Source organism: Hylobates moloch, unplaced genomic scaffold (assembly GCF_009828535.3).
Source record: "Hylobates moloch isolate HMO894 unplaced genomic scaffold, HMol_V3 SCAFFOLD_14, whole genome shotgun sequence".
NCBI lineage: Eukaryota > Metazoa > Chordata > Mammalia > Primates > Hylobatidae > Hylobates > Hylobates moloch.
This window is the reverse complement of record NW_026652289.1, coordinates 17,446,636-17,518,724: the sequence shown is the minus strand read 5'-3', so window position 1 is coordinate 17,518,724 and position 72,089 is coordinate 17,446,636.

The window sequence follows — 72,089 nt, the reverse complement described above, 5'->3', positions numbered from 1 at the left end:
TAATTTCCTCAAAGCTCTATACCTTTGCCTTTCTGGAAACACGCTGGGCATGCTCTGAACACAACGCTAAGTCTCAGAAAATGTTCTAAAAACTTTGCCAGCCCATTTGCCTAGGAGGTCTGGAACTGCCTGTTAGGCCAAATCCTCCAGTATCAAATTTAAAGCATCCCCAATATTAAATCAAAGGGACATCAAATTTTACTTAATAAATATGATAAGGTGTTTTGTCACTCAGAGTTGGAACTATAAAGATAAACATCATCAATGAGATACTGCGGTCCAACAGACCTATTTTCAATCTCTCTGACTCCCATTCCAAAATATGTAAGTACACTTATCTACTTGCCTCAGATGAATCCAGATGAGTCCAAGTAATTCATCCAAGATGAATCTTTTTATTTTAAAGAAATTTCACAAATAAGGTAAATATTAGTTCTAAAACCCCATTAAATAGAATATTATATTGACTGATACATTTGAGTGTGGAGCAAATGACAATTTTAAAAAGTTGATTAAATGTAAAGGAATACACACAATCAAATAAAGAGATTAATTTCAAGTATCATTTCTTAAATTAGCATATAGTTATACATAGCTGAAAAGTCCATTTAAAATAAATATGGCAACATAGTTAAGTTGTGGCTTGCCTAAAGCTGAGAATCATTAGTGTTCAGACATCTGACAAGAAATGGAAACTTTGGTGAAATCCAAAGTTCTTGAAGTATTCAAAAAAAAAAGTCACTCTGTTATAAAAACAGCACTGTTTCATTCCTCAACCTCTTTTTCTTTCTTTTTAGCCACTACAACCCACTAAAATAATTGTTAAGGTTATAAATCATTTCAACAGAAAGCAAAAGCTCAGAAAAATCAAACATTTAGCTGGCTGGAAATCATACACTAAATTAGACGTTAAAACTAAACTTTTGAGTTTATAAGATGATAACAGTTATTTGTGTTTTATTCAAGTCTGAAAATATTTAATTTGTTGCAACTAAATAGAGTTCAGATGAAGACAGAAAAGTAAAAATTCGCTTCTTTCCTGGTAGCACAAAATGATAATGAGAACACAAAATGTTTGAAATCAGCTGAAACACACCAGGAAAGAACACTCATACACAATTCCTTACTTGCCGTGTTTCATCTTCTCTCTCTCTCCTTCATGAATCTCCATCCTTTTAAGATGGAGAAGACAAGAAAGAGTGAGTTCGAGGTGAGGGTAAGAGGAAGTAGTCAGAACTGCTGCGAAAGAAAAGCTTGGGCAGGAGAGAAAACATTGAAGCAAGATTCTTCGATCTCAGGCTGCTCTTTTATGAAATTATATATATACATATATATGTATATATATATATATATATATATATAGAATCTGAGTCAGTAATGATATGTATCCTATTTGGAAGCATAATTTCTATTATGCCTAAGAGCGTGGCCAATTTCCTGGTTGTTACACTTGAGTAGTTGCACACGGCAACTACAGAAAGGGCCAGGCTCTTGGTCTAATGCTTTGCTGTAGTCATCTTGACATTTTAAGAGTCTTATCTTTGAGCTTGTGTTTTGTACATTTAGTCCACAGGGACAATGAAACATGTATGTGAGCAGGGGACATACCCTGGAAAGCAGCCAGGGCACACAGGGACTCAGCCCGTTACTGCTAGCAGTCAGCAGCAGGGACCATTTGGCCTGGTCAACCACTGCACACACCTGGGGCAGTCTTGAGCACCTTGCAGCCTCAAGGGGGCAGCTGAGCTAAGACCCAGACCCAGATTGTCATTGACAATGGCAGCCGTACCAAAAGCAGTAGTAGTGAGAGTAACAGCTGCAGCCCTAGAGGAAAAGAGAATCTCCCAAGGGGAAAGGACCCTCAGAATAAGAGACTAGCTGGCCTGGCTATCCTGCAACCAATTTCTGCAGCATCTGCGCAAAATACCCACTCCCTGGCCTATGAGCAGGGACAGGAACTTCCGGTGCTCAGGCAGTATATTTTATCAGTAAGTGATTACACATGAAAAGCAGGCACATGGACATTGCAATAAAATAAATTAGGGAGCTATTAGGATTTTTCAGAGTTTAGGATCTCTGGTTTAAAAACCGCTAGAATATTGCAAAGTAAATATCCATAGGCTTAGAAGAAGAAACTAAAAATTGTTGCAATTGATGGAAAACAGCATTCTTTTCATGTGATCCTTCAGATAAATTATTAGTGAGAAAGAAAATTTTAAGTCTAATTTAACTTGTAACTGAAGATAAAGTGATAGAATGTATAAACAAATATATCCAGTTCTACACAAATCATGAACCACTTTCAGTTGCTTGTATGACCTCCCTAAAATACAGAAATGTCAGAGGAAACATTAAATACCACTATATAAATGTGCATTTAATTCATATTTACACAAAACTGATTTGTATGAAATGTTAAATCTTTTTGAAAAAAACATTCCCCGAGATTCTTTAGCTCTAGATGTACTAAAATTCATATTTTGAAATAATTTACCAGAAAATATAGTCATTAAAAGTACAAATTGTGTTGTACCAATAAATTCCCAGATAAGCAAGCCAGAAAAATTATGCAATCATTATATCCCACCAATAAAGTTTTATAACATATTCTGTTCTGTCACCAAAAATATTACTGTTTGCATTTATAAGTTTATGTTGTTACTCATTTATTACTATTGCCCTTATTGCATGTTATAAATAAAATATTTTCACATGAAAAGGCTTTATATTAAGTTTTTGGTCCAGTTTTGCTAAAATATAAATTCCAAAACCCTATGCTGAATTAAAAGTGTGAATCCACTGTTATGCCAACCACTCGAATCAGAATCACCTGGAATTCTTATTAAATATACAAATCCCTTGGCCTCACCCCAGACCTACTCTGTCAGAGCCCCTTGGGAAGGCAGGGCTGCAGGGAGACATGAGCATTTGCCTTTTTAGGGAGCTCCCAAAGTTCCTTTAACCACACTTTCTTTATTTGCTTTTGGAACAAAGGGCACTGCGTGTTAATTTTGCATTTTCCCCCACAAATTATGTAGTAGGCTCCACCTGAGAGGAAGAAAACTTTGAGATCATTTTATAACTGAGAAGATTGAAATCCATGAGGGTTGAATGGCTCAGCCATGATTTCAAAGCTAGCTATGGAGAACAAATTTCTAGACTTTGAATTTGAGAGGATAGAGCCCGAACTGATCAAGAACCCACTTAGAAACCTCCAATTATTACAAGATGTGGATCTGCTCCTTCGAGCTAACTTTCCCTGCGTAATCAAGGCCACAGGGAAACAGAGAAGCAGCTGAGGGTGCACAGTAACCAGCCAGAGCATAGAAAACACAGAAAGGGTATGCTCTGCCAGCCTGCCATCCAACAGGGAAATGAGTCATTGGACTTAGCCAGATCTACTGCATCCTTTTCTTTTCAGTGAAAACTTGCAAAAACAAATCTCAAGCAAGAATGGATCAAATAAACATTTTCTCTAAAAACTTTAATGGTAAGGGTGTGGTGAAATTGTAATCCTTGTGGATTGTTGGTGAGAATGTAACATGCTGCAGCCACCATAGACAACAGTTCAGAGCTTCCACATAGAATTACCACATGATCCAGCAATTCCATGACTAGATATAGACCCCAAAGAATTAAAACAGAGGCTCAAACAGACCAATGTTTGTAGCCATATTATTCCCAATAGCCAGGTAGAAACCCAAGTGTCTATCAACAGACGAATGAATAAACAACACGTGGTATACACATGAAATGAAGTATTATCTAGCCACGTACAAGAATGAAATCCTGATGCATGTTACAATATAGATAACTTTGAAAGCATTATGGTAAATGAGATGGCAGACACAATATTGTATAACTTCATTCATATGAGGTACCTAGAATGGTGAAATTCACAAAGACAGAAAGTAGAATGGAGGTTACCACAGGCTGAAGTGGGGGGAATGGGGATTTATTGTTTAATGCATACAGAATTTCAGTTGTGATAATGAAAACGCTCTAGAAATAGAGACCAGTGATTATCACACACCATGGTAAATGTACATATTGTCACTGAATTATATACTTAAACATGGTTAAAATGGTAAATTTTATGTTATATGCATTTCACTACAGTAAAAAATAAACTGATAAGATATAAATAATTTTTTTAAAAAACTCTGAGCCCCTACAAAACATATTGTCTGGGTTCCAGATTATTTTCATTTCCTTATCAATTTAATATCTCAGAAATTAAAATCAAAGTTCTAAAAAAATCCCCAGTCACTATTGACATTTGAGTGCGCAAAGGCAATGGTAAATCCAATTTATAGTAGAACTAATCTGAAGAATATTATGAACAAATGAGAAATGTGAGAACATTTAACCGTCTCAGAATCATTGAATTTTAGAGTTAGAGAGAATTTCAGATATCTTGTTCAACGTTTTCCAAAATGTATTTCACTGACCACTCATCCCACAATATATTCTATCATAAAAGGGTTCTATGCCAAGTCGTCATAAAGAGACTACACTTTTTTTTTATTATTTATTTATTTATTTGAAACAGGGTCTTACTCTGTTGCCCAGGCTGGAGTGCAGTGGCCCCATCATGGCTGACTGCAGCCTTGACCTCCCTGGGCTCAGGTGATTCTCCTGCCTCAGCCTCCCAAGTAGCTGGGACCACAGGCATGCGCCACCATACCCAGCTAATTTCTGGGCCTGTGTTGGCTTCTCTCTAGCTATTTGACTTTAGGTGAATCACCCAACCTTCTGATTTCCAGTTTTCTCATTAGCAAAATGAATGGGTTGAATTAGATCAATGTTTCCTCCAAAAGGACCTGTGATTAAATGAGTCAGGGGAAAAGGAGGTAAAGATAAGCAGGGGTCTATACTGCGTTGATTCTGAAACTATTTCCACAGAGTCATCCACCACAGATTTACCCAGTATATTTGGAGAGAGGGGGGTTTGTCACATTGCCCAGACTGGTCTCAAATTCCTGGGCTCAAGCTATTTGCCCTCCTGTAGTCATCAGCAAATCAGCCTTGTGCATTTTAAATAAACCAGACCTGTTTTGCACGCCGGTGATTCTCAAATTGTAAAGTACACAGTAATCACCTGGGGGCTTGCAGAAATGCAGATACTGGTTCAGAAGGTCTGGGTGGAATCCAGGAATTAGCATGTTTAACAAGCTCTCAGGGCTGCTGCCGCTGTTGGTCCTGGATCATATTTTGTGAGACAAGGCTAGAGAGGGCACTGCAACCTCGGACAGCACAGGGGTGAGAGTGTGCAGGTAGGTAGGGCCATGCCAGTTGTGAAAATATTGACACACTTCCATGCTGACTGATAAGTAACCACTGAAGGAGCATCCAGACTCCCCAGGATCCAGAAACAAATGTCAGATTCCACTTGGGGGTGATATGGTTTGGCTGTGTCCCCACCCAAATCTCACCTTGAACTGTAATAATCTCCCTGTGTGAAGGGTGGGGCCAGGTGGAGATAACTGAATCATGGGGGTGGCTTCCCCCATACTCTTCTCGCGGTAGTGAGTCTCATGAGATCTGATGATTTTATAAGTGAGAGTTCTGCTACACAAGCCCTTCTTCTTGCTGCCATTTAAGACATGACTTTCCTTCTCCTTCACTTCTGCCATGATTGTGAGGCCTTCCTAGTCATGAAGAACTGTGAGAATTAAACCTCTTTGCTTTATAAATTACCCAGTCTTGGGTATGTCTTTATCAGCAGCATGAGAACAGACTAATACAGGGGGTTTCAGAGCCACTTCAGAGTTGCAGCCAGCATTCATTCTGATTGCTCAATGACAGGCTGAACAGTTGTTTACTGTTTAAAGTAGGTTACCCTGGAAAAGGTCTTACCAGACAGGCAGCTCCCAGTAAACCTCTGGTGGATGACTCTGTGGAAATGGTTTCAGAATCAACGCAGTATAGACCCCTACTTATCTTTACTTCCTTTTCCCCCAGACTCATTTAATCACAGGTCCTTTTGGAGGAAACATTGATCTAATTCAACCCACTCATTTTGCTAATGAGAAAACTGGAAATCAGAAGGTTGGGGTGATTCACCTAAAGTCAAATAGCTAGAGAGAAGCCAACACAGGCCCAGAAATCCGTTCTTCTCACTCTCACAGTCATGCCCAGTTGAGTTTTCCTAATATATAAGATGGTTTAGTTCAGCAATTGTAGAAGGGGAATAACCTATAAAGCTTATATTGCAAACCAGTTAAAGTATCTGAATTAGCATCACTTTAAAGAAGAATCTCTATTTCCTTAACTCCAAACCCTCAGCTACGAAATATATTTTTATCAGGGTTATAGAGGTATTATGTGAAAATTCTACTGTATCTAAAATCTTCAGGTCATGCTGTCCAAAACCCCTCACCAGAGATGCAGAATTGAGCTAAAGTGACTTGCTTAATGTCACCAGCACAATGGCTATTTAGTGACAAATCCAAGACCAGTACCCAGATCTCTTTACTCTCATTGTGGAGCTTGTTTCTACAAACTGCAACTGGATTCACTTTAGTTTTCTAAGGGAAGTATCTGCATGAATGACTGTTTAGCACAACCCAAGCTGCTGTGTAACTAGGTCACTGAATACAAGTTTACTTTTCTTAAGAACAAGGTGTGAACAATCACCATCTGAGCACGAATGAGACCTGCAATGATGTACTATAGGCTTGAGGTAACTGCCCTCTGCTGGGATGCAGTGATGCTGCCTGTCACCATACCTTTAAAAGAAGGACTGAATTATTAAATATTCCCTGAGCTTCAATGAGGAATAAAGGAGGCATGCAGAGATATTGGTACATGGAAGCAAAATGTTTTGCCATATGCCTTCTTAGAAAATTATTTTCCAGCTGCAGTCAAATTCCCTTTAACAACTGCATCTGCATTTGTAACCCCTACGCAGCATCCCAGCTGCTCCACGATGGCCTTGGGGGATATCTGTTACAGGGCTGGATGCCCTTTTATGAGAAATCTGGGAGTTCTATCCCCTGACTCTCACCCACCTCAAACCAAGAGGACACAGTGGTTCCCGCTGTGTGTTACCAGATAAGGTTACAGAAGGGATCAGAGAGGTGTCTGTGATTCAGTTCAAGGCCAAGGTAATTGCTACAACTTCAGCACTGAAGCGTTTTACAAAGGAAATAGCACCATCAGGTTGCAACACTGGTTTTCCTGTTCAATCTTAAAAAGGAACTGCCCTCAATAAATCATCTTCCTAATGGAAATGACAGAATTATTCTCCCAGGAGGACAATACAAACCACACATCCCTCTTAATAGGAAGGAAACACAGAGCAACAGCTGCCTGGGAGGATCTAAGGCTTCCAAGGGATTTGTTTCCCCTTTCTCCCTCTGAGGTCACTTTTCACAAATTTTCTAAGTCATTGTTTACATGTAAACATAGACCCCCATCTCCTCAAATATGTTGTCTGTTTCATTTTTTTCTAAAAACTATGTCTATGGTTAATGTAAGGGAAAAAAAATCATCATATATCTAAAGCAAAAAGTAAAGTTGTAAATCAGAGTAAGGTATGTTTTTGTTAATAATGCCAACAAAATTAAAGGCAAAAAAATAGAGTGGTAGCTTCTGGAGAAGACTGTGTGATTATCTCTCCTTCTGTGTTTGTCTTATTTTTAAATTTTCTATAGTTTGATAATTAGAACATAAAATTCTTGTTATTTAAAATCATTTATTCGATCATGTATAATCTACCACAAGGGTTTGATGCATACCAATATCACTAGCAACTTTTAAAAGTGGAGCAGAAATATATACATCATATAATGGGATTTTAAAACCAGAACTAATAATTCACTTTCACGTTCTCTATCAGTTGCGTTACATTTATTAAGAATTAGTAATAAACGCTGCATATGGCATTTGGCAAAGAAACTTCAATTCATTTCTTTAAAAATGAATTTGTTAGAACTCCAGGTTTCTTTTCCAATCAAAACTTTAGGAAATGCCACTCCCAAACCAACTGAACAGCCAGGCTTTTGGTTTCTGAGAAATTCTTGCCCAGGTCACCAGAGAATGAAAGGTCAACTTTGAGGAAGTTTCTGGAACAAGGAAGAATATCAGTGAAATTGGCTGGAATTTTTTGAGTGGTGAAAAAAAATATCCCTTGACTATTAAGTAAGCTATATGTGAGTAAGGTCACAGTTTTATCAAATTCATCCTAGGCATTTGGTCAGATCCTTTGAAACTTTTTCCCATGGTTAACATTCTATTTTGTTGCATTTTTGGCATGACGACTAAGAGATTTGGGGCACTGGCCCAAAAATCATAATTTTTTGTTGTTGTTGTTGTTACAACATATTAATAAATTAGAGGAAATAGGTGTTCTTTTTTTTTTGGAAATTCAAAATGAATAGCCCACTTTGGGGAGAAAAACATCACAATTTGTTACATGTTCTTTTTGCATTCTTAATTTTTATTTTTTCTGAAAGGTGCCATGATAAATCTTATGGAGCTCTTAAACAGAAGAGTTTTCCAAATACGGTTCTTAAGACCCTACAGTTTTCTCCCTGTTCCATCTAAAGATCTGCATGAAGCCAAAATTTCTTTATATGTTTCATCCAAAATAACATGTTGTAACAGACTGAATGCAGAAGCAGATAAGAGAATTTGTCTTCTATTAAAGCCAGGCATAAACAGAAAATATCAACAGAAAGAACCAACTCAAATAGAAGCTCTTTGGGATCCTCAAACTTCTAACAATGTAAGAAGGTCCTAAGATCAAAAAGTATGAGAATTTCTAAGATAGAGAAGCCCCTTCCTTTTTAAGCTTCATGTACACGTCTCTGGCGGGAATACAGCCTGTACTATATCTCTGCACAACTCTCAGAGATATTACCTCGAATCTGAGATTTTAGATAGACTATTAGGGTTGACCACCCTGCTCTCAAACAATGTGTAAGGGTACCTACAATCTGTAGCCTTGCTATAAGTCATAAATAAAATGGAGCTAGTGAAGAGAACTTTTCTTCTGGGATAATCAATAGGTGCTGAATTTAAGAAGACAGCAGCATTGTCCTCAGGCATAAAAGGCAAATAAAAACAAACGCACACATCCCATCATGCAGGAGTTTAAACACCATGTATGAGTATATTTCCATATCTTAGTTGATGAATTTATGATCTATTCTGTACAGATATTCTGATTTATACTAAATATAAGCCAGTTTAGCCCCCGCTAAGCAGCTCAATACATGCCTAATTTTGTATCACATGCTGCAGAACCAAACTCCTTGTTTCTATTAAACTCCTACTACAGTGGCTTCATTTATGTTGTTAACCTTGCCTTAAAAAATGCCCCCTATTCTTTCCTTTACTTTCAAAGCTCAAGCTAAGTTGTACCTTCCCCTACCAAGATTTCTTTGATAAAATTCCATGAAATAAACTGTTTGCAAACATGGCCCTAATTCTCTACATCTCCCTGTATCCATGCCCTTTCCAGGTGGCTTTAAAATTTCTCTCATCAAAAAGTAGTCTGTTTTCCTGTTCTTTGAAAACTTAGCCTACCTTGTGATTCACCTTGTCCAGTAAAACGTAACGCAAGTAACAGCATACTACTTTTAAGCAAAGACCTCTCTCTCTCTCTTGCTCCTTTGTCTTCTTCACAAGAACGAGATCACAAGAGCAGTTGGAAGATGAGAGACCACATGGAGCAGAGCCTTACCACACAGGTTGAGGCCATTCTAGAACAGCAAATTCCAGCTGGCCTACCATTTGACTGAAGATGTGTGAATCAGCCAAACCAAGAGCAGATATTTCTGGCCTAGATGAAAATAACCAACTAGCCAAACTATAAACTTGTGAGAAATAAGAAATAATTTTTGTTTTAAACCACTAAGTTTTTGAATGGTTTGCTATGCAGCGTTATTTTAGCAATAGATAACTGATTTGCTAATCCTCTAATTTCCCCAGAGAATTAACCATAGATCTGCAATGAGTCCTAGATATTTTTCCTTCATTATATACTGTCTTAGGCTGTGAACTGGTGTTTCTGAACTACTTGAGAGAATATAATACACCTTAGCTTTCCTTTTTTTGGCTCAATAGATATCTAATTGGTACATGGAGCAATTGGGAAACTTAAATTTCTAGACATAGAAGGATTCTTCAAAATTACTAATTTCTTACCTGACATACATTTTCCCCTGAAATTAAAATTTTAAAGAAATTTGTCTTTTAAGAAACGAGTTTATCTTTCTTTTGCTTATTTTTCCTCCAAGACTCAATCTCCATGAGTCCCAAAACTCAATGAGTATGCAGAATTTATAACCACACTACTACAGCTTGATCTGCCAGAAGAAAACACTTTCAATTTAATGGCTTTCTCATTTCTATCACTGAAATTCTAGAGCTCTGTAATCTACTGTCTCTACCATTTTTGTTATTAATATTATTTTGGAAACTGTTCAAAAAGAAAGCGAGTCACTTTGCCTGAAAGGCGATTGGCTCCTGCTCCAGGGTGGCCTCACGATGCTACCTCTCAAGAACGCTCTGTTCATTCCCTGAAAACTTGTTCCACGAGCAGCCAATGACAAAGATGCAAAGCTTGTCCTCCAGAACCTCACATTTCTTTTATTCTGTCTGCCTTTACGCCTTTCTGGTCACTTCTCTCCCCAACATCCTAAAAAATTCAATGCCTTAAGCCTTTTTCTGAATAACAGAAGTCCCACAATGTGAAAACTGTTCTCCCTTCAAAATGCTCCATGATCAAAAGGTGATTTTCCTTCTTCCCTGAGTCCTTACCAAAGTCATGATCCTTACCAAAGTGTCATTTATCTCACCTCGGTGTCTGGTAGAATAATTTTATTAAAATAATTCACGTGAATAAGTGGTAGCTTAATAAACTAACTAGAACAATCATTTGCATAAAGAGGACGATTGTTAACAAAATTATACCAGTGGTAATAAAACTATTTGTGGCAGGCTCTGCTACCTGTTCACCAAATATCATGTTCTACTCTTCTTCCTGGGCATATTATTTCTCACCCAGGGTTACTCAGAAATTGCATGTTGAAGAATTTCCATTTACCGGGTTTCCTGAATTACTGTGTGACGAGGGACTGCTTTTCTAACCTGTTAACTGTTACGTGAACAACACAGAAACTTTAGTTTTGTTTAAATTATAAAAATATTGGGGTTTATGGAAGCTAGAGTTACCCTAAATAATTCACTGTACTTTATTCATAATGTGATTTATCCTTTTAAAGAAACTTTTTATTCATTTATTCACAAGCAAATTTCATGAAAATTTTTCTATAAAAGGCCAGCTAGTAAATATTTAAGGTATTGTAAGTCATATAGTCTCCATTGTCACCACTCAACTCTGTCATTGTAATATGAAGCAAGCCATAGATGACACATAAAACAAATGATCATGGCTATGTTTCAATAAAACTTTATTTACCAAAAGAAGAGAGAAGCAGGCTGGATTTGGCCCATAGGTATATTTTGCTAACTTCTTTGATAGACGATAGGTAAGTAAAACTAGAACCATACCTTTATGATATTGGCTGGGGTCACTCCCACAACTGCATTCAACAGAGTATTCGATGGTGTCTGAAATTTTAAGATAGTTTCATTCTTACATCTGGTGCTTTATCCATTGTAACTGAAACATCTGAGGGCTCTCTGAGCTCAAACTTCTTCACATGGTGCTGGATCCCAACAGTCAACCATGGGAGCTGCAAACCTGAAAACCTTAAAATATGTAGAAAATTTAAATAGGGCAACACCTCTTTGGCCCCAGTGAAGAATGTATTGGAATGGAAGCTGAGAGTTTATGCTCTATCTCATCCATGAAGAAGGACTTGCAAGAAGGGTAAAAACATAAAGTTCCACATGGCACAAAAGACTTTCCCAGACACTATGCTCAGAGACTTGACCAAACTTCAGCTTGACTTCCTCCTGTCATGGGTGGAAGTCATGTCCCTAACAGTGACCCCAGCCTTGTGCTGAATCTTCACGCAAGAACGTACCGCACTTACAAACCATAAAAAATACATTGTCTGAACCCATCTTGCCAAACCATTTGCAGAATTCTCAACCCACCCCTTTCTGTAGTTTTTCCACTTCCACATGGCTCCCTAGTCCATTTTTGTTTCCTTTTTTATTTCCCCATAAGTCCTTTTTTGTTTCCTATCTGTTTTCCCCTTAAAAACCTCAGTTATCTTTGTCTTAGTTGGAGTTGAGCTCAGGGGCTCGGTCTATACTGGAGACTCTTTACTTACTGCAGTAACTCTAATTAAATAGTCTTGCCACCTTTAACAAGAGCCCAGCACTGTTTTTCTCTGACAAGTGTAGACAGAAATAATTAGAAGAAACTGGAGAAGGGCTCCATTATTTCCAACAAATACATCAGCCATACTTTATTTCCCCTCCTGTAAGGGAGGTATCTGAAAGTAGAATAATGTTTAGATTTGGTAATTGTATTAGTTACCTATTGCTACATAAAATAAATCCCAAAACTTAGTGGCTTAAAATAGCAATGACTTTTTTAATGATTCTATAGATTGGCTGGGCTCATCTACATGATTTGTTTTCTCTTCCTGATATTCGCTACATGATACTGACTCCTAAAGCTGCATTCAACAGGATGCTTGATCAGGGCTGAGCTACTAAGATGGATTTATGCTCATTATCTAGTGACTCATTCGGTGTGACTAAAAAATCTGCAAGTCAATGGAACTCAAGCTTCTTTACATGGTGCTGGGTCCCAAGAGTTCAACAATGGAAGCTTCAACGGTTCTTAAAATCTACGTCTGGAATCACATGTTTTTACTTTCTGTATATTCTACTAGTCAAATGAAGACACAGGGTCAGCCCAGATTCAGTAAGAAGGGAAGTAGATTCTTCCTCTTGAGAATGAAGTGGCACAGAGCTGCAGACATGGGAAGAATTGGCAGCCATGTTTGCAGATCCTACTACAACAGTTCACATCCTGTTCACAAGTGTTACCGAACGGTCGTAGGAGAGTTCTACATTCAAATTGAACAGGAAAAATGGATTGAACCTAAGTTGGGAGTTTGTGGGGAGTCTCCAACAGGGAACAGCAAAGAGCAAGACTGCTGGGGGCAACCTTGAAATAGTTCACATGCAAGAACATAGGATGGGTATAAGATGAGTAATGAAGTCTGTGAAGTGAAGGAAGAGCTGATAGACTTATATATTTATCCCATTTGATGAGATAAACCATCTCTTAGGTGCAGAAATATTTGGTGATGGTTTCCTTTCCTCATCCTCTTTAATTATGTCACTGGATGCTGCTCTTAATATAAGGAACTGAGAGTTTCTAGTAGAATCATTTTGTCTTGGAAGCTTCTACTTGAAAAAAAAATTAAGAAGATAAATTTCAGCACCTTCCTTTCAAATAAGCAACTGTACAAACTGTAATGACTGTTACAGATGCTTGTTATACCTTCAGCACCTGCATTTCAAAACCATGAGGAAAATAAAATTATAACTTCTAGCAATTTTTGTCAGGAAATTCAGTATTTTATAGAAGCAAATCAATTGACCAAATCAATTGACAACATTTTATATACATCATGCAAGGTTAATGTAGTAAGCAAGGTTTACACATCTCAATCCAATATGCAAATGGAATAACATATAATGGAAGAAAAGCACACAAGATCAGCATGAGAGCCTTAACAGGCTCAAGGCAGTCTGGATCTCTCAAACCTTCTAAGGCTGAGAGACTCAGCAGTGAAAAGATAAATATAAAAGCGTTACTTTCCAACACAAAGCTAAAAGACGTCCTTTATTTTCCCCCTTTATTTAAAGTGAGAGTGTATTGTGAAAGGGAAATAGGCTGGAGGAAGGAAGAATAAGTGCACAGGAATTCCCAAGGAAAACCACTGGGAAATTTTGGACCAGTACACTGAAAAGTCTATTGCTGAATTTCACATCCTTCTCTTTCCCTCCCCACTCCAGAACTATCATTACACCAGTAGTGGACCCTTCCTAATGTCATACGGCTGCACTAGGTTTTTCTCAACTTGAAGCAGAGAAATTGAAAAATTGACAGAATAGGGATAATGAAAGAGAGACTATAATAGATAGATAAAAATAATTACTTTTATGTTTTCTAGTTTGGTCTTCTTTGCTAAGGAGATTTTTAAAAAATAGACTATTTTTTGACATAAGTTTGACATTCACAGAAAAGTTGGGAAGAAAGTACAGTTCCCATATACCCTCTGCCCCACGTGCATAGCCTCCCCCACTGTCAACATTCCACACCAGAGTGGTCCACTTGTTACAGTGAACCTCCACTGACACATCATCATCACCACACTCCATAGTTTACATTAGGGCTCAGTCTTATTATACATTCTATGGAGTTTCGCAAATGTATAACAAGATGTATCCACCATTATAGTAGCATATAGAACAGTTTCAATGCCCCTAAAAATCCTGCATTCCACTTATTCATCCCTCCCTCTCCTATAACCCCTGGAAAATATTTATTTTTAAAAAAATTTTGTGGGTACATAGTAGGTGTATATATTTATGGGAGACATGAGATGTTTTGATACAGACATGCAATGTGAAATAAGCGCATCACGGAGAATGGGGTATCCATGCCCTCAAGCATTTATCTTTTGAGTTATAGACACTCCAGTTACACTCTTTATTTTAAAATATACAAGTATTATTGACTATAGTCACCCTGTTGTGCTACCAAATAGTAGGTCTGATTCATTCATTCCGACTTTTTGTACCCATTAACCATCCTGACCACCCCCCACCCACCCTGCCATTATCCTTCCTTTTCCAAAATGTCATATAGTTGGAATCATACAGTATGTAACATTTTCATATAGATTTCTTTCATTTAGTAATATGCACTTAAATTGTCTCCATTTCTTTTCATGGTTTGTTAGCTCATTTCTGTTTAGCACTGAATAATATTCCATTGTGGATATACCACAGTTTGTTTATTCATTCTCCTACTGAAGGACATCTCTGTTGCATTCAAGTTTTAGCAATTATGAATAAAGTTGCTATAACCATCTATGTGCAGATTTTTGTGTAGAATAAGATTTTTACATATTTGAGTAAGTACCAGGTAGTGATTGCTGGATTTTAAGATTATGTTTAGTTTTATAAGAAACTGTTAAGCTGTTTTCCAAATGGCAATACCATTTCACATCCCACAAGCAATAAAAGAGGGTTCCCGTTGTTCCTCATCCTCACCAGCATTTTGTATTATCCGTGTTTTGGATTTTAGCCATTAGGGGTGTCTCTTTTTTTTTTTAAATTTATAATTCTCTAATGACAAATGATGTTGACACATTTTTTTTCTTTTTTTTTGAGACACAGTCTTCCTCTGTCTCCCAGGCTGGAATGCAGTGGCACAATCTCAGCTCACTGCAACCTCCGCCTCCTGGGTTCAAGTGATTCTCCTGCCTCAACCTCCATTTTTCTCATTATTTGCCATCTATATATCTTCTTTGATGGAGCATCTGTACAAGATTTTTGCTCATTTTTAGTTGGTTGTGGATTATTTTTTTCCTATTGTTGAGTTTGTTCTTTGTATATTTTGGATAACACTCCTTTATCAGCTATGTCTTTTGCAAATATTTCTATCTGTGGCTTGCCTCTTCATTCTCTTGACATTGTCTTTCACACAGAAGAAAATTTTGATTTTAATAAGCTCCAGCCAATCAATTATTTTTTTCATGGATCTTGTCTTTGCTGTGTATCTAAAAAGTCATCATCACACCCAAGGTCATTTGGATATTCTCTTATATTATCTTCTAGGACTTTTATAGTTTTTAGTTTTACATTTAGGTCTGTGACTCATTTTTTGTTAAGTTTCATAAACAGTGCAGGGTCTGTGCCTAGATTCCTCTTTTTGCATGTAGATGTCCAGCTGTTCCAGCATCATTTGCTAAAAAGACTATTTTGGTTTCACTGATTCCCTTTGTTCCTTTGTCAAAGATCAGTTGGCTGTATTTATGTAGGTCTGTTTCTAGGCTCTCTATTCCATTCTATTAATCTATTTGTCTATTCTTTTGCTAATACCACGCTGTTTTTATTACTATAGCTTTATAGTAAGTTTTGAAGTTAGGTAGTGTCAGTCTTCTGACTTTATTCTTCTCTTTCAACATTGTATTTGACATTCTGGGTCTTTTGCCTCTCTATATATACTTCAGAATAATTTGTCAATATCTAAAAAGTAACTTGCTGAGGTTTTCACTGGCATTGCATCAAATCTATAGATCAAGTTGGGAAGAACTTACATCTTGAAAATATTGAGTCTTCCTATCCACAAACATGGGCTAACTCTTCATTTATCTAGTTTTTATTTGATTTTTTAATCAGAGCTCTGTAGTTTTCCTCATACAGATCTTGAACATATTTTGTTAAATTTATACTTAAACTATTTCACTTTGGAGTGGCTAGTAATGTAAATTTTGTTGTGTTTGTAATTTAATATCTAGTTGTTCATTGCTGGTATATTAAGAAAGTGATTGGATTTTATATATTAATCTGTGTACTGCAACCTCGCTATATGTATTTCCTAGATCCAGATTTACGTCAATTTTTTCAGATTGTCTACATAGACGATTATGTCATCTGAGAACAAAGAGTTTTATTTCTTCCTTCCTTATTTGTATACCTTTTATATCTTTTTTTTATCTTACTATATAAGCTAGGACTTCCAGTAAGAGATTGAAAGGGAACATCCTTCTTTTGTCCTGTTCTTAGTGGGAAAGTTTCTGTTTTTTCACCATTAAGTAAAAGGCTAGCTGTAGAGTTTTTGTAGATATTATTTATCAAATTAAGGAAGTTCCTTTTTCTATTCCTAGTTCGATGATTTTATAATTAATTACTTTTGTATTTTGTCAAATGCTTTCTGCATCTATTGATATGATTATGTGAGTTTGGTTCTTTAGCCTGTTGATGTGCTAGAATATATTAATTGATTTTCTAAACAAGCCTTGCATAGCAAGCCTTGCATAACTAGTATGAATCCCACATGGTTTTAGTGAATAATTCTTTGTCATAATGTGTAACTGGATATAATTTGTCAAGGAATTTTGCATCTATGTTAATGAGAGATATTGGTCTGTAGGTGTTTCCTTTCAATACAATGTCTTTGTCTGGCTTTGGTATTAGAGTGATGCTGGACTCACAGAATGAATTAGGAAGTCTTCCCTCTGCTTCGATCTTCTGAAAGAGGTTGTAAAGAACTGGTATAATTTCTTGCTGAAATGTTTGGTAGTATTCCCCAGTGAATCCATCTGGGCCTGATGCTTTCTGTTTTGGAAGTGTGTTAGTCTGTTTTGCATAAAGGAATACTTGAGGCTGGGTAATTTATAAAGAAAATAAGTTTATTTGGTTCATAGTTCTGTAGGCTGTGCAAGAAGCATAGCACCAGCATTTGCTGCTGGTGGGGCTTCAGGGAGCTTCCACTCATGGTAGAAGGCACAGAGGAAGCAGGCGTGTCACACTGCATGAGAGGGAGCAAGAGAGATGGTATGCCATACTATAGTGAATATGTAGAGTAAATATGTATATTTACTAAATATATATGTTTAGTTCTATATATTTATACATATATTTCTAAACATTATGTGGCATACCTTAAGTATACACAATAAAATTTATTTTTTAAAAAGATTGTCTTTGCAGGAATTGGTCCATTTCATCTAGGTTATCAAACACGTATGGGCATAGAATTATTGCTGGTATTCTGTTTTCTTTTTTATGTCCATGGGATCTGTAATAATAATCCCTCTTTTCTTTCTAATATTAGTAATTTATGTTTTCTCTTATTTTTTTCTTAGCCTTGCTAGAAGTTCCTCAATTTTATTGATTCTTTTTCAAAGAACCAGCTTTTAGTTTTCTTGATTTTTATTCACTGATTGCCTGTTTTCAATTTTATTGATTTTTGCTCTAATTTTTATTATTTTTATTATTTATTTTCTTCTGCTTACTTCGAATTTAATTTGCTCTTCTTTTTCTGTTCTGAAAGTGGAAGCTTAGATTATTGATCTTTGATCTTTCTTCTTTTCTAAAATATGTGTGCAATGCTATAAACTTCCCCATAATCACTGCTTTCACTATATCTCACAAATTTTGATAAGCTGCATCTTCATTTTCATTTAGTTCAAGATATTTTAAAATTTCTCCTGAGACTTATTCTTTGATCCATGCATTATTTAGAAGTGTGTCGTTTAATTTCCAAGTATTTTGAGATTTTCCAGATATCTTTCTGTTATTAATTTCTAGATTAATTCCATTGTGTTCTGAGAGCATACATTGTATAATTTCTCTTCTTTTAAATTTGTCGAGGTGTGGTTTATGGCTCAAACTGTGTTATATCTTTTGAATGTTCCATGTGAGCTTCAGAAGAATGTGTATTCTGCAGTTGTTAGATAAAGTATTCTATAGATGGCATTTATAATATATCCAGTTGACTAGTGGTGGTGTTGAGTGCAAGTATGTCCTTACTGATTATCTGTAACTGAGTCTGTTCATTTATGATAGAGGAGTATTGAAGTCTCCAGCTATAATAGTGGATCCATCTATTTCTCATTTCAGTTCCATGTTTTTGTCTCAGATATTTTGACACTCTATTTTTAGGCATGTAAACATAAAGCATTATTATGCCTTCTTGAAGAACTGATCCTCTTAATCCCTAATAATTTTCCTTGCTTTGAAGTTGGCTCTGTCGTAGATTAACATAACTACTTTCTTTATTTTGACTAGGGGTATCTTTCTCCATCCCTTTACTTTTAGTCTATATATTAGTCTGCTCAGCCTGCCATAACAAAATACCACAGGCTGGATTTAGGCATTTTGCTTTCCCCAGGTTGATTAGGTGCTGATAAAACACCAATGTGTTGGGCTCTGGAAAATAATTTCTCTTGAGGGCAGGTAGGTCTTATAAGAACAGAATCATTGACATAAGCAAGTTTAACTATGACTTGATTTTATTTGCATTATTAATTAATTTGTCTGTTAGGCTGAATGTCCAAAGAACATTTTTTCAAGTTCACTATCTTTACTAGGCTTTATCATGATGTTGGTATACCTGGGTTGTTTGGTTCTTCATCAATTTCCCATTGTTACATAACAAGTTGCCACAAACTTAGCAATTCAAAACAATACAAATTTATTATCTTATGTCGATGAAAAGAGTCAAACTCTGTAAAATATTTGAATAGATTTATTCTTAGCCAAATATGAGTGTCCATGGCCCATGACACAGCCCTGAGGAGGTCCTGAGAACATGTGCCCAGGGTGGTCGGGGTGCAGCTTGGTTTTGTATATTTTAGGGAGGCATGAGACATCAATTGAATACATTTAGGGAGGCATGAGACAAAATTGAATAAATACATTGGTTTGGTTCAGACAGTCAGGACAACTCAAAGCAGGGGTTTCCAGGCTACAGGTAAATTTAAACATTTTCTGGCTGACAAGTGGTTGAGTTTATCTCAAGACCTGGGATCAATGGAAAAGAACGTCCAGGTTAAGATAAAGGATTGTGGAGACCAAGTTTTATTGTGCAGAGGAAGCTCTCAGCAGACTTCAGAGAGAGAACAGGTTGTAAATGTTTCTTATCAGACCTAAAAGGGTGCCTGGCTCTTAGCTGATTATCTCCTGGATCTGCAAAGAATGGAAGGAAAACAAAAGGGGGAGGGGATTCTTTATAGAATGTGGATTTTTCCCACAAGAGACTTCTCAGGGCAATTTCAAGGTATGGCAAGGAAATATATTTTGGGGTTAAATATTTTTTCCTTGTTTCATAATGTTATGCCAGAGTCAGATTGAAAAGTAAGTCATGATATATAGGGTCAAATAAAACCCATCTAATGAGAATTGATGGTTTGTAGGGCATGAACTCCCTAGACCTCTTGGGTAAGAATTTGGCCAAGATAAAAAGTCAGAGCTTAACCCTCACTTACAATATCTATGGGTCAGAAGTCTTGGCAGAAGTTAGCTGGATCCTGTGCTTATTAGGGTCTCTCTAGGTTGAAATCAAGGAGTCAGAGGGGGCTACCATCTTTTCTGAGACTACTGGTCATCTTCCACATTCACGGGTTGTTGGCAGAATTTGATTACTTACCTCTATAGGACTAACACCTAGCTTTCTGGCTGGCTCTCTGCTGGGGGCCACTCTCAGCTCAGTTTTGAGAGACCACTAGCAATTTAAGGCCAACAGAATAGCCTTGTTTTAAAAGACACCGTAACTATGTGTCTTTCCTGAAAATATTGGTAGAGGTCATTCTTATTGTGCATTGCTTGTTGGGTTATAAATTTAGCCTCTTCTTAATTTTTATAAAGGATTTTTAACAGCATTTTAAGAATGTACAGTATAAAAAATAGGATGAGAAAATTGAGACAAGGAGAAAATAAGTATAGGTGAAATAATGCCCAAGGTGAAAGTTATATCCCAAACTGCATAATATAAAATTCTACTATATAGCTATCCTACACTTACAATCTAAGCATGCTATTAATAGTTAACAAAGCAGAGAAGGAAACTGACATTCCTTCAGAAAAGCTTTTTTCAAGTACAGAAACCTAATAGAAATTTCTTCCATGAATCCTCATGAAAAGGGCACCAAGTAGTAGAGTGAGCAACACTGCAACTGACCTCCCTAAATAAATCCAAAGGCATAGTTCCAATACATAAACTCTATAAAAATATTTAATAATTGTATAAGCAAACAAAAATGTGGTTTAATTTGGCATGATCTAGGCATGGAATTTAAAATACATCCAAAAACGCATAGATTACAAATTCTTTAGTAAGTTATCCATGAATAACATTACTCAAACTGAGTTTTTGATAAAAATTACATGGCAAAGCATTTTAAGTTATATTCTCTGGCTAAAACCTGAAGGTTATACATGGCATGTAGGGAATAGCTAGAGGATTATCATGCTTTGACAATCAAATAGGCCTGCAGGGATACTGACATCCCCTTATTAAAATGAGGAGCCTAACTAAGACTTGGGCTTGGATAGACTTTCATCCAATGACTGCATGGAGTTGACTCAAGGTAGTGACTTTGGGCAGAGCCAACATTTTACTCACTCCTGGGGCTGCTGCAAATATGGGCAAATGAGTAAATGAAGGTCTAAATTCTCTATGAAAGACTATGGCTGCAAGAATTTTCATATAGAAAATGTTATGAACAGGTGTTACAAATAACCAGAGCACCCATTTATAATGTTGGGGAAGTATCCATAGAACAGTGACTATAAAATCCTGAAATTAAACTCTGTTTGTCTTCTGATGATTCTTTACAGTAAATCAGAAAAGCACTGGTATAGATTTTTCTCCAGCCTACTTAGAAGCCAAGGAATAGAAAAATTTGTTAGTTACATTGGTCCAGAGTTTGAGATTGTCAAGGTGTCATGACAAATCTACCATAAATTTCATAAAACCACCAAAAGATATTAGATCTGGAGAACAGAGCAGAGTTAAGAACTTGACAATTATGGTTAGGGTTGAAGGACAGGCAAAAAGGGAGCAAGATAATTGGAGGGATAAAAATAAAGGGTCCTTTTGTTAAAGTAGGAAATTTCTGGCTTTCAGTTTCCTAAGAGAATCAGATCCGGTGGTGAGAAATTTCAAGGTATAACCACACACATGAATGGCTAATGTGAAATTAAGGAAAGTTTATAGAGTAGAAAAGCTTAGGAATGGTGAGCCTAGAGTTGCCAAGGACTCAATGTCCAACAGCCAAAATATACTCACCTACTTCAAAAGAACTATACTGTGAGCTTCAATTATTTGCTAGTTGTTATTTCCTATTTACTTATGTAAGTTACTTAGTTAAAGTGGTTGGTTTGAAAACAGTAGCCAGCAAATAAAGTGTTAATTGTTTCATAACTAATACACTTTGTCAAGCTAGTTGAACTCTACCTGCTAAGGACTTTGGCATCAACAATGATGACTAATAGCTGAAAAGGGAGATGAAGAAAAGTTAATGTGAGGGAAAATGAAACCTTAGATTTATAGTGTAGTCCAATTGATTAAAGTTTCAAAATAATATTGACATACTGATAGTAAATGGAAAAAACCAATGGTGGAGAAAGCAGTTACGATTTCACAGAAAACCACGTCCAATAGAAATACCATTTTAGATTACTCATCTTCTAAATGAATGTTTAAAATGCAATTTTTAAGAGAAAGTTTTATTTCCATTGTGGTTACTAATGCATCTGAGTCACTTGTATATTCTCCAGTGTGATGTAAAAAAGGCCAGTGAAGAAATAAATCACTTTGATAAATACCTATGTTTAACAGAAGATCTTAGGAAGATCATCCTTAAAGACCACGTGTTAAGTTGGCTAAGTATCAATACAATGAGTATGCATTGATTCACAAGGAACTCATGTCCCTAGGGCTCCAGTTTCTAAGAGTGGTCCACAGTGGTAGCTTCAAGCTGAACTCTGAACATAAAATGAAATCCTATGTCATTTGAACTTTTTCTTTTTTTTTTTTTTTTTTGAGACAGAGTGTCGCTGTGTTACCCAGGTTGGAGTGCAGTGGCGTGATCTCAGCTCACTGTAAGCTCCGCCTCCTGGGTTCACGCCATTCTCCTGCCTCAACCTCCCAAGGAGCTGTGACTACAGGCACCCGCCACCACATCTGGCTAATTTTTTGTATTTTTAGTAGAGACAGGGTTTCACCGTGTTAGCCAAGATGGTCTTGATCTCCTGACCTCGTGATCCGCCTGCCTCGGCCTCCCAAAGTGCTGGGATTACAGGTATGAGCCACCGAGCCCGGCCTGAACTCTTTTTCTATTGTCGAAACTGTGAGATCCTCTGACAAATTCTGCTAACAGTTCCAAAGTTTAAAACTGGGGAAGTTAGAGACATGTTATTATCATTATTTTTTAATTTCAACTTTTATTGTGGACACAGGGAGTACATGTGCAGGTTTGCTACATGGGTATATTGCACCCATGTAGTGAGCATAGTACTCAATGGGTAGTTTTTCAACCCACATCCCCCTTGCTCCCTCCCCTGTCTAGTGGTCCACAGTGCCTATTGTTCCCATGTGTATGTCCATGTATGCTCAATACCATAATCCTAAGTGAATTAATGCAGGAACAAAGACATGTTTTTGTTTTTGTTTGAATGCTATATCTGGGGCTGGCTAGGATTGAGAAGACACTATGTCTTGCTGATATGTCAGTCCCAGCTTGAGCCTCTTTTGTGTGTGTGTGTAAAAAAGAAATCTTATTTATTTATTTTCAAATTATAAATTCATAGGGTACATATGCAGGCTTGCTACATGGGTGTATTGCATAATGCTGGGATTTAGGCTTCTAGAGAACTCATCACCCAAATAGTGAACATAGTATCAAATAGGTAGTTTTTCAATTCTTGTCCCCCTTTCCACCCTCCCCACTTTTGGATTTCTCATTATCTATTTTTTCCATCTTTATAGCCACCAACATGAGTCTTTTGATGAAATAATGCTTGGCTGAGGTCCACAACTTAAAACAACATTCCAATATAGATTCTCATGATCCCTGAAGAAGTGTGTCTGATGTGGCTAAACATCATCAAATGCGTAAGTCAACATAGTAGAAGAAAAGAACAGTTCTTTATCAGATTAAATGAGTGAAACAGCTAAATGTCAAGTGACAAAACATTGGGACTGACTGTATAAAATGCTAATAACATCTACCAAACAGTTTACATTGTGCTAAACAACTTATGCACATTATTTCTTTGATTCTTTTTAATACACTGTTGTGAGCTGAATGGTGTCTCCCAAGAAGTCATATGCTGGGATCCTGCCCCACAGTGCCTCACAACGCGACATTGTTTGGAGTTAGGGTTGTTGAAGATGTCATTAGTCAAGATGAGGTTATACTTGAGTGAGGTGGGTTTCTAATCCAGTGTGACTGGTGTCTGTGAAAAGGGGAATGTGGACACAGGTACACATATATGGAGAACACCATGTGAAGATGAAGGTAGAAATTACAGTGATGTGTCTACCAGCCAAGGAACACCAAAGATTGACAGAAAATCACCAGAAGCCGAGAGAGGCATGAAACATTCTCTCTCAGAGCCTTCAGAAGAAAGCAACCCTGCTGACACCTTCATCTTGGACTTTGAGCCTCCAGAACTGTGGGGCAATACATTTCTGTTGTTTAAGCTGCCCAGTTTGTGGCATTTTGTTACAGCAGCACTAGAATCCTAATGGACGCTGTATTGGATAAATATTTTAGGCTTAAGTAGGTATTTTTTGATCACTTCTATGCAATGGCTTGACTATTGTTCTATTTGTCCCTAAATCTGGTTCTTCAGCCTCCCCAGTGATTCTGTGAGCTAGTGGTCATCCTTTAACAGCCTTTTCATGATTAAGTCACCCAGGATAGTCTCTGCTGTTTACATCTTCACAGGAAGAAGAGACCTCCAGACATGCAAAAGCCATCTTGTGGATATGAGGGAACAGCCAAATGATCTCTAAATCAGTTAACACAGAGAACTAAAATTGTGGAGCTACTGAATGAACCAGCTACGGAATTGCCTGTGTGTGGGCATTCAGATGGACATACCAGATAAAATTCTGGACTGGTAAGAGTGTGAGGAAATTGCCACTCTTAAGCAGTGCTGATGGAGATGTGAATTGGTAAAACAATTTGAAAAGTAAGTTGCTAGTTTTTATAAAATTTTTAAAAATAAATGTATTCTCTGACCCAGTATTATCTTTTCTGGGAATCTATTTTACACATTAAAAAAGCACTAGATTGTCATATACAATATATATATGTCATATATAGTTACACATATAAGCCATATACATTTATACACATAATTACATATCTATTAAAATACCTGAAGGAATGGTCAATATAAAGAGTATCATCCAATTTTTAAAGAAGACAGGAATAAAAACCCCTCTGTGCTTTTTGGGGGGAACTATTTGTACGGAATAGATAAACACATGGAACGATAAATATCAAACTGTTGCCATTGGTTACTTCAAGGGAGTGAGTTTATAACAAGAAAGTGGAAGCAGATAACATTAAAGTTTTCCTTATATGACTCAGTATTATTTGACTCATTTCAATAAGCATGCATTATTTTTTACATAAAACACACCCGGAGTGGAAAAGCTTTTTCCAACCACTGTCATTATGTCATGCTAATAAGTGAGTTTTGGGAAGCAGCAGTCCAGTGGTTATGAACACAAGATTGGAGTAACTTCTGGATTTAAATACTGGCTTTTTACTAACTGTAGAGTTTGAGCAGAATACTTTCTCTTTAAGTATAGCTATCCTCATCTACAAATGGAGACGGTGATGGCTGGGCATGGTGGCTCACGCTTGTAATCCCAGCACTTTGGGAGGCCGAGACGGGCGGATCACGAGGTCAGGAGATCAAGACCATGGTGAAACCCCGTCTCTACAAAAAATACAAAAAATTAGCCGGGCGTGGTGGCGGGCACCTGTAGTCCCAGCTACTCGGAGAGGCTGAGGCAGGAGAATGGCGTGAACCCGGGAGGCGGAGCTTGCAGTGAGCCGAGATTGCGCCACTGCACTCCAGCCTGGGTGACAGAGCGAGACTCTGTCTCCAAAAAAAAAAAACAAAAACAAAAAACAAATGGAGACGGTGATATCTGTTAGTCCCCTGCCTTCTACTGCCTGCTGTAGGACAATTTCCCATTCCTTTCAGCAACCCTTCAGTGAAGAGAGGGGCCACAAAGGCAAAGGAATCTTAGCTAATAGGCACTATAGCAATTTTCTAAATATCTTATTTTTTTTAGAGCAATTTTAGGTTCACAGAAAAACTAAGAGGCAGGTGCAGAGATTTCCCATATGCTTCCTGCCCCACATGCACAGTCTTCTGCATTATCAACACCCCCCACCAGCATGGTACCTTTGTTACAACTGATAAACCTATATCAACACATCACAATCACCCAAAGTCCATAGTTAATATTAGGGTTTACTCTTGGTATTGTGCATTCTATGAATTTGGGCAAATGTATAGAGACATGTGTCTATTATCATAGTACCACACAAAGCATTTACACTGCTTTAAAAACTCTGTGTCTGCCCATCAACCCTCCCAAACCATCATAGTAACCTATTTCATGAGAGGCCTACAGCCTATTACCTTGCTGTGTGGAATGAAAACTCTCTGACAAAGAATAGGAATTCTCTTCTCTTAGTTGGCCTTGGAATAAGTGCAGAGAAGTTAGCAAATGTAGATGCTTGAAATCTGAGCTTGCTCTTACCCTGAAAAAAAAAAAGGCACACAAGACTGCCATTCCTTGTGCTAGCAATTTTCTTCATTTGCTGCATATCCACGAGGAATGGAGAAGCGTCTTTCTTTTTGCCTCTGTCTGAAGAATATATACATCATACCTTATTTAGTTCAAGTATTTGATTTAATTCATAGGTATAACCTCATAAAGAAAGTTTTTAATCCACCGTACCTAAGCCTAAAATATTTATCCAATACAGTGTCCATTAGGATTCTAGTGCATAGGATTGCATAGAAGTGATCAAAAAATACATGTTTGAGATGATGAATATGTTAATTACCCTGATCTGATCACTGATTCTGTCGTCAGGCTGTAATGCAGTGGCGCAATCTCTGTTCACTGAAACCTCTGCCTCCCCAATTCAAGTGATTCTCCTGCCTCAGGCTTCTGAGTAGCTGGGACTACAGGTGCACGGCAACACACCCAGCTAATTTTTGAATTTTTAGTAGACATGGGTTTCACCATGTTGGCCAGGATGGTCTTGATCTCTTGACCTCGTGATCCACCCACCTCAGCCTCCCAAAGTGCTGAGATTACAAGTGTGAGCCTCCGTACCCGGCGTTTATTTTTTCAATTTTTAATAAATTAATTTAATGAAAAAATAAACGAGACCATTTCAAAATCATGGAAAATAAAAATTCATACTACTACCAATTCTGCACCAAAAAAAATTAAACTTGCGGTAACTGCCAACTGCCTCTAGATTTTTATTTTTTTTTTTTGAGACAGAATCTTGTTCTGTTGCCCAGGCTGGAGTGCAATGGCGCAATCTTGGCTCACCGCAACCCCTGCCTCCTAGGTTCAAGCTATTCTCCTGCCTCAGTCTCCTGAGTAGCTGGGATTACAGGCATGTGCCACCATGCCCAGCTAATTTTTGTATTTTTAGTAGAGATGGGGTTTCGCCATGTTGGGCAGGCTGGTCTCAAACTCCTGACCTTAGGTGGTCCACCCATCTCGGCCTCCCAAAGTGCTGGGATTATAGGCATGAGCCACCACGCCCGGCCGAGAATTTCTTACTGTGATATTGTGAAATATATATTTGGTTTCTGCACCGGGTTCCTGAGACAGAGCTCCTAATAACCTCGTAGATAGGGGTGCCAAGAGAATCTTGTGTTCTAATAGTTGGTCTTTGAGCCCAGTTTTGGCACAGAGCTCCTAAGACCTTTATAATTTCCTGAGTGCTAAGAGTGTCTGACAAAGAACTTCTAAATCCCTTGGAATTTCCTAGGCGATAGAAGCATCTTCTGTTCTAATGAAGTGACTCTTGGTGTGTACCTGGACAGCCTCATGACTGGAGTTGGTTGGCTGCTAGAAGAACAAATCATGTGATTAGAGTGTTGGAACTTTCAACCTCAGCCCTCAACTTCTGAGGAGGGGAGAAGGGCAAAAGGTAGAGTTGACCACTAATGGCCAGTGATTTAACTAATCATGCCTATGTAATGAAGCATCCATAAAAAACTAAAGATCACGGTGCAGAGAGCTTCCAGATTGCTGAATAAGTGGTAGTTCCTGGAGGATGATGCACCCAGAGAGGCATGGAAGCTCTGTACCTCTTTTCACATGCCTTTGCCTATGCATTTCTTCCAACTGGCGGGTCATCTGTTTGCTTTGTAGTATTTTTTATTTAAAAAAATGGATAAATGTAAATAAAATGTTTCCCTGAGTTATGTGAGCCACTATAGCAAATTAATTGAACCAAGAAGATCATGGAAACCCCAATTTATAGCTGGTTGTTCAGAAGCACAGGCCAAAGCCTGGAGCATGTGATTGGCATCTGAAGTTGGGGGGAGTCTTGAGGAACTGAGCCTTCGACCTATGAAATCGGACACTAACTCCAAGTAGATAGCTGGGTGAATCAGAGGACACCCAGCTGGTGTCCACTAGAGAACTGTCTGGTGTTTAGGAAAAACTCACACCCATTTTGGTGACCAGAGGTGAAGTGTAGTGTTGAGAATAGACAGTAGGAAAAAAGTTTGTTTTTCCATCAAAGGTACCACGTCTGTTTCTCATACTACTTGAAGGAGTCTAAATCATACTGTATGGGAAACTGTAAAATGTAGCATCTAAAAGTTTACAACTTTTGGTAGGAGGCAGTCTGTGCCTCCCACCAAAACTCATAAGGTATGAATTCATCAAACTATACAGAGGGAGTTTTGGTGCAGTGGCAGAAAAGAATAATTGATGTGTGCAGTGTATCTTCTTTTTGAGTTTAGCCATTCTACTGGATGAAAAAAAGCTGCTTTCCCATTCTTTCTCTTATAACATCTCCCTAATACTATGTTTAAGATATGTTTTATTTCATTTTCCTAATTTGTACTTTTATCTTTTTCAATTATTTATATAGTTTTGTGCTCTTAAGTTTTTAATGCAATTTATATTGTGGTAATATCTAAAGTATCAATCATTTTATTATTCATTCACCTTAAAACGTGGCTATGGTTTGGACATTTGGATTAAGTGATGACATTGTAATTCAGCCAGAACTGGCAGTAATCATCAGTGTTTGGCATGTTTTGAGAGCAAAAGTCTCAGTTCCTGGAAGGGTGACCCTTCATGTGAACTTAGAGAGCACACTCTGTATGGTGTAATCCAAGACAGTTGAACAGTCTGCCTGCCAAAAATATGCCTTCCACCAGGTTTTTATAAAGACTAGTATTACCAGCTTGAAGGCCATTTTCTGATTTAGGGCATTAAAACCTAAGGACCGTGTTAAAAGACTGAAATTAACATTCACTGACTTGTTCATTCATTACACTTTTTTAAGTTTTTTAATTGACGAATAATTATATATATATCTATAGGGTGCAATGTGATGTTTTGATGTGTGTGTGTGTGTGTGTGTGTGTGTGTGTGTGTATATACATATATATATATATATATATATATATTTTTTTTTTTTTTTTTTTTGAGACAGAGTCTTCTCTGTCGCCCAGGCTGGAGTGCCGTGGCACTATCTCAGCTCACTGCAAGCTCCGCCTCCCGGGTTCACACCATTCTCCTGCCTCAGCCTCCCGAGTAGCTGGGACTAAAGGCACCTGCCACCACACCTGGTTAAATTTCTGTATTTTTAGTAGAGACAGGGTTTCACCATGTTAGCCAGGATGGTCTTGATCTCCTGATCTCGTGATCCACCCGCCTCAGCTTCCCAAAGTGCTGGGATTACAGGCATGAGCCACTGCGCCCAGGCAATGTATGTGTATATTATAGAATGATTAAATCAAGCTACTTGACATATCCATAACCCCACATACTTATGTTGTTTGCATGTGCTATGAACATTTAAAATCCACTCTCATAGCAATTTTGAAACATACATTATTATTAACTATTGTCACCATCCTGTGCAATCGATTTTAAAAACTTATTCCTCCTATTTAACCAAAACTTTGTAAATATTTAATGAGTGCCTCCTATTAGCCAGACCCTGTTTGAGGCAATAATGACACAGAGTTGAAAGTCAAGTTTGAACCTCTCTTCTTAGGCATATAACTGTAGGCAAATTATGTCAACTCTGGCTAGCTTTCACATTTAAAATAGAGATGATAATGCTGCCCACTTAAGGGTTTGCTCTAAGAATTAAATGATATTGTTTACGGTGCCCAGAAGGAAGGTAGGCATGTAATGGACCAAGGGGTCTTTGAAGAAAGAACATATCCAAGTACAGGCGATGAGCTTATATTTGAGCACAATGGGGCAATGTTGAATGGCAGGATGGGGGGTGCTATCTGTGATCCTCCCACAGTCTGATGACAGGGCCAACACCAAAAGGTGTGATCTAATCAAGCACCAAGCACCCACACAAGGGTGCTATCCAAACCAGAGACAGCCTATGGGGACTGGCCAGTTAGCTCTGCCAAAAAACACCCTTCCTGTCCAAGTCTCCCCCAAGTCTCTAAGAAGAAGAGCCACCTTGAAGCTTTGGACTCCAAGCATGGCTTTCTGGTACAACTTTAACACAGAAATTTATATTCATTACCTACAGATACCATAATTATCATTACTATCATTATTAACAAACGTACAGTTAATTACAACAAGGTATGACAAATCTATAATAGACGTAGGCTAGGCTGCTATGGTCGATGAGAGTATAGAGGGAACAGCACTTCCCAAATTGGAGCAGAGGAAAGAAGGTTTATAGAAGGCACCTAGAGGAGAAAAAACTTGAATCAAGTCTTCAAGAATGAATATGAGTTATTCTGGAGAAGAAAGTATGTGTGTTTGGCAGGAAGTACAAATGCTCAGAGAAGACAGATTAAATAGCACATCCAAACTATGGGGATGTGAAAGAATGTGGAGTGTTGGTAGACTTATGAAAGGGTAGCATGGGCCAGGACATAATCTAAATGTGGGAGAATGGAGAGAAAGGATGTTGTTCAAATTATGGATGGCTTTGTGTACGATGTTGAATTGAGACATTGTGTTCAATAATATAAGGAGACATAAAATAACTTTCAGGGTGGTGGATGGGGGGAGGTCATGATTATCTGTATTTTAGACTTTCTACTCAGAGAGTAGTGGGGAAGTTGACTGAAGGAGTTTAAGATTAGTTACCAGGAGAGCCCCATCATATCAACGCAGTAATCTCATGGGGAGTGGCAATGGCTAAAGTAGTAGCAGTGTCAAGGAAGGAAACAATTAGATACACACTTAAGAGGTAGAATTGGCACTTGAGACAACTGGCTGAAGAACAAGGAAAACTCTTCAAATATTACCAGGTCCCTGGCCTGGACAACTGAGTTGATGTGGCATTATCAAGCATGGGATGTAGAAGATCAGGGTCAGTTTGCTGAGATGTCTGTAGAACACTATTCCAATGAGACCTGGAGCTCCCTGTATATGGTGATATTTTCAAGTTGTGACAGATGTGTATTTTGTCAACTGGATGATCTCCATTTCTCATATTATCTTACCCACATGATTCTTGTGAGTATGGGCCTCAAGAGGCACCTGGTGTGAGATTTAGAAGACAGAAGTGAAGTCACATTGGATTATTTTTATGCTCCAGAGGTTGGAGCTGGGTATGAGATACAGTAACTACACAGTCAAGTTCTACCTGCCAACTCACCTTGGTGGCAACATTCAGCCTCATTCCTGTATAATCCCCTGTTCCTGCTGTAACTCCTTCTTTAGCATCTCTTGGGCCGGGTGAATAAAAAAGGGGACTGGCTTCTACAGGAAACCCATGTTATCAAGGGTTACTTCTTAGTAAGAGACTGACATGGGTTCCAGTTCATCTTCATAAGCCAACTCATCCAGAAGGTCCCAGTTTTTCCTCCTGGGTTCTAGCTCAGACTGTCAGGTTCCACTTTGTCCATGGTTTCCTTCCTAAATGCCTGCTGTGATGACTTCAGGCTGACAAAGAAGAAAAGAGCCTCCCATATTACTATTGAATCGCCTCCCAAAACTGCAAAAGGTCAAGTCTCTATGGATAATCCTTACTGGTTCTTCTACTCTGATTGAAGCCTGACTCACAAACAAATGTGGTTTTTATAAACCTCTTTTTCATTGAATAGGGCTTGGTATACATAGTCCAACTATCCAGACAACTTTGGTCTCTGGGACCAAAGGTTAGCAGTTTTAGAATTCCATCAGTCTAGCACCCTACTGTTCAGTTAGCATTAAGCCAGTGGCCCATCTCCTCAAGCTCAGAAATCATGTGGACAATAGATTGACAATCTAAAGCAGGGGTTGGCCTGCATTTTCTGTAAAGTGCCTAATAGTAAATATTTTAGGATTTGTAGCCCATAACATCTTTATTGCAACTATTCTGCTTGCAATATTGAATAACAAGCAGCCATAGAAAATATAGAAATTTTAAAATATGGCTGTGTCACAATAAAACTTTACTTACAAAAACAAACAGTACAGATTTGGCCTATAGGCCATGATTTGACAATACCGAATTTAGACAAAATAGTATAAGTTCTTTATCATAAAAGTACATTTAAAATGTTCACAAATACATTTAACATTGAGAAAAAAAATCAATTCAAGGTCAGACAGCCTGAGATCTAATCACAGCTCTGCCACTCTCCGATGCTCCATTTTCTCATTTTAAATAGAGGCAAGAAAGTAAGTGCAGTGCTTTAAAATACATCCACAAGTTTATTGACATGCTGTCTTTCAAAAGGTAATGTGTAATTCCCTTTCCCCTGAATATGGACAGGACATAATGACTCTAAATGAATAGAATGTTGCAGAAGTTGCATTTGCATAATTCTGAAGGCTAAGTTAGAAAAAAAGATGAGTCAGCTTCAACTTGACTCCCTCTCGGCACAATCACACATAAAACACAACAGCCAAGCTGTGAGAAACCCAAGTGGCCAAACAGAAAGGCCATGTCAAGATGTTTTGACCAAAGGCCCCACCAGAGGTCCCGGCCAACAGCTAGCATCATCTGCCAGACATGCAAGTGATTGGGCCACAGATGATTTCAGTCCCCAACTTTTGGGATAATACAATTGATGCCAAGTAGAGCAGAAATATTTGTCTACACAAACCTCACATAGATTGCAGAAACTTAAGTAAAATAAATTTTGTCACTATCTGAAACCACTAAGTTTTGGGGTCATTTGTTACATAGCAATAGATTGCCAGAACAAAAGGATTCCCAGAGACTCCTCACTTATTACAATAAGAGAATTTTGTGGGAATCTCCCTAATCTATTGACCTGCTCACTTGGATCTTTGTACCAAAGACAAGTATATGTGTGCACTTGACTACTGAAGAGAGCTTCTCAACCATCAAGAAGTCTGAGGAAACAAGGCAGAATACCATCAAAAGCCACAGAGAGGATTTAAGAGGCTGAACCTAATGATCCAACCTGGAATTTGACCAAAACTCTAGGCTTGACACTTCCGGCTCTTTTTAAAACGATGTCATGGGACTTTCAATAACCAGCCTAGATCAGGACTAGAGCCGGCCAAACCATCTTTATGTGAAATGGAACACCACTGCAGAAAAATAGGCCAGTGAATTTTGAACTAGAAAGTTTGGGCTTTAATTTATTTTGACCAGAATTCTTTTCAACAGAAATGTAAATCAAATTTTAAAAACTGGCGTCTAAGAGACATGAATGGCTACAGGTCAGTTACAACTGGTTAATTTAAGGTTCATTCTTAAGTTCAACATTATAAGATGGAGTATAGGAAACAGAATGCCTACACTTTTTGATCTAAATATTGGGATAAAAATCTCTATGGCTAGGATAATCCTTTCATAAAGACAAAGATGATACTAAGAATAAAAGAGAAAGAAGAGGATAAACGTAGAAACACAGGATTGTAGCTTGATGATATGATGTGTGGATGGTGGGTATGAAAAGAGAAGGCCTCGGTTGTGTAAGTGAGTAGGCGTGAGTGAATATAAATATTGAAATTAAAGAACAAGCCTTACAGAGAATGGAATATGAGAAAATTATTCAACTTCATTTCTTTGCAGCACCTTCTTCCTTTCCCAAAACTACATGCTTTAGTGACACTGACCTACTTACTCATTCTTCAGTTTGCCATTTTTTCCAAAATGATACAACTTTGCTACTCTAGGCTCTTTTTGTAGAATGTTCCCAGAGCAGTGCTTTGAAGTAGAAGAAACATGGAGTCATGCAACCATGGATTCAGAGGTCACATCTGCCTCTATCAAACTGTGTAAACTTGAGCCTTTGTTATTTATGACCATTAATTTCAAAACCTGTAGAATGGGGATAAGATATCCAGCCATATGGTGATCATAGGGTTCAAGTAAGGCAATATTCATGAAACACTGACCACAATACCACAAGACAACATGTAGGACAAGTTTAGTAAACATTAATCTTCCCAGAGCCCCCAATTTACTACTCCATGACTTCTACTTAGGCTTTACAGTCTGACGCAGTGTCACCTCCTCCACGCAGTCCTTGCCAAAGCCCCCAAGCGAAATTTGGTATCTTTCTCCAAGCTGTAAAAGCATCTTAGTCATATTGTATGGTCTTAGTATGATTACGTGTCTATCTACCCCATGTGGATTTAGACTTTATCAATTCCTTGTGTTTTGTACCTTCATCATGATAGTCTAGGGATTTTTGTTTTGTAACAAAGGCATTCATCAAGATGACATTTATAAAAATTAGTATGTACTATCTGAGCATGTTGAAATGTGGATTACTCAGTTCGTGGAAGTGTTTTAGCCTGCACTGCAGAGACCATCACTCTCTTTCTCCTCTGGTTCCCGTTTGCCCAGCTATCACCCTTAATTGATTTATGGGGGGCCCTGCTCTTCTTTATGACCTTGCCTCTCATGTTCTTTCAAGTTAGAGTTTCTTTTTGTAAAACTATACCTTTGTTAATGAAATATGACCAATGGACGCTATAAAGTACTCTTGAAACATGTAATACAACACATTATATACTGCCCAAAGGGGTAGTACTAACTACAAAGGATGAAAAAACTACTACTGTAAAAGTTTACTTTTAGGAATGTATTTTTTCTCCTTATGTTTTAACCTCAAAAAAGGTTTACACTCTGATCCCTTTATTTCAGTCTACATATTCTTAAACTGCTAAATGTCTAGAAATAATTATAATACAACTAATGTTTACTCAGTATTTACTATGGCACAACACCAGAAAAGCTTTTTATGTGTCATCTCATTTTATTGCTATGGCAAACTTATAGGAGAGATATTATCATTATGCCAATTTCACAGATGTGGAAGTTGAACCATCATTAGACTAATTCTAATTTTAAAAGCCTAGTTTGCACATTATGCACTATTTATACATGGACTTATATATTGACAGAATTAGCTACCTCCTAGGGTTTATGATATTTTCATTATGTTCTTTTCTAACATTTAGGTACATAAAGAGCCTATGTTAAGATTTTTTTAGCTATAAATAAAGCACTTTGGTTATATGATTGCCTTCTGTCATTTGACAGGAGTGCATATAAATAGGAAACCAAGTAAATACATTTTATTAAAAATAGGAAGCAGACAAAGAAAAAGTCAAAAAGTTCAGGACGGATGCTTCTTACTACAGGCACCGAAGGGGAGGAACTGTGGCAGTCAAAGGGTTACACAAGAACTTACAACTTCCTGAGCAGTTGAAATAATCAAAAAGAAACAGAAGCTATCCTAATAGTAACATTTATTTACTTTTACCAAAGTAGTAGGCGTCTAAGATCTACAGTAAGCTAATGATTTTTGCATTTACTCTACTGATTTCCTTGTAATAAACAGAAAACTGATGAAAGGTAGCCTTCTCAAATTACTTATATTTATTACAAGATTATTCTACCATAACAAACAAATCTCCAAAATAGAAAAATTTGATTTTTGTGGACCAAATGTTGTTATTTATACACATTCATTCTCCTCTACATGCATATTCCTTTAGGGTAGAGGTAAAAGCCCTTAGGTGAGTGCCTATCATGGTCCATTAATGCCTTAGGCCATTTGGGCTGCTATAACAAACTACCGTAAACTCAGTGGCTTATAAACAACATAAATTTATTTCTCAAAGCTCTGGAGGCTATGAAACATAAAGCCTTCTGTTGCCAGCAGATTCAGTGTTTGATGAAGGCTGAATTTCTGGCTCATACACAGTAATACGGTTTGGCTCTCTGTCCCCCCAAAATCTCATCTCAATTTGTAATCCTATATCAAGGGAGGGACCTGGTGGGAGGTGATTGGATCATAGGGGCAGTTTCCCCACGCTGTTCTCCTGATTGTGAGTTCTCACAAGATCTGATTGTTTAAAAGTGTTTAGCAGCTCCCCTATCACTCACTCTCTCTCTCCTGCTGCCTTGTGAAGAAGGTGCCTGCTTCCCCTTCACCTTCTGCCATGATTGTAAGTTTCCTGAGGCTTCCCCAGCCATGCGGAAATGTGAGTCAAACCTCTTTTGTTTGTAAATTACCCAGTCTCAGGTAGTTCTTTATAGCAATGTGAAAATAAACTAACACACACAGCATCTTCTTACTGTGTCTTCACCTGGTTAAAAGGGTGAGAGGTCTCTCTCAGACCTCTTTTATAAGGGCATTGATCCCATTCATAAAAGCTATGTACCCATGACCTAATCACCTCCCACAGCGCCCCCCTCCCCCCAATCCTAATATCATCACCTTGGGGATTAGGATTTCAACATATATATTTGGGGGAACAAACATTCAGACCACAGCAGATAGCAGTGTCTTAGGGGGATAATGACTCGGGGCCCTTTTTACCATATATCAAATGGATGCTTTCTCCCTGGTAGCTTCCTAGGCCATCGCTCTAGATTGAATCCAATAAGAAATCTCTCATGAGAGCAAATTCCAAAAACTAGACCTTCCAGGAGGACGACAGAAGACAGAGAGCATACCTGTGCATGTTTCAGTGGGAGCAATTGCCATGGAGTGTAAGATAAAAGAGATCTTATACTTCTGTATTCTGATTAGTTCCTCCAGGAACTTTTCTGTTCACACCCTTGATAAGATGGCTTGCATGCAAATTATAAAACAACCATATATTGTTTGTAGATATGATTAGTGCCTATGTTGGTTCTGTTATCCTACCAAAACTAGCCTTTATAGTCATGCAAATAAGGTATCCCTAATATATTGATGTTAATAAATTTAGTGGTGTTGATTAGTGGTATGGCCAGAAGTGGACTTAGAATCATAATTCATGCATTCAAAGACTCGGCAATTTTGCAGTGAAACACTATGTTGCAGTAAAAGGCATCATTTTTGAGATGAGAGAGTCCTAGACTTAAATACAGCCTTTGATATTTATAAGATACATCAAAATAATTAACCTCTTTGCATCTTATTTTCCATCCATTTAAACCAATAATAGTAATATTTTCCCTGCAATATTATTTTGAGAATTAGAGATAAGTGCTATAAAATTAATGATGCTCACATTTGGAACATAATAAAATATTACTAATATTATTGTAAAAGAAAAAATACAACACAGAAAACCAAAACACAAATGGATTTAAATGACTAACAAAAACCGATAAATGCCTAAAAAGATTTTTTTAAAAAGAAAGGACACATTAATAACCAATTACCAATATCAGAAATAAATGTGAAATATCACTATATATGTTACATACATCCAAAGGCTAATAAGAAAATATTTTCAGCATATTTATACCAATAAATTTGATAATTGAAACAAAAATTTTCTTGAAATAACACACTTCCCCAAAAGTGACACAAAAAGAGACAATGTGAATAGCATTAAATAAATCGAGGTCATAATCTAAAACTTTTCCACAATGGCACAAGAAAGCTTCAAATCAAGATGGCTTCACTGATGGATTCTATCAAATATTTACAATCAGTTTTATATAAACTCAGAATATAGGAAATAAGGGACTACTTCCCAAATGATGTTATGAGATCAGCAGGACTCTGATGCCAAAATATAATTAGGGCATTATAAGAAAAGAAATTACAGATGAATATCTCTCATGAAAATAAATGTAAATATTCTTATCAAATATTTAAGTCAGATCAGCAATATATAAGAGGCTAATACTTTATGATCAAGTATTCAATATTTTACATTTGTAAATCAGTCAACATAACTGATTAACAGTATAAAAGAGAAAAATCTTATGAACATCTCAGTGTATGCAGAAAACATTTTTGACAAAATTTAATATTAATTCAGGATTTTAAAAAATCTCTTAGCAAACTATAACTACAGAGTAACTAAATCAATCTTACAAAAGCCATCTGCAAAGAAACCTACAGCTAACATAGTTCTTAATGGGGAAATAGTGAAAACTTTCCCAGATCAAAGATGTCTACTTTCACCACTTCTATTAAATATCATATGTAGGTCCTACTGAAGAAATAAGGTTGTTAAAAAGAAGCAAATAAAGATTGAAAAGAAGGAAATACAAATGTATTATGAGACTATATGATTATATACATAGAAAATCCTAATGAATAGTATTGATATTCAGAATATCCCTAATGTCAAATTAATTATGTGCCTAGAAGCAAGAATAATATCCATTCATTTCCAATGCATTTTACCAATTACCATATTCATCAATAAATTACACATTATATTTGACCATTATGTGTACCTATGAATAGAAGAAGAATATTAATTCAGGAATAAAACATATGTTGAGTATGATGTTCCATACCTACCATCACAATTAGTCCCTGCCCTCAAAGAGTTTATAGTCTTGTGAAATCCAAGACTTAATATGGGACTTAGATAACATTTACATTTTAAAATTAAATTTACAATTAATATGCATGATGGTTCTATTTTCTATGAGTCACAACTTACCGGTCAGCCTCTGCTATTATTGTCACAGGTAAGTCAATTGTCCCCATGGCCATTTACTAGTCAGATGGGATAATAAAAATTAAACCTGAGATGCGACAAGTCTTGGGTAGGGTACAATGTATGGTCCTCTCTACTTCACGCTATAATCACACTATTGCACTACAGCCTGATACCTTGTCCCTATTAAAAAAATTAAGAAAGATAACTTAGAAGGTTCTACTTCTTAAACTCTATAGTTTGCAGTTTTCTAATGAGCTAAGCAAGTTTGAATAATGACATTTGAGCGCTCTGATTTTTCTTGATGTAATTTTCCCATCAATTAAAAAATGATTATGAGAGTGGGCCATAATATGTAGCCAACTGGAGTTTCAGAAAACTTAGCATGTGTTAATGTTTGAGAATCTCATTTATTTTTTATTAACCCCTCAAGAACAGAGAAAATCTTACAAATCCTGCCAGAAAATATCAGAAGTTTGGGCTATTTTAGATGGTGGTAACTGCCCTAGTGGCTTTTAATTAGCCATATTGTGCCTACTATTTAGAATGTTTATTTTTGCTCTTGGAAGATTTTCAGAAACAATAAGAGACAAACCATTTATAGGTGCACATAACCAAACCAAAATCAGAGTATTCACAAACATGTTAACCCAAGTATGCAGATCAAACAAAACATTAAACTAGGCACACAGAACCAAAGTGCATAGATGGGGGGACCTCTCCCCAAGCCAAGCGAAGCAGTGAGGGACTGTGCTACCCACCAGGGGTACTATGCTTTTTCCACAGATTTTTGCAATCCACGGATCAGGAGATTCCCTCATGAGCCTACACCACCAGGGCCCTGAGTCTCAAGCACAAAACCAGGTGGCTATTCAGGCAGGCACTGAGCTGCAGGAGTTTTTACATACTTCAGTGGCACCTGAAACTCCAGCGAGACAAGAGAACCATCCACTCCTGTGGAAAAGGGGCTGAAGCCAGCGAGCCAAGCAGTCTCGCTCAGTGGGTCCCACCCCCATGGAGCCCAGCAAGCTAAGAACTACTGGCTTGAAATTCTCACTGCCAGCACAGAAATCTGGAGTCTTCCTGGGATGTCCAAGTTCCCAGGGGGGAGGGGTGACCACAATTACTGTGGCTCTAGTCAGTGGTTTTCCTCTGACAGTGCTAAGGAGACTGGGAGGTTTAGACTGGGTGGAATTCCCCGCAGCACAGCAAAATGGCTGTGGCCAGACTGCTTCTCTAGATCCTTCATACCTGGAAGGAGGAAGTCCAGCAGCTCCAGGGGCTTACAGACAGAACTCTCATCTCCCTGGGACAGAGCACCTTCGGGGAGGCACAGCCGTGGCCTCAGGTTCAAAGGGCTTAATCTTTCCTGCCTGCCGGCTCTGAAGAGACCAGCTGATTCTGATTAGGGGGATTCGCCCAGCATAGCACACCTGCTCTGCTAAGGGAGAGACTGCCTCCTCAAGTGGGTCCCTGATCCCATGCCTCCTGACTGGGTGAGACCTCCCAACAGGGGTGGACAGACATCTCATACAGGAGAGCTCCAGCTGGCATCAGGTCGGTGCCCTTCTGGGACAAGCTTCTACAGAAGAAGCAGGTGGCAATCTTTGTTATTCTGCAGCTTCCACTGGTGATACCCAGGTGAACAGGATCTGGAGTGAACCCCCAGCAAACTGCAGCAGACTTGCAGAAGAGGGGCCTGTTAGAAGAAAAACAAACAGAAAGCAACAACAACAACCACATCAACAAAAAAAGACCCCATAAAAACCCCACTTTGGATTTCTGTGACCTCACAGAAATCCAAAGGTCAACAGCCAGCCTCAAAGATCAAAGGTAGATGAATCCACAAAGATAAGAAAAAAACAGCACAAAAATGCTGAAAATCCCAAAAGCCAGAATGCCTCTTTTCCTCCAAATCATCACAACACTTCTCCAGCAAGGGCACTAAATAGGGCTGAAGCTGAGATGGATGAACTGACAGAAGTGGCTTCAGAAAGTAGGTAATAATAAATTTCACTAAGCTAAAGTATTATGTTCTAACCCAATGTAAGGAAGCTAAGAACCATGATAAAAGATTACAGGAGCTATTAACTAGAAAAACCAGTTTCAAGAGGAACAGAAATGACTTAATAGAGCTGAAAAACACAGCAGGATAACTTCGTGATGCAAACACAACTATCAATAGCCAAATCAACCAAGTCGAAGAGAGAATATCAGAGCTTGAAGACAATCTTGCTGAAATAAGGCAGGCAGACAAGATTAGAGAAAAAAGAACGAAAAGTTATGAACAAAACCTCCAAGAACTATGGGGCCATGTTAAAAGACCAAACTTACGACTGATTGGAGTACCTGAAAGAGATGGGGAGAATGGAAAAAAGTTGGAAAACACATTTCAGGACATCATTCAGGAGAACTCCCCCAACCTAGCAGAACAGGTCAATATTCAAATTCAGGAAATCCAGAGAACCCCAATAAGATACTCCACAAAAAGGTCTACCACAGCAGACCTCTCAGTGGAAACCCCACAAGCCAGAAGAGATTGGGGGCCAATATTCAACATTCTTAAAAAAAGAAGTTCCAACCTAGAATTTCATACCGACTAAACTAAGTTTTTATAAGCAAAAGAGAAATAAAATCTTTTTCAGACAAGCAAATGCTGAGGGATTTTGCCAGCGCCAAGCCTGCCTTGCAAGAGCTCCTGAAGTAAACACTAAACATGGATAGAAAAAAACGTTACTAGCCACTGCAAAACACACTGAAGTACACAGAGCAATGACACTAAAAAACAACTACATTAACAACACTCTTATTCAACATAGTGTTAGAAGTTCTGGCCAGAGCAATCAGGCAAGAGAAAGAAATAAAGTGTATTCAAATAGGAAGAGAGGAAGTCAAATTGTCTTTGTTTGCAGATGACATAATTCTATCTCTAGAAACCCCATCATCTCAGCCCAAAAGCTTCTTAAGTTAATAAGCAACTTTAGCAAAGTCCCAGGATACTAAATCAATATGCAGAAATCACAAGCATTCGTATACATCAACAACAGACAAGCAGACACCCAAATCATGAATCAACTCCCATTCACAACTGCCACAAAGAGAATAAAATACTTAGGAATACAGCTAACATGGGAAGTGAAGGACTTCTTCAAGGAGAACTACAAACCACTGCTCAAGGAAATCAAAGAGGACACAAACAGATGGAAAAACATTCCATGCTCTTAGATAGGAAGAATCAATATCGTGAAAATGGCCACGCTGCTCAAAGCAATTTATGGATTAAATGCTATCCCCATTAAACTACCATCAACATTTTTCATAGAATTAGAAAAAAATTTAAAATTTATATGGAACCAAAAAAGAACTCGCATAGCCAAGACAATCCTAAGCAAAAAAAAAAGAACAAAGCTGGAGGCATCACACTACCTGACTTCAAACTATACTACAAAGCCACAGTAACCAAAACAGCATGGTACTGGTACAAAAACAGGCACATAGACCAATGGAACAGAACATTGAACTCAGAAATAACACCACACATCCACAACCATCTGGTCTTCGACAAACCCAATGAAAACAAGCAATGGGGAAAGGATTTCCTATTTAATAAATGGTGCTGGGAGAACTGGATAGCCATATGCAGAAAATTGAAACTGGATCGCTTCCTTACTCCTTGTACAAAAATTAACTCAAGATGGATTAAGACTTAAATGTAAAACCCAAAACTATAAAAACCCTATAAAAAATCTAGGCAATACCATACAGGACCTAGGCACAGGAAAATATTTTATAATGGAAGTGCCAAAAGCAACTGCAACAAAAGCAAATGGGATCTAATTAAACTAAAGAGCTCCTGCACAGCAAAAGAAACTAGCATCAGAGTGAACAGACAACCTACAGAATGGGAGAAAATTTTTGCAATCTACTCATCTGACAAAGGTCTAATATCCAGAATCTACAAGGAACTTAAGAAAATTTACAAGAAAAAAACAAACAAACAATCCCATCAAAAAGTGGGTAAAGAATATGAACAGACACTTCTCAAAAAAAGACATACATGTGGCCAACAAACATATGAAAAATAGCTCAACGTCACTGATCATTAGGGAAATGTAAATCAAAACCACAATGAGATACCATCTCATACCAGTCAGAATGGCAATTATTAAGAAGTCAAGAAACAAAAGATGCTGGCAAGGTTTTGGAGAAGTAGGGACACTTTACACTGTTGGTGGGACTGAAAATTAGTTCAACCATTGTGGAAGACACTGTGGCAATTCCTCAAAGATTCAGAACCGGAAATACCATCTGACTCAGCAATCCCATTACTCGGTATATACCGAAAAGAATATAAATGATTCTATTATAAAGACACATGCATGCATATGTTCGTTGCTGCACTATTCACAATAGCAAAGACATAGAATCAACTCAAATGCCCATCAGTGATAGACTGGATAAAGAAAATGTGGTTCATATATATCATGGAATAATATGCAGCCATAAAAAAGAATAAGATTATGTCATTTGCAGGGACCTAGATGAAGCTGGAAGTCATTATCCTCAGCAAGCTAATGCAGGAACAGAAAACCAAACACACATGTTCTCTCATAAATGGGAGCTGAACAATGAGAACACATGGACACAGGGAGGAGAACAACACTTTTACTGGGCCTGTCAGAGGAGGGAGGTGGGGAGGAAAGCATTAGGGAAAAGAGCTAATGCATGCTGTGCTTAATAGGTAGGTGGTGGGTTGATAGTTGCAGCAAACCACATGGCAGTATGTAACAAACATGCACATCCTGCACATGTACCCTGGAACTTAAAAAATACAAATAAAACACTTCTTTTTAAGAAAAGACAGAGTTGCCAGTGGGATTTAAAAAAAAGACTCATTCATCTGCTGTCTTCAAGAGACCCACTTCACATGTAATGACACACACAGGCTCAAAGTAAAGCATTGCAGAAAGATGTACCATGCAAAGGGCAAACAAAAAAGAGCAGGGGATGCTATTTTTATATTGGATAAAAGAGATTTTTAAACAAACAACAGTAAAAAAGAACAAAGAAGGGCATTACATAATGATAAAGGGTTGAATTCAAAAGACTAACCTATCCTAAATATATATGCACCCAACACTGGAGCACCTAGATTCATAAAACAAATTCTTGGAGACTTATTAAGAGACCCCAATAACCACACAATAATACTGGGAGATTTCAACACCCCACTACAATTTTAGACAGATCACCAAGGCAGAATACTAACAAAGATATTCAGGACCTAAACTTGACACTTGACCAAATGCACCTAATGACATCTACAAAACACTCCACCCAACAAAAACAGAACACATATTCTTCTCATGTGCAAATGGCACATACTCTAAAATTGACCACATGCTCAGCCATAAATCAATTCTCAAAAAAGTCAAAAAACTTACAAAATCATACCAACCACACTCTTGAACCACAGGACAATAAAAATAGAAACCAATACCAAAAAAGCTCTCTCAGAACCATGCAGTTATATGGAAATTAAACAATGTGCTCCTGAATGACTTTTGGGTAAATAGTGAAATTATGACAGAAATCAAGAACTAATGAAACTGAGGAAAACAAGATATGATACAACATACCAGAATCTCTGAGACACCGCTAAAGTAGTGATAAGAGAACAGTTTAGAGTGCTAATGCCCACATCAAAAAACTGAAAAGATCTTAAATTAACAACCTAACATGACACCTAGAGGAAACAGAATAAAAAGAGCAAACCAATTCCAAAGCTAGCAGAATAAAAGATATAATCAAAATCAGAGCTGAATTGAATGAAATGAAGATGAGAAAAAACATGTTATTCCAAAGATCAGAATGAAACCAAAAGTTATTTTTTAAAGAATAAATAAGATTTATAGACTCACAACTAGACTAATAAAGAAAAAAAAGGGAGAAGATCCAAATAAACACAATCAGAAATGACAAAGGGGGCATTACCATTGATCCACAAAAATACAAAAAAAAAAAAAAACCCTCAGACACCATTAGGAACACTTTAATGCACACAAACTAGAAAACCCAGAAGAAATAGATAAATTCCTGGAAACATGCAACCTCTTAAGATTAAACCAGGAAGAAATTGAATACCTGAACAGACCAATAACAAATTCTGAAATTGAATCAGTAATAAACAGCCTACCAACCAAAAAAAAAAAAAAAAAAAAAGCCCCTGGACCAGAACGATTCACAGCCAAATTCTACCAGACGTATACAGAAGAACTGGCACCAGTCCTATTGAAATTACAAAATATTGAAAGGCAGAGATTCCTCTCTAACTCATTCTATGAGGCCAGAATCATTTTGATACCAAAATCTAGCAGAGACACCACAAAAAAAAAATCAGGCCAATGTCCCTAATGAACATAGATGCACAAATCCTCAACAAAATACCAGCAAACCAAATCCAGGAGCACATCAAAAAGTTAATCCACCAACATCAAGTAGGCCTTATTCCTGGGGTGCAAGGTTGGTTCAACATATGCAAATCAATACATGTTATTCATTACATAAACACAACTGAAAACAAAAAATACATCATCATCTGAAACAGATACAGAATAGGCTTTTTATAAACTTAACAGCCCTTCATGTTGAAAATTCTGAACAAACTAGGCATTGAAGGTACATACCTCAAAATAATAAAAGCTATCTATGACAAATTCACAGCCAACATCATGCTGAACAGGCAAAAGCTGGAAACGTTCCCCTTGAGAACTGAGACAAGATAAGGATGTCTGCTCTCACCACTCCTGTTCAACATAATACTGGAAGTTCTAGCCAGAGAAGTGAGGCAAGAGAAAGAAATAAAAAGCATGAAAATAGGAAGAGAAATTCAAACTATCTCTCTTCGTAGGTGATATAATTCTATGCCTAGAAAACCCAAAGGCTCCAAGATTTGATAATCAACTTCAGCAAAGTTTTAGGATACAAAATCAATGTACATAATCAGTAGCATTTCTACACGGCAATAATGTCAAAGCTGAGAGTCAAATCAAGAACACAATCCCATTCACAACAGCCACACAAAGATTAAAATGCCTCAGAATACAGCTAATCAAGGAGGTGAAAGATCTTGGCAATGAAAATTACAAAACACTACTCAAGGAAATCAGAGATGGTACAAACAAATGGAAAAACATTTCATGCTTATGGATAGAAAGAATAAATATTGTTAAAATGACCATACTTCCCAAAGCAAATTATAGATTCAATACTATTCCTATCAAACTCCCAATGACATTTTTCATAGAATTAGAAAAAAAATTCTAAAATTTACTTGAAACCAAAACAAGAGACCAAACAGCCAAAGCAATCCTAAGAGAAAAGAACAGAGCTGGAGACATCACACTACCCAACTTCAAACTATAGTACAAGGCCATAATAACTAAAACAGCATGGTACTGGTACTAAAACAGACACATCAACCAATGGAACAGGTTAGAGAACGCAGAAATAAAGCCACAACCCTACAACTATCTGATCTTCAACAAAGCTAACAATAAAAAGCAATGGGGAAAGACTACCTGTTCAATAATGGTGCTGGGGTAACTGGCTACCCATATGCAGAATATTAAAATTGAACAACTACATTTCACCATATAAAAATCAACTCAAGATGCATTAAAGACTTAAATGTAAAACCTAAAACAATAAAATCCTGAGCAGAAAACCTAGAAAGTACCATTCTGGTCATCAGCCCTGGTAAGACTTCATGGAGAAAATTTCAAAAGCAGTTGCAACAAAAATAAAAATTGACAAGTGGATTAAGCTGGGGAGCTGCTGCACAGCAAAAGAAACTATCAACAGACAATATATAGAATAAGAAAATATATCTGCAAACTATGCATTCAATAAATATCTAATGTCCAGGATCTGTAAGGAACTTAAACAACTGAACAAGGAAAACACAAATAACCCCATTAAATGGACAAAAAATATAAACAGACACTTCCCAAAGGAAGACATATATGTGGCCAACAAACATATGAAAAAAAATGTTCCACGTCACTAATCATCAGAGAAGTACAAATCAAAACCACAATGAGATACCATCTCACACCAATCAGAATGGCTATTACTAAAAAATAAAAAATATAAAAACAGATGCTGTTGAGGCTACAGAGAGAAGGAAATGTTTGTACACTGTTTCTTCCAGCCACTGTAGAAACCAGTCTGGAGATTTCTCAAAGAACTTGAAACAGAACTACCACTGGAACCAGCAACCCCATTACTAGGTATATACCTGGAAGAAAACAAATCATTCTACCAAAAAGACACAGGAACTCACGCATTTATTTCAGCACTATTCACAATAGTAAAGACATGTAATTAACCCAAGTGTGTCTTAACAGTGGGTTGGAAAAAGAAAATGTGGTACATATATACCATGGAATCCTGTGCAGCCATAAAAAGAACAAATCATTTTCTTTGATGCAACATGGATGCAGGTGAAGGCCATTATCCTAAGCAAATTATGCAGGAACAGAAAACCAAATATCTCATGTCCTCACTTATAAGTGGGAGCTAATCATTGGGTATTCATGGACATAAAGATGACAACAATAGAACTGGGCAATACTAGAAGGGGAAAGGAGGGATGGTCACAAAAGTTAACAAACTAACTATTGGGTATCATGCTCACTATCCGGATGATGTGATCCGGATAGTAACCAAGCCCCATCATCTCGCAATATTCCCAGATAACAAACCTGCACATGTACCCCTTGAATCTCAAATAAAAGTTTTTAAAAAGAGAAAAACAATAAAACAACAATTGACTTTAAAAAATAAAGATTTTATGTTTTATCCAAATGATTTTCTTTGTTGTCTTTATTAGATTTTTGATTACTTGGGAAAATTGAGCTTTAAAAAGTTAAGGTTTTTTTACATCTATTTAACTTTATTGCTTTTGAAGTTTTTTTAAATTATAACTCTGATTAAATGAGTAACTATTGTTTCACTGCGACTTATGATCTTGTTTTGATCAAGTGTTTTAAGCACTTAATAGTGCTTGAAAGTGCATCTTTCATAGGCTTCCCCAATATCAAAATTCAAAATTAAGTCTTTTTAACCTAAAGTTAGCTTAGAAACTTTCTTGTTGGTGCCCTGAAGATCTTCAAAGGACGTATGTACTCGTTTGTGTAGATAATAAATTATTCATATTATTTAGTAAATTATATGAGAAGTATTTATTGTCAGTTACATTTATGGGTATGTTATTCATATAAATGTTCCAAACTTGTATGAAATTCTTAAAAATTGATATGACATCAGAAATAATTCTGGTTATTATGTTGTATCCATAAAAAATAACCAACGTCCCCTGTCAATTGCTAATTAAACTTCCATTAGATTTTTAACCATTGCTATTTTAAGTCTCTGTCACCCACGGTTATTGTTTTTCTTTTTCAGTAAAAGTATTTGCACTCAGATTGATGGAAAAAACTCTAACAAGTACACTTAAATATAAGTTTCTAATAACTCTAAGATTTATGAACATAATAAAAATTTTCCAGAACTCTAAGAAAGAAATTAATGGGTTCCTGCAACCACAAATTAATATCAAACAAAATTTAAAAATTAATTATATGATATGAAATAACATCTGAAGATAATATTTTTATAACTTTTATTTGAAACATTCTTGGTTCTTTGGTGTTCTGTTTTTCACATTTAGGGAAATTTTCTCTCTTAAGCTATCTATTGTTTACATCAGTTTGGCAAAGCACATTTCTATGAACAAAGCTGGAAACATTTGCTTTTTCTCCTTACTTGATCTTCCAAAATTCAAAAGTTATCCATGAGTATTTTTGGGGGGGGGATGAAATCATTATTTTCATAAGTTTAATAAGAATCTGCATTCTTTATAACAAGATACAATTGGAAACATTGGTTACATTACCAAGGTTTTGATTAAAATGTTATATCTGAGAATGTGCATTGAATGTCTAACTTCAAGAATTCATGATCCTACAGTGAATGAATAAAAACTGTCAATTCCTGGCATGCCCAGAAACTTAAGACTCTGGGTAGGATCTAAAGTCTGTTTTGCTTTGGCTTTCTAGCCTCTAAAGCCCTCTTAAAAACCTCCTGAGGTTTTTAAATCTGAGATTCCTATGTGATCAATGTAGAGAGAAAAAGTTATGTTCCTAAAAGAAAGACTATACTATACCTATTATTAGACTGTAGCCCTGTGCATCATTTTAAATTTCTTTTTATCTGCCTGTAGGCTGGACCAAATCCTAAATTATTCTAGGTTCCTCTTTCCAACTTTATTTCATAAAATTACCAAAAATGAAAGCTTCTCCGTTTCTGAAGCCCTATTAGCTGAAGCTAGATAAATTTTAAGAGGCAAGTCTTGTGCCTGATGTATGCCTCATACAAAACGTTCACCAAACTACTTAATGACATAACCAGAGACATTCAAACTGCAAACCAGTACAAGAACTTGACAGCTTCACACTCTAGACAGCTTTTCTCAAGATGTCAAAATAAGATTCCACATCATAATGAGACTCTTTTCTCTCTTAATGCCTATCTTTTTCACTTGGCAGCATAATGTTCAATGGATTTATTCAATTGGTTGCCTGTAAACCTAAATACTTGGCTCAAAACCATTATGCAAACCGAGATTGTAATGTTACTATTAATTTTACTTTGTATTTTCCCTTTTTAAACTTTGTATCTATTATTTGTTAAGTTTTTGCTGAAGTACAACTCTTAACAGAATAATGCTGGTCCAGCACTTTGAGATGACAGCAACAAAATTGAACTTAACAATGGACTCCAAGTAGACTTAGTCTGAGAGCCACATGCCTTCAAAACTCCCTTACTGCTAAAAGGTGGCTAAAAGGGTTTCGACACTGCTTCTAGCTGTCATTCACTCTCTCCAGCATGGAACCAGACCAGCAACCAGAGACAGGTTCATCCCAGCACTGAAGAGCAATTAAAACCTAACTACAGGATGATTTGCTAGAGATGCTTTTGGGGGAAAATTTTGATCAAAAGAGGAAACATTAAAGTAGTCAGAATCAAAATGGAGTCACCTATGATACATACATACACACACACACACACACACACACACACACACACACAGATGCACACACACTAGAGCTGGGAAATGCCATGAAAGGAGATTTCTCTTGCATAAATGAGTGGTAAGAATTAGCACAAAGACTCTGTAAAAATTACAACCTAGCAAAAAGGCTATCACAAACCTACACACACACAAATACTTCTATAAGGACATCTGCCAAGCAACTGTTTGTCCAACCTTGGACTGCAGCCACTCTTTCTGAGACAGAGTCTCACTCTGTAGCCCAGGCTGGAGTGCAGTGGTGCGATCTCAGCTCACTGCAACCTCTGCCTCCCGGGTCCTGGTTCAATTCTCCTGCCTCAGCCTCCTGAGTAGCTGGGATTACAGGCCTGCACCACCATGCCCCACTAATTTTTGTATTTTTAGTAAAGATGGGGTTTCACCATGATGGCCAGGCTGGTCTTGAAATCTTGACCTCGTGATCCGCCCGCCTCGGCCTCCCAAAGTGTGGAGCCACTCTTATTGATCCTTGTGGCCATGGATGGATAATTGTCCCAAAACAGTTATGTAATCCTCCCGATTTTTCCTTTAAAGTCCTCTTTCTTTACCTCTCTGCATATACACATAGTTTACCATGGCACACATATTTCCATTGCAAACCTCTATTTTTAAGAAACATAATTTTCTTTCAGAGACCCTCTCTCTTATTTAGGTTGAAAATTCAGCATGCCCCATAGTAGACTGCAAGAAAATCCTTGAACAAAGAGAATCGGTGTGCTTTTATTGAAGGCGGCAAAGAAGCAGGTGTTTCGGGAGTCTATTCCTCACACTGAAGTCAATGGACAGAGAAAAAGAACTGGAAGATTTCTCAAGCAGAAATGATCGGCAGGCTGAGTTTTGGCGCCTGTTTTATGCTTCAAGAAAGAAAAAGAAGGAATTGGTCCAGATAGAGGGAACCCAAATGCCAAGCAGTTGAAAGTAGGTAAGTATGTGCAGAACCCCCACCCATGTGACTTGAGTAGTTAGGTAGAGCGCTGTCTCTGCCCCCCTACCCCACCATTTATGGCTTAGGTTGTACTTCTTAATAAACTTGCAGATGATGGAAAAGCCAGAGCTTTAGGTGACGCGGCTGCAGCCAGTACAAGAGGTATTGTCAGAAATTACAAAAACAAACAAACAAACAAACAAAAAAACCACAATGTTTATTTCAGCAGGCATAACTGGAAAGTTATAGAGGATATAGTTTCATTTCTTTCTTTGTATAATTTCGTGGGATTTAATATAATGCAATATTAGTCATTTTTACTTTTTTGTATGTGTTCTTTTGTATTTTTAGAAGACAGTGATTAAATTAGCATCATCAGAGTCAGCAAAATAGAACGTGAAAAGTGCAATACAAGTATGACATTTCTACCTTACTGCCATTCCACCACACACGGCACTCTTCTGAGCTCAATTACTATTTGAGCCACCAAACTCTCTTATCTTGCTCTGTTTCTATTAGTATTTCCATTATTGTATTTATTATTATTTACATTACTATAATACATAATATAATACATATTATATGATATAATTTTCAATTTTATATTTTATAACTATAATACAGATAAGCAGTATCATATTATTATTATAAATTATTAATTATTCTATTTTATTATGGTATCTTATTCAGTCACTTTCCCTTGCTTTGATCTATAATAGCCCGGCCGGGCGCAGTGGCTCACGCTTGTAATCCCAGCACTTTGGGAGGCCGAGGCGGGTGGATCACGAGGTCAGGAGATCGAGACCACGGTGAAACCCCGTCTCTACTAAAAATACAAAAAATTAGTCAGGCGTGGTGGTGGGCGCCTGTAGTCCCAGCTACTCGGAGAGGCTGAGGCAGGAGAATGGCGTGAACCCGGGAGGCGGTGCTTGCAGTGAGCCAAGGTTGCACCACTGCACTCCAGCCTGGGCGACAGAGCAAGACTCCATCTCAAAAAAATAAAATAAAATAAAATAAAGATCTATAATAGCCCTTGCATATTTCAATATCTTATACTCCAAAATATATGCATTTGGAGTGAGTTAGATAAATAAGTCCATTTCTATAGGAAATAAAATTTTAGTTTACAAGAATTGAAAAGTTGCTCCCTCTCATATGAGTAGAAATCACCCCAGGAAAAAATATGCAACTCACCCTAAAATGTTGCAAGACGTGCCTTTGGCAGTGACATTTTTTTTGTGCTGTGTATTCACTAAATTCTTTGGATCCCTGTTGTATGGGCCAGAACATTTGGATATGTTTTGATAAGTCAAGCTCGGTGTGACCTCTTATGCTGTCAATTCTTAAGAAGATTACTAGCTTAAAATATCTACAAATATTTTGTAGAAGGGAAGACAAATGGCTGTAAGCAGCAAGATAAATAATTACTATTCCAAAACTGAAACTAATCAGGTTGGAAAAGGTAATTTATTGCTCCAAAAATGTGCAAAAGGAGATCACATCAGCATAGATTGATGAAAGTATTATCAAATAATTGAAATATCTTGCATGTGATCATTATTTGGGACACACTGATAGTTTTCAATATGATTTTTTCATATTAACTATCAATGTGTTAATTTATTTCCTTAAATAAAAATTAGTTGCAAAAAGCACCCAGAATGTTATTGGTGATTGATTAGTCAAAAAAAGAAAAGCCCGGTGTTCTTTTTGTCATGTTCTTTTTGTCATACAAACAAAATTTGGTTCCGGATGGTCATGGAAGTAAGCAAGCTAAAGCATATAGAATTTAAAAGCTGAAGAGACTGGAAAATTAGAGCTGTCTTTCTGAAACTGAGTATGTTCAGTTGATTTTTGAGGAAGTCATGAAATTTGGAGAAGATTACTGGGGTGATTTTGAGGAGACCCAGAGAAAAGGTTTAAACACATTTTTATAACTTAAAGAAAATAATCAAAGTATGTTTTATACTGTATCTAAAAGCATAACATTGAAGCCAGACAAGAGTGAATTCAAAACCCAGCTTCCAGGTAAAGCATGTACAGCTTACTAATACATTCTCTCTGAGCCTCAGTTTACCTATGTACAAACTGGGGATTAAATAGCCAGTTGCTTCTCATTTTTTATCTCATTTATTGCACATGCCAATTTAATGGCATGTGCAATGAATGAGAGAGAAATGAGAACCAATTAGCTATTAATTTTTATTGTTGTTACATAAAGATGAGTTTGTTGTTATATAAACATAAAGATACTTTTTATTATGATAATTAAGAGTCTAAAAAAGATATTGCTATTCACCTATCTGATGATGTTTTTTATTAAGCCTACATTTAACAACATATTTTCCTCCCAAGGACAAAAACGTAACATTTTACTGCTTCTTTTAACCTTCGCTTTGTTTCTTTTACTCTTAACAAGATAACTTTATTCTTCTCCCTAAAGATGATTAAGCTTTGCAGGATAAATCAGAGAAAGTTCAGCACCTTCTCCCACTGTGATGTGTTTTGCAGCTTCTAAGAGAAAGGAGTACAGGGATACTTGTCCTGGTCACTCTCTGTAACTCCCAGGACAGAGATAGCACCAGCAAGAGTCCCTGTACAATGACCTTCCACTGTGGGAAAAAAAATATAAAATAAAATAAAAACTGTTTATATCAGCTGATTCATTCATATGTTTTTACAAAGTAGCAAACATTTATTGAACAACTACTATATGCTAGGCCACTGTATAAGGGCAGATAATTTGTGTGTGTGTGTGTGTAAAACACAGTAACTGTTTTCAAAGTGACTCATGGCCCAAGTTTTGGACAGAAATATCTTTTCAACATGTTACATTATTCAGTTATTTTGACTTTATGTTGCACTCAGGATTTTAATCCACTCAGTATGAATGTGGAATATAATAAAACAATAGGTTTTTATTAATAAAATTAAATTGTGGCATTATTATAAAATATAAGATTGAATTCCTAATGTTTACACTACCTATCTTAAACATTTTGTGAAAACAAGCTAATACAAATCAATATCACTATTAAATAAGTTAATAAATTCATTGAAAATTATATAATTATAGAATAAACTGAAAATGTTATCAAAGACTACCTTCGAAAGGCGACAGGTAGTTTCAGAGGTGAATTTCTTCAAATGCTGACATATAATTCTTGTGTTAGTTAAGCTATTTTTTATCTTACAGAAAGAAAATAAATTCTTTATGTAAAATCATATTAGTAATACAAAAACACAAAAACTATAGACAGTCATCACTGAGTATGGGTTTTTAAATCCTAAGTAAAATATCTGTAAATAGAATCTAGTAGTAAAACTTATAATTTGTCACAATTGTAAATCAAAAGAAAAAATTATATGTTCCTAGTAGGTACTGAAAACTTAATTTGTAAAATTTAGCTTCCATTCTTAGTTATTTTTTTGGAAAAAACTTATATATAATATGAAAATAAATATGCATACATATATAAATAAAATAAAGTCATGCCTAATGGTGAGATTAAAACATTAATCTTACTAAATTCAGCAAATGGCAAAGATGCCTATAATTTTTATTATTATTTAACATTTTCCTACAAATGTTAAATGCTATATTTCCTAGCCAACGAAATACAGCATTAAAAAATAAATGAGATTTAAAAATATTAAAGAGCAGAAGGAAGCACCATTGCAAATATCAATGATACAATTATATATCTACAAGCCCCAACTGAAAATCAATGAAAAATAGTAAGCTCAGAATGGTGACAGAGAGTAAACTTAAAATAGCTATAAATCAGCAGTCAGTTGGAGTGTCCCAGTCTCTTGAAATCCAGTTAAAATGAGCCATTTCATGCACTGCTGAAGCTCAAAGCTTACCTCGATTCCTTTTTAACTTCTAAGAGGTTTATGTTCTCATCCTCACATTTGACCCTGGGCTCTTGTTTTTGTATATGCTGTGTTTCTTTCCTTACTATATCATTTTACTTGAGTATGAAGATCATAGGAAATACTGAATATATAGGTTTTAAAATAGAAGTGTGCGCAGAAACATAATTTATGAATTTACTCATTTTTCATCCATGCAAAAATCAGATAACATTTATAAAACTGTTAAATAAAAAAGGAAAACATAGTCTCTCTTCAATTTTTGACTACTTATTTCAGGATAAATGGTATAATATTTAAAATTGAAATAGGAGGTCTCGTTCTTCATTTGGTAGAGTGTTTATTTTATAAGTTTTAAATTTACTGAAATGAAGGAAATTGTCAACTCTATTAAAGAAATACTCATGATACTGGAATCTTTGTAAAACAAGATTTCTCTTTTATATCTCTTGGAAATTCTCACTACAGATATGAGAAATATTTGAATTGAGTGTTTAAGCTGTAAATAATGTGATCATCATGATCACATTAATATTAATTCAGTGTTACAAAACCATGTATTTTCTTCATTTTTATTTCACTTCAGTTATCTTAATAAACTGATATGCCTAGCTCAGCATTCCTTGACAAGCTGTGAATATTTTAAATTACTAAAACTATACCTAAAATGTCTTCTACAGAATACAGGGCAGAGATTTATTCTTGGGAAGAACATCCTAAGGGAAAAAATGTTGCTTAAAGTAGTTCTTATAGAAGAAATACTTTTGCGTAGATCTTTTAAAAGATTTTAATTAATTAAAAATCTGGTAATTAACCAGAAAAAAATATTTGAAAATGATGCAACATAAGTTTTAAGCACAAAGCTCATTAAAAATATTTAAATTTTCTTTTAAGACTCTCTCTTTTTAGTTACTATTGGGTTGATTCTATGTGCCTGATATCAACCCTGTGTTCTTTGATCTGGACAAATTCTTCAAGCTAGTTAACTAGTCACTATTCAGGACAGTACCACAAAAAGAAAGAGAAAGTAACTGATATTTACTGGGTACTTACTTAACACTTGGGCTTCTACCAAGCACTTTTACATATATATTTTTATCCACATGGTCATAGAGCACTGAACTTAGGAAACCTGGATAAGATTAGGTGAAGCCAGAGTACAAAATAGATATCAATAGATACAGAAATGTATTATAAGGTATTATAAGGTATGGACTCACATGATGATGAAGGCAGAGAAGCACCATGATCTGCGTTCCACAAGCTGGAGACCCACAAAAGCCAGTGGTGTAATCTGAAGGCCTACGAGTTGAGCAGAAAGCAGGAGAAGACCAACGGCCCAGTTCAAGCAGTCAGGCAGAGAGTGAATTTAACCTTCCTCCTCCGCTTTGTTCCATTTAGGCCCTTGACCAGTTGGTTCATGCCAGTGCTGGACTGAGTAAGGCAGATGGCTCTGTTTCACTCTGCTTTTACTCAGTCCACCAATTCAAATACTACTCAGTTTCAAAAAGACTTTTATAGACACACCAGAAATACTGCTTGACCAGCTATCTGGGCATCCTGTGGCCCAGTCAAGTTGATACGTAAAATTAACCATCACAATCACTGTGGATTTTTTTTTGTCTTTTTAATTGAGGTATTATTCACATCCAATAAAATTCACAGTTATTTAGCATATAGTTCAATAAATTTTGACAAATGTATATCCCCACATAACTACCACCCAATGAAGACACAGACATTTCCATCAACCTAGAGTTTCCTTCCTTCCTTTTTCCAGTCTATCTCACTCTATACTGCCTCACAGGTAGTTGCCTCTGTTTTTATTTCTGTAATGTTACATAAAGAGAACCACATAGTATGTTCTCCGTGTTTGTTCTTTCACTCAACATAAAGTTTCTGAAATGCATCCATGTTGTTCCACATATAGGTAGCTTGTTCCTTTTATCATTGAGTGGTACCCTTTGTATGATCATACCACATATTGTTTAATTATTCACCAGTTGATTGATATTTGGATTTTTTTCCATTTGGGGTTATCATGAACAAAATTGTAATGAGCATTCTTGGATAAATTTTTTATGAGTATATGTTTTCATTGCTCTCATATAAATACATAGGAAAAGAATCTCTGGGTCATATTGCAAATATATGTTTAATGTTATAAGAAACTGCCAAACTATTGCCCCAAGTGTTTGTACCATTTTATTCCCCAGCCAGCATATATGAGTTCCAGTTGCTCCATGACTCTGTCAACAGTACTGTCAGCCCTTTTAATTTCAGCCTTTCTTGTGGGTAAGTGCTATCTCATTGTAGTCTTCAGGAAAATACATTTCTGAGAACACTAATGATATTGACTTCCTTTCCATGAGTTTATTGGCCATTCATAAATTTCTCTTGTGAAGTATCTCTTTCAGTTTTTTTCCCTATTTTAAATTAGGTTTGTCTTTTATTATTGAGATTTGGAGTTTTTAAAATATTCTTAATACAAGTTATTTGCCAGATATACATATTTTTAATATTTTTCTCAATCTGTCTTATCCCCATTTCCTTAACGATGTCTTTGATAAATAGAATTTTAATTTTTATTTTTATAAAATTGAATTTATAATTTTTTATGGTTTCTCTTTATTCATCCCATTTAAGAAATCTTTGTGCCATGATTATGAGATGCACTCTAATGTTTTTTCCCAGAAGCTCTGTAGGTTTAGCTTTTACCTTTTTGGGTTTTTGTTTTGTTTTGTTTTTTGAGATGGAGTCCCACTCTTGTCACCCAGGCTGGAGTACAATGGTGCAATCTCAGCTCACTGCAACCTCCACCTCCCGGGTTCAAGCAATTTCCCTGTCTCCACCTCTCGAGCAGCTGGGATTGGAGGCGCCCACCACCATGCCTGGCTAATTTTCATATTTTTAGTAAAGATAGGGTTTCACCATGATAGCCAGGCTGGTCTCAAACTCCTGACCTCAAGTGATCCACCCGCCTCAGCTTCCCAAAGTGCTGGGATTACAGGCGTGAGCCACCACGCCCAGCCCTAGCTTTTTGGTCTATGATTCCTCCCAAATTAATTTCTGTGAACCATTACCTTAAGATGCTGAGATTTAATGTCCAGAATCTCATTTGTTCACCTTTGAAAATTAAGAAACCCTGGCACAGTGTTGACTGGAGCCACTTACCTTAATAGAAAGTAAAACTCACATATATCCATAATGAAAAGGAGAGACCAGCACAACCATAGTCACTTGACAGTTTAGAAATCCAAGGCCAGGATCTTCTCAACTCAGGCCCACTCACTTACTCCACAACATACTTCTTCTCTTCCTCAGCATCTACTACTTGTGCTGGGACCTTGGTCTTCCCATTGTTCACGACATTCTTTTCCTCACAGTTCCCATTCTTTTCTCCCTGAAAGAAATTTCAAAATATACCGTGTTTCATGAAAAAGACAAAAATGTAAAATTACCTTCAGGAAGATGTATTTTGACATGTTTTCTTTATCCATAAGAAATTAATAGATTTGCAATAAACATTGATATTCTGGGAAATGAAACACCCTTGTTTTGCCCACGTGACAACTTTTTATTTCCAAAACCCAGGACCCAACCTCAACAATTTATTTTACTTAACAACATATCTAGGATTGCCAGATAAAATGCAGGTTTCCCAGCTACATTTGAATTTCAGTTAAGCAATAAATAATTTTTAGTATCTATCCTAAATATTGACCTTATATTTTTTTAAAAAGTGATTTATCTGAAATTCAAATGTAACTGTACATCATGTAGTTTTATTTGATAAATCTGACACCCCTACCCACATCCAATTCATCATTAAACCCGCTAAATCCTGCTTCCTCAATATTACCCAAGTCAGTCCATTTATTTCTATTTCTAGTACCCTTACTTTTGAAGAAGACACCACATTTATATCCAGATTGTTTTAATGATCTTTCAACTGGCTCCCAAACTCCAGTCAAAACAACCTTTACTCTCTATTAAAGCTAAGACAATTTTTTCAAAACAAATTTGATTGTATCACACCCCTTCCATTGTTTCCATTAATTTAAGATCAAGTCTAAACTCCTAAACTCAGCTGTCATTGCTATATCCTATCTCTAAACAATCACTGTTTTGCACTCTGCATACACTCCAGCCATTCTGAGAAACCTTTCAGGCTCCTGGAAAAGCTTAACTCTGCCCTTTGTTTCCAATATTTACATATAAATTTTTTTCTAGCTAAAGCATGCTTTCGGCCAATAACATAAATCTCACTACCCCTTTCTGCTGAACCTAAATCTTTTTGCCCCCAGATAGAAAGATAACTTTCCCTTCCCCTGCTCTGCTCTGATTCAGCTCTCCATAACAAGGTTGCAATCACCTCCTATTCACCCGTCCGGTGAAGGAAGGATTTCCACCCTCAGGTGATGGGGATGGTTGAACATCCAACACCTGAAACAGGATAGATGATACTGACAGTACTTGTTAGTTGCATATAATCACAGACCAGTGGAAACAGATGAACCACACAGGGCCACAGGGGGGTTGCACTGGGGAACAGAGTGAACAATCAGGAAGTGTGGGAGGCAGGTTTAGTAGTTTAAAGAGGTTGAGGTGCCCCCCTGGATCCCATGGGAGGATCACATTGGCTCATTTGAATTATCATATGGGCTGGCAGGGAACTGAAATCTTCTACTCAGGAATAAGCAGGAACTGTCCCGGATTTCCTTGACAAAAAGGGTTGTTTGATAGGGGACCTTATCCATGGGAGGAACGTGAGGAGGGAAACTTGTGGCTAAGCCATTCAAGGCCCTCCCAGTTTTACTAGCTGTCAAGGCAGCACATGTAATATCGGGACTTAATTTTAGCCACACAACTAATAAATTTGTAAGTATGTGCAACGGCTCATGCTTGCTTCCAGAATGGCACCTAAAAAAAGATGTACCTCTCCCCAAATTCAGATACGGAATTAAATGTAATGTCAGGAAAATTGTCCAAGAGTTGGAAATGGGACAAAGATGTTCTTTTGGTGGAGTTATGGACTCCAGAGGTTATCGGATTCTATTGAATGATGTACTTTTTATTGTATTTGTAACAATTAGGCTATTTGTGAACTGGGTAGGGGTAGAAGTCGAGTTGTAGAAAATGGATGGTGATGCAAGTGATTTTTGTCCATATCAATGCAAATGAATTCTGTTGGTAGAAATATTCATTTCCACACTGTAGATGACCCTAGACATATGTCATTACATTATATTTTATTGCCTTATAGACTATTAACCAATTTTGAATCATACAGTAGCAAATTTATTTCAGCATTCTTGTGTGTATGTGTTTATATATACACGTGCATATGTATTTAAGATATATAATTGTATATTCTTCAAATTCTTCTTTGAACAGGTTTGAACCTCTTATTAGTTTCCTCATTAAGGAATTTAATAAGACCTTTAATGCATGTTTGTATTTTCATGAGAGTCATTATTTTACCTTTCTGGAAGTTATACTTCAGCAACTATGCTTTAAATAAACCATGATTTAAAATAGCTGTCTTAGAAAAAGAAAATAAAAGTATACTTAAATGTAAAGTCTATTTTTAATAATATGTTTTTATTAATTTGTAAATTTAAAATAATATATATTTAAGAGAGCTAAGTAAACATATCATAATACAAATAGAATGGAATAGGAATGACCCATGTCAAGGCAGTGTGGCAATTTTTACCTATTCAAAATTGTGCATATTTGTTAGTCCGATTTAACACCAAGAGCATTAGCCTGGATCCAATTCTTTGCTCAGCAATGTTGAAAAATGTTACCCTTGGGGCATGCAAAGGGCCCCAGTTTTGCTTTCCTATATATTCAAAGTTTGACTGCTTACTCTGGTGACTGAACTTTCTGTGAAAAAGCTTAATTCCCAAGTTCTCCTCATCTTGTAAGCAGCTTACATCATGACTAAAAATTTCAAGCATCAATTTGACTGACAAAGCATAAAAGAAGGGAGGCAGTGAGTTTTCTGGTACAAACAAAAAGTTGTCAGATCAGAATTCTGAATCTCTAAGAGATCATTAAGAAATCTGACAGTAGGCAAAAAGTGAGATTTTCTTGTCAAAAGTGAACACCATCAATTTCTGAATATAGTTGATAGGTGACTCGGCTTCTACCACTTTGTACACTTCTTACGTAAGTGAGCTGGTGAGAAGCAGTGTCTGTAGGCAGCAGGTGGGCAAAGATCCTCTAAGAGAAGCAAGCCATTCTCCCCCTCCAGCACGAATGAAAGAAAGAAGACCCTAGAAATGTACTCACTTCGCAGTCTCTTGGCCTGTTCCCATCATGACGGGGCCCAGAGAGTTGGGCAAGGGGCAGTTCTCTACAGAGCCCTGCAAGGTCACACGGTTTGGAAAAGGAATGCAACCTGCGGGAAGGGCTAGCACGGGCAGGGCAGAGCTCTCCAACAAGTGGCTCTCTGGATCCTCTTTAGCCTGCCACCCCACTCCCCACCCATTTGAGCAAAACAATATTCCCTGGCTTCTGGTGCACCATCTCAGCCATTTTTACCAAGTTCAACTGGGTTGGCTAAAATGAGAAACGTTTAATGCATTTAAAAAAAAAAAAAGAAGACGAAGCAAAAGCTTTAGTATGCACAAGTGAAAGTGGCTGCCCTGTTCCCTGCAAAATTAATGAAAAGAAAATATCACTGAAATTCACCACACACTCAGCCTCCTCCATGAAACTCCCTCCAACCCAAGAGTCGACAATTATCCTCCCCAACCTGGATAGCTAAAGCACTTATTGTCTCCCCTGCCCCCTTTCTGCTGTGTGCATATCCTGTTCCTGTTGTGATTCACAGCTTTCTGTATAGGTGTTTCCCTTCCCAACTAGAAAGCAAAGTACTAAAAAATCCTGGGAAATCATGAGTTGTGCCTCTTACATCCCCAGTTCCTAGTATGGCCTTGATCAGGATCCATATTTAAGCAAATAAGGGTTTAATAATGGTGAATTTACCCACACCCCCATCGCCAACATGAATAATGACCTTTGTTCTGGTACCCATGAATCTTAGTTTTTTTTTAACTTTGGAAAAATGGTAAAGGGTCAATATCTTGTCCCTTAATACCAAAAATAAGCGCCCTTTTGTCAAGCAGTTTCACTGTGCACTGGTTACTACCTTGTCTGAATCTGGTGAGACAGAACATACTTATTCATACACAAGTTACATGGAGTGGATTCATTATCAGTTTGGTGCAAAAGTATGGCTTTTTTTTTTTTTTTTTAACAGCTAGGCAGCAAGGAACAAAAGAAGCCTAGGATTCATTGTGAGCAAGTCCCCTGAGACTCAAGAAAGGTATCCAAGGCAGAAGGAGTCTGGACTGGGCATGGTACAATTGCGCCACAGCTGAGGGAAACTTAACAGCAGCCCACCCTGGGTTACATACCTCAAGGGCAATGTCACTCACCGCACTAAAGCTTTGAAGGAATATACTGCTTCCAGAGGAAAGAGGAACAAAGCCTCTTCTCCCTGAGCAATTTCTCCCTAACTCAAGATGTGATATTCCCTAGGAGAGACAGGGACAAAGCCTAGATTGTTCCAGGCAGCTGCTTTCTATCTCAAGGTATTGTATTCCCAATCCCAGCACATTCTAGTTATTCTTGAGAACGACAACCAAGAAAGCGGTAAAAACTAGGTTGGTTTAAAGCCACCTAGAGAATTGCCCTGAACTTTTGTTATCCAGCCAAATTAAAAAGGAAAATTGAATCCAATGATCTTAGTAAATTCTGGAATGCAGTATGAAGCTTGCAATGGCTGACACATTTTAAAAGGGGGGAAAATGTTTAAAATGCCCTAACAGTTATGATTGACAATGTAGACATAATCTTTCACTATGTTCCTAAAGATTAGAGACAGTATTTACAAAATGCAAACTGTATTAGTCTAATATTTATGCTTTTTCTTATTATATTATAACCAGCAGAGTGTGACCTAAATTAACTGAAAAGGAGCCACAAACACTGAAGTGGTTATTTCACCAGTTGGGATTAGTTTATTGCTAAGGGTAATGGAAACTGGAATAGCAAAGGACTGAGCTATTCGGTTTTCTGTTTGGGGACCACTCAGCTCACGCAGTTTAAACTGAAGCTGACACTTTAAATGAATTTATTAGTCTCGCTTTGTTCCAGGACCAGACGGTAGTCCAGCTCACACTCATAGACACCTCTGGTCTAAATAATTTAATCCAGAAGGGACATATTAATATCATTTTTTTTCTCAGATGGTAAGCTTTCCAAGGCCAGTTCTTTGATTTGATGTCATGTTGTCACTTGGAATTGAAACTTCCACTTAAACCACCTGGGGGGAATCAAGTATGTTTTACCAGTAACACATTATTCTGAAAATTGTGTATCACGGCCTTCAGGGTGAGACTTTTATAAGACAGAGGAGTCGCCCTCTAAAGTTCTGCAGAGGGTCTGCCAGGGTTCTCAGACTTAGAGCTAAACATTTAAAGTAAGAAGGAAGCCCTCCCAGAGGACTAAGAAAATCAAAGTAAGAGTACATAGTAGAGAATACATTAGGAAAGATTGAGGAGATACTATAATCAGTAGCTTTTTTCATACAAAATAATTTATTTCATTGACTCCAAGATACACAATTATAGATATTTTATAAACAGTAGTAGCCAGGCTGTTGTCACAATGTCGTTGCCATTGTCTACATATAAATAACTTTGGTGTTTTTCCCTGATGGCATAAAAAATCAGCCAGCAAACCACTTAAGGACTACTTGAGGAAGAAATATGAATCCTGGTTGTTATCTGAAAACCTTTTCTTTTATACTAGTTGATAATATCAAGACAGTACAACCATCAAGGTTTTACAGAATGGGTGTCATTGAAAGAGAATTTCAGAGACAATAAAGGAACAGTCTCAAGAAATGTGGTACTATCAATGCTCTTGATGACACAGATAGTGATATTATTGGAAAAACAGTATCAATGAGACTGAGTCAAAAGCTATTTCTGAAGAGTTGCTATCTGAATGTGAAAGCATTTTTAAAATACTTTGAACAATTTATTTTATTTTTTACATAGCTAAAGAATTATATAAGATGAAAATACATTTCTAAATATGAAGGAGATATTTTAATGATTATAAAATAAAAATTCTAGGTGAAAAGAGAGCATTACTACATGATTCAACTGGAAGTGTTTGTTAGTAGTACATAAAATAATGGAGCTTCTTCCAATAGATGGTGTCTTAATTTAATGACACACAATGGCTGTAGATTATTGAGCAAAATGGCAAGACCCAAGCCAGAAACCCTTCAAGAATTCTGTCCTCTCTTTATCCAAAGTATGCAGACCTTGTGAAAAGTCCTCCCTGCCCTCTGGTCACCCGTGAATGAGAAAGTCTGAGGTCATTAAGGGGATCACAGAAGAACATAGACCTTGAACTAGGGTTAGTCATCAAAATGAACATCTGAATAAAATCATTTCCTGAACACGTCGTTTCAGGTTTTGCATAAATCAGGGTGCTCAAGAGTGTCTCATCATTTTAATTCTATTAAATGATTTCAGAAAACACTTCTATCTTTCTACCATAATTGGAAGTCTTGTTAAGACAGGTGTGTTTAGCACCACAGCCATATTTTGCCCAAATTGTGCAGCATTGCATGGTTTTGTGAATGACTTCCCTTTGTTATCGTTAAGTTGTTATCATAAACAGCTGCTATTTTACGCTCAAGAACAAAGCATAGCATCTACACCCATACAGCTTAGTAGTCACATTAACAGGACTTTACTCTTTCACTCTCTGTTAATATAACTTTACTATTTCAAGAGTATAAAAGTTGCTAATCACTTTATTTTTCATTCTAGGATCATCTTGAAAGGTCCTTCAAATTTTCAATAGAAAGAATCAAAAGAAAATGTACAGGAGTCTCTGAAAGCTATATGCCAAAATCTTCAGAGTGCACACAAGTCCTAAACAACTATATCACAGCCCTTATCCAGTCCTAACCTGAATTGAAAAACTCACCTTAAACCAGACTTCACAATCTCCAAAATATTCCAATGTTGCCCTTTCCAATCTAGGATACTATTAAAATTCTCTCAAGGGAGTTCTTTTCTTACCCTCGTAAGAATAAACTCAATTTTGACTTATCGACAGTTAATTTTGGTGATATTTTGGTGGAGCTGCCATTCAACACAAAAGATTATTTTGTATGAATTATCAATAAATTAGGGAGTCAGGAACTTGAATTTAAGCTGTAAAGATTTTATTTACAAGAGCAAATCAGTAATAATGGAATCAGTACTTACTAGTCCATTGAGGACAGTTATAGTTCTGCTCATAGCTTCTGAGTATAATTGAGGAAGATAAATAATTAAATTAATTCATTATCTCTAAAGCTAGTTGAAGAATCTCTGTTTATAAGAATATCTTAGATCAAAGTCTTTCTAAAATGTATCTCAAAAATGTCAGGAAAGCAAAACCTTTTAATTTTGGAGAAGAGCATATAAGCAAGTAAGTGGGGTCACATCTCATTAAAGTGAAAACACCACTCCAGAAAGGAAAGTTCCCCACACTCTCAGGATGTCAAAAGGGCCTGGTGGAATGGTGGTCAGTGGGCCCAGGGGAGCAGGGTACTGTGGACTTATCCTTGGACTTAGGCGGAGTAGAAAAGCAAATTGGAGACAACCCTACATAAAGCTGGGGCTGAAAGAGAGCTGCACTATAAGGGAGAGGGTGAAATTGATGAAAAAGGGCACAACCGAGATAGGAAGCAAAGAAAATCATCTGTCTCTCCAAAACAAGAGAACTAAGTCATCTACCATGACACAGATGTTTGCTATGTACCAAAGAAAAAGCCAAAGCTGAGAATTTTAGTTAAAAGTAGATATGAGCCAGGCATGGTGGCTCATGTTCTCGGTAATCCAAGAACTTTGAGAGGCCGAGGCGGGCGGATCACGAGGTCAGGAGACCAAGACCATCCTGGCCAACACGGTGAAACCCCGTTTCTACTAAAAACACAAAAAATTAGCTGGGCGTGGTAGGGGGCACCTGTAGTCCCAGCTACTTGGGAGGCTGAGGCAGGAGAATGGCGTGAACCCAGGAGGTGGAGCATGCAGTGAGCCAAGACTGCACCACTGCACTCCAGCCTGGGCGACAGAGTGAGACTCCATCTCAAAAAAAAGTGGATATGGATAGCACCCATGAGTACTTGGCAGAAACAAAGGCAATGCCTTTCCAGATAAAAATATCTTCTACTCAAGCCTCACAGGACTTAGAGGTGATTACCAGTATATGCTCACAACTTTCTTAAAAATCAGAACTACCAGCACTTTGGGAGGCTGAGGCAGGTGGATCATCTGAGGTCAGGAGTTCAAGACCAGCCTGTCCAACATGGTGAAATCCCATCTCTACTAAAGATACAAAACTTACCTGAGCATGGTGGTGCATGCCTGTAATCCCAGCTACTCAGGAGGCTGAGGCAGAAGAATCGCTTGAGCCTGGGAGGTGGAGGTTGCAGTGAGCCTAGATTGTGCCATTGCACTCCAGCCTGGGTGACAGAGCAAGACTCTGTCTCAATAAATAAATAAATAAATAAATATCAGAAGTAATACAATAAATATATCACCTTCAGTGAAAATCAGCTGAAACACCAAAGCAGACCCATAAAGGCTTCGGATATTGGAATTATCAGGTAAAGAACACAGAGTACCTATGTTAACATGTGTAAGGAAATCAGAGAAAGATCAAAGCAAAACTACAAAAAATGACAAGGCAGACTTTTTAAAATAAAAAATTTCTAGAAATAAAATTATAATAACTAAAATTTGAAACTCAATGGAAATATAAAGCAGCAGATTACACAAACCTGAAGCGGAAATTAGTGAGTTGGATGACAGACCTAAAAAAGACTGTATGGACAGTATGAGAGAAACGTTAAGAGACATGGAGGAAAGAGTAAGAAAGCCCAATCTTTGTCTATTCTGAGCTCTGGAAGTAAATTATAGGGAGAATGGAGAAGGGGAAACATTAAAAAAGATAATGGCTGAAAATTTTACCAGATTATTGAAAGACATAAATCCTCAGATAAAGGAAGTCCAATAAATCTTAAATAAAACAAATTGTAATATAACCATATTGAAAGGAAGAAAGAAATTATAAGGCACAGATAGTTTAATCCTCCACCATAATAATATCCAGTAAGTAGATATTCCCTAAAATTCATGAATTATAAGATGGCAGGATGCACATATCATTTATAACACTAGTGATACACAAACACTAGGCGAAAGATAGATTTAAATGTTGCCCCTGGGAAAGATTTGGGAGCAAGAAAGTAGTGGGATAGAGAAATGGTGCATTTGCGATAAGCATCTTTGTGATGTTTGAATTTCTAAACCATGATCATGCATTAAAAATTAACTTAGGCCAGGCGCGGTGGCTCACGCTTGTGATCCCAGCACTTTGGGAGGCCGAGGCGGGCGGATCAGGAGGTCAGGAGATCGAGACCACAGTGAAACCCCGTCTGTACTAAAAATACAAAAAAAATTAGCCAGGCATGGTGGCGGGCACCTGTAGTCCCAGCTACTTGGAGAGGCTGAGGCAGGAGAATGGTGTGAACCCAGGAGGCGGAGCTTGCAGTGAGCCGAGATCGTGCCACTGCACTCCAGCCTGGGCGACAGAGCAAGACTCTGTCTCAAAAAAAAAAAAAAAAATTAACTTAAAAAACAAACTTAAATTAGTGGAGTTAAACATTAAGCATATGTTTGTGAATAAAAAGGCTACTAAAAATTTCTATCACAGTTTTCAAAGAAAAAGTGTTATACTACCATAAAAAGATTGAAAAGGAATCCATATCTGTCTTTTCAGGCTGCTACCACAATATCTTAAACTGGTGTTAAAATAAAGCAAAATGAAAACAGCAAAATAACTTAGGTTATTTCTTGCAAATACCTCTGATAATCATAAATAAAGCTTAAGTTGTCTTCCAAAAATAGTCTAAGATGATTGCTTGCTACCAATCCTCTGCCATCTTGAAACCCCCATGGTAATAACGAATCACTGCAAAAGCTAAACAACTACCTCATTGGCATTTTATAAGCCATCCTGTAATGACATGCCTCTGAGTTTCCTCTTATCACTTTCATCTAAGGATTCTTGGTTTGCAAACTGTTCTTTTGTATCCACAATAAACTTTTAAAACTTTCAATTGTATCTGATTTTATTTTTGACACCGAGTAGAGTATAAATAACAGAAATTTCTTGTTACACAGTTCTTAACACTGGACAGTCCAAGACACAGATTCTGGTAGAGCCCAGGTCTGGTGAGAGCCCACTTTCTGGTTCATAGGATTATGTCTTCTCACAAGCGGGTGGTGAACGAACTCCCTTAGGCCTCTTTTATAAGGGCATTAATCCCACCTAGGAGGGCTCTGCCCTTATGAGCTAATCACCTCCCAAAAGGTTCTACCTTCTAATACCTTGGGATTAGGATTTCAACATACGAAATGTGAGAGGGTGCAAACATTCAGACCACAGCAGCATCTGTATATTTTGTGTAAAAATAAAATATTTATGATTACAAAAAACTAAATTCAAGAAAACCCAATAAGAGATAGTTTAGCCATAAAAGATAAATTCGCAATCTAAAAATTGCAAGCCATCCTATTTTATAGTAACACATGGGAAATGGAGTAGGCATATCAGACAAGGAAATAAACAAAAAAACAACTTCAAACTCAGGCTCTATGATCCCACAAAGCTTGCTCTAAACTACTCATGCCAATTTTTACCAAGCCTGATGTTTCCCTTGGAAGATTCAGTCACCTAAAGTGGGTTGTGAGTGGTATTAAATTGATTTTTTATTATCTTACTCTAATCTTTATAATAGTTGTGATATATTTATATGGTAAATTATAAATACAATAGATTAATTGGTTGGTTTTTAAACAAATAGATTAGTTCATTGATCTACTCCTAGTGATATAGAAAGTATGTGAAATTACTGTTACAAATTGCTAAGACACTCAGTAGTAGTAGGCAACCTAAAAAACTAATTTACTACATGTGTAAGCCACCTTTTCCTTCTGGCATAGGTTATTTGTTCTTCTTTTCCACAAGTTTCCAATTGTGGTTACTAATGGGTGTGTCCAGCCCCATTTCTTAATAATTTACTGTTATCCCACTAAATGACATTTTCAACTATCTACAAATACCAGCAGAGTTGGATTTTTTAATTTAAAAAATTGGTCTACGGTCTGTCATCTCTTTACTTACTATGTAATGAAGATTCCAGAAATTCAAAATGCAAACTGTTCAGAAACTCTTCTAAGCCCAAATAGATAAATAAATGATCAAGTTTTATTGACCATCATAGTCCCCTAGAGGTGACTCATTTGTTTGCAGAGATTAAAATAGCATACTTTGGTATTCTCCACATGCAGATATACGCAGACAGCATTTTGGTCAAAAGACAAGGAAAAGTGCGATGTTGCAAGACAATGTGTATGCCAACCCCAGCTGCGGCTGGCAGAAAGATCAGGACTATTAAACGCAGGGGTGTTCTCTCTTTCTCCCCAGTGAGCATCTGAGACTAATATAAGCTCTTGAATAGCTAAACATTCATAGATTTCAAAAGACAACTTCTTAGATCTTTTAAAGGTAGACATAAATTACATGGCAAATAAAATTCACACATTGTAAAAAGAGACTCTCCGCATTCTTGAAGTAGTATTTAGGCAAAGTGAAAAAAAAGTGTCAAAAGAAAGCTGATTTGGGGCACCAAAAAGGCCTATCGAGCTTCTTGCTCTACCCATTACTTCATTTAGTGGAAACTGTCACCCTCACACTATAGGCTCTGCCCCAGGAGCAACTTTAGGCAGTTCCTTACATATTGATGCTTTATTCTGTAACACCTACACATCTTTTCTGTAACCCAACCCACCTGATTAACCCAGGACAGCTAAGGGCTGAAAATTTCAAAGTTTGTCATCCCACTCGGTAGGTGACCAAGATTTAACAGAAGTCCTGCCCAATCAGAGATGACCATAAGCAATTTACCTGATCAGATTGTTGGGGTGGAGAATTCAAACCAGAAACAAAAGAAGAAAGTTAGTCGATTGATAAAAGGTACAAAAGTTGAAAAACATACAAAGAGCAACATAGATGTAATGATACAATAGAAGCCATGGGTGAGACAGAAGAAAAGAGCTAAAAGGGTCCGGGTGCGGTGGCTCATACCTATAATCCCAGCACTTTGGGAGGCTGGGGCGGGCGGATCACCTGAGGTCGGGAGTTCAAGACCAGCCTGACCAACATGGAGAAACCCCGTCCCTACTAAAAATACAAAAAAATTAGCCGGGCATGGTGGCACATGCCTGTAATCCCAGCTACTTAGGAGGCTGAAGCAGGAGAATCGCTTGAACCCGGGAGGTGGAGGTTGTAGTGAGCCGAGATCGCCCCATTGCACTCCAGCCCAGGCAACAAGAGCGAAACTCCGTCTCAAAAAAAAAAAGAGAGAGAGAGCTAACAGGGGAAAAAAATAAGAGTATATGGTAGATAGATGAAATTTGCTAGCAATGGGAGTGGTAGAAAGAGCACGATGAAAGAGCATCAAGTTCCTGTTGCTGAAGAAACAAGACCCCCTGTCTGTTAAGAGACCCCATGTTAGGCACTTCCGCTTCCTCAACTACAGGCAGCCACCATAACAGCAGGCTCTACAGCTGTTCTCAGGATCCCACACACCTGGTTGTGAAGGGATCCTGGTAACAAGGATTTCCTCCTTCTCTATCTCCATGTAATTCCTCATATATTTAATTTTGTTTAATGACTTCAGATAATCTGAGGAAGTTATCATTGCCACCAAAAGAGATTAATACTCTCTGCCTCATTGGTATATAGAACTAATTTCGTCTATAATCACACAAATAAACACCAGTTGTCTATGTCTACTTTAACTTCTTCAAGAAAGGAAATTTATTATAATTACAATTTTTAAACTTAGGAAAAACAATTATTTTATAATGTTTTTACTTTTTCGCTCAAAGTTTTATTTTGAAATTCTCCAAAACTCTGGAAAAGATGAAAGGCTTGTACAATAAACACCACATATTTCTCACCTAGATTCACCAATTGTTTAAATTCTGCTACATTGGAAAATAAGTTGTAGACAATATGATATTCCAATTCAAAATGCTTCAGCAAGTATCTCGTACAAAGACAGCCTTCTACATAACCACGATATCATTACTATACCCAAGAACACAACAAAAACAGTTATCTCATACACATGAGATCTCATATGTGTATGTATAATCTGATACACATACTGTATACTAATAAACATGACTTTCTTTTTCTTTTTTCTTTTTATTAATTCAGGTTATAATCAAGAGTCACACATTAAATACAGTTGGTATGTCTCTTTTTATGTAAACAGTCCTCCAAAGAGTCTTAGTTATTCATCTTATAAAATATTCCGGCCGAGTGTGGTGGCTCACGCCTGTAATCCCAGCACTATGGGAGGCCAAGGCAGGCGGATCACCTGAGGTCAGATGTTTGAGACCAGCCTGGCCAACATGGCAAAACTCCACCTCTACTAAAAGTACAAAAATCAGCCAGGCATGATGGCGGATGCCTGAAATCCCAGCTACTCAGGAGGCTGAGACAGGAGAGTTGCTTGAACCCAGGAGGCAGAGGTTGCCGTGAGCCAAGATTGCGCCACTGCAATCCAGCCTGGGCGGCAAGAGCGACACTCCGTCTCAAAAAAAAACAAAAAAAAATCCACATTTTGGATTTGTCTTATTGCTTCCTTTTGGAGTCATTTCACCTGCACCTCTATTTCCTGTAACCAGGAAGTTAGGTCTATAGCCTTGATTAAATGCAGGCAAACATTTTTTTAAATAGAGTGGTATTGTGTACTCCATACTACATCATACCAGGAGACATATCAGATTATTCCACTATTAATGATGTTGAATTTTATCACTTAAATCTTAATGTTTTCACTTGTCCACCATCATATGGGAACATATTTTTCTTCGTAATTGTGAGGTGATAGTTTTATACTATGCCTCATGATCTTTTTAACCCAATGATTATAATATCATCTATAATGACACCAAATAAATTATTTCATTGATATCATATTTTACTCTACATTTGTTAACTAGACTATTTTCTTTATTAAAAAATACTTTTCTTGCTCCCACTTTCTCTCTCTTATATTATACCTAAGTATTAACAGATCTTTTAAAAATTCAATGTATTGGCCAGGCGCGGTGGCTCACGCTTGTAATCCCAGCACTTTGGGAGGCCGAGGCGGGCGGATCACGAGGTCAGGAGATCGAGACCACAGTGAAACCCCGTCTCTAATAAAAATACAAAAAAATTAGCCGGGCGTGGTGGCGGGTGCCTGTAGTCCCAGCTACTGGGAGAGGCTAAGGCAGGAGAATAGCGTGAACCGGGAGGCGGAGCTTGCAGTGAGCTGAGATCGCGCCACTGTGCTCCAGCCTGGGTGACAGAGCAAGACTCCATCTCAAAAAAAAAAAAAAAAAAAAAAAAAATTC